Raw genomic sequence first — 70,614 nt, forward strand, 5'->3', positions numbered from 1 at the left:
TACCTCATCTCAGCACTTGCAGCTCAGCCCAGGCCTTTGGAGATGCAGAAAGAAGTCACCCCGGGGAAAGTTGTTGGAACCCAGGGGCCTGGAGAGAAGGCCAGCGAGACCTTCCCACGTAAGAAAGAACCTCAGTGGGAAGTTAGTTGCCTTTCCTCTGAAAAACTAACAAAATAAATCCCCTTTTATTAAAAGCCAATCCGTCTCTGGTGTGTTGCATTCCGGCAGCTAGCAAACTAGAACAGGAGACCAAGGGTAAAATAAACTGAGTAGAGGGAAATACTAGTGGTCAATGAGAAGGAGGGGTAAGGGGTATGGTATGTATGAGTTTTTTTCTTTTTTCTTCTTATTTCTTTTTCTGTAATTATGCAAATGTTCAAAAAAACGATCATGATGATGAATACACAACTATGTGATGATATTGTGAGCCATTGCTTGTACACCATGTATGGAATGTATGTGTGTGAAGATTTCTCAATAAAAATAAAATTCTGCTGTGACTTCTCACCCCACGCGCTCCAGTCACGCTGCCCTCTCTGACTGCCTCTCACACCATGCTCACCCCAGCTGACCCCACTCTGGCCACTCAGCCTTCCTGGGCACCTAACCAACATAAGCCCCTCTCGTGGCCCCCATTCATTTCTTTCTCCACGCTGGTCACAATCACAAATGACAATGATGTCAACACCTCCAACGGGACCGTGAGCCCCCCAGGTTCAGCGCCAGGTCCATTCTGCTCACTATCCAGCTGCCAGAAAGTGACTCACACAACTCATGCCTGCCTGGGTCTCCTCCACTCCCAAAGGGCCGTGACTGGCACAGTTTGGTTTGAGGTTCATTCTCTACAAGACGGTTAAGGCACAAGGGAGAACAGAGGCTCCAGAGGGGAAGGAAGATGGACTGGGCAGAGGATGAGGGTGAAGGAGGCCCAGCGAGCGGTCCCTTGTTGGGGCAGGATGACTGCTGTATCCAGGGCTGGCTCTCTTATTCTTAACTCCATCATGTGGTTGCTCTTTTTTTTTTTTTTTGATTTTTAAAAAAAATAAAAAGAAAGAAACACAAACATTCTTAACATATGCTCATTCCACTCTACATGTATAATCAGTAATTCACAATATCATTACATAGTTGCATATTCATGATCATTTCTGAGGATAATTTGCATCAATTCAGAAAAAGAAATAAAAAGACAATAGAAAAATAAAACAAAAACAGAAAAAAAAATTATACATACCATACCACTTACCCCTCCCTTTCATTGATCACTAACATTTCAATCTAAATTTATTTTAACATTTGTTCCCCCTATTATTTATTTTTATTCCATATGTTCTACTCATCTGTTGACAAGGTAGATAAAAGGAGCATCAGACACAAGGTTTTCACAATCACACAGTCACACTGTGAAAGCTATATCATGATACAATCATCTTCAAGAAACATGGCTACTGGAACACAGCTCCACATTTTCAGGCAGTTCCCTCCAATCTCTCCACTACATCTTGGATAACAAGGTGATATCAATTTAATGCGTAAGAATAACCTCCAGGATAACCTCTCGACTCAGTTTGGAATCTCTCAGCCATTGACACTTTGTCTCATTTCACTCTTCCCCCTTTTGGTGGAGAAGGTTTTCTCAATCCCTTGATGCTGAGTCTCAGCTCATTCTAGGATTTCTGTCCCACGTAGCCAGGAAGGTCCACACCCCTGGGAGTCATGTCCCACGTAGACAGGGGGAGGGCAGTGAGTTTGCTTGTTGTGTTGGCTGGAGAGAGAGAGGCCACATCTGAACAACAAAAGAGGTTGTCTTGGGGGTGACTCTTAGGCCTAATTTTAAGTAGGTTTGACCTATCCTTTGTGGGGTTAAGTTTCATATGAACAAATCCCAAGACTGGGGGCTCAGCCTATAGCTTTGGTTGTCCACACTGCTTGTGAGAATATCAAGAATTCAACTTGGGGAGGTTGAATTTTCCCCCGTTCTCACCATTCCCCGAAGGGGACTTCGCAAATACTTTTCTACTCACTGATCAAATCCATGTGGTTACTCTTATCTGGGACTTGCCAGAATTAGGGGCCACCCCTTGCTCCCACTCTGGGCTAGACATCACTTAGACTCCACATTGAAAAGGGACTGGTGTTTGGAGACACCAGGAATCTAACAGAGTCCAGGCAACAGGTTTTTACCAGTGTCTCTTTGCCCACCTGGCCTCCAGCTCTCTACCCAGCATGGGATCTTCTGAACACGGGAACATTCTCAGTTGGTGCCAGGGTAGGTGTGGAAGGATTTCTGTCAGGTACCTCCACCCGTGTCCCGTTATTCATGTGGGAAACTGGGTGTGGGAGGCATAATAATGGCCCATTAAAGATGTCTACAACCTCATCCCCAGAATCTGTGAATATGTTACACTGCATGGCAAAGGGGAATTAGGTTCCTAATCAGCTGACCTTGAGATGGGAGGTTATCCTGGATTATCTGGGTGGCCCCATGTAATCACAGGGGTCCTCAAATGGGAGGGGGGAGGCACGAGGATTCAGAACCAGAGAGATGGTAGACATTGCTGGCTTTGACAATGAAAGGAAGTCAAGAGACAAGGAATGTGGGCAGCCTCCGGAAACTGGAAAAGACAAGAAAATGGATTCTCCCTGGAAGCCTCCAGAAAGGAAAGCAGCTCTCCCCACACCTTAACTTTAGCCCAGTGGGACCATTTTCGACTTCTGACCTCCAGAACTGCATGAGAACGAACGTGTGTTGTTTCAAGCCACCAAGTCTGTGATCATCTGTTACAGCAGCTGGAAGAATCTAATACGCCAACTAACTCATTCTTTCCCTCTCTTTGGCTATAAACTGAAAGCACAACTCTCTGATCTCATCTGGGGTACTGAGCAGCAAAATTGTCTCCTGCTCTTACAAGATCAGAAAGAAGTGAGCACCATCTTTAAAAAAAGAGCAACCTTCCCCTAGGATGTTTGCAAACATTTTTCTCCCTTTGTTGTAATACACATAATGTTTGTTATGAAGGGACATGCAAATTTCCTCACTTATCCAATACAATTTTATTGGGGTCCCTTACTTAAGAGCAATGGTGATCATTTATCACCTCTGAGAAGGAAGGATGGCCACCAGTTGATGCTAAAGGACTTCTGTGCCCTAGCACAGTCTCAGGAGCTCCCAGAACCCTCATCTTTTCCTCCATTTGCCTTTGCATTTGTTCTTTAAAAAGAAGCTGCAGACCAAAGTGGTTGGCGCAGTTTGATTTGTCGTCAGACATACCAGGGTTTGAAACCCACCTCTGCCACTTACTAGCTGGCAATGTTGGGCAAGTCACTTCCCCACTCTGCTTCAATTTCCTCTCCTATTAAATGAGGATAATAACAATGTCTACCTCTCAGGGTGTCTGGGTAGAGTCAATGAGTTTTAAATGAGGCCAGTGCTAGGCACACACTAACGCGCATCGGCCACTCCGGGAGTAGGTCTCGCTGGAGCTCACATTGTGTGGGTTAGCATCCTCGTAGCACCTTAGGTGAGAAAGCCCCTGGACTCAGCAGGGGACTGACAGGGTAAAAGAGGCAGGATCCCCAACTTCAACGAACCTCTGATCTCACAGTTGTCTACCTCGGCACTACGGACATTTTTTGGCAAATAATTCCCTCTGTGTAGGCTGTAGCAGCGTCCCTAGTGTTCCTAGCCTCTAGCTACTAGTCACCAGTAGCATCTCCCAAGTTGTGACAATCAAAATGTCTCCAGACATTGTCAATGTCCCTTGGAGGGGCAAAATGGTCCCTTGTTTAAAACCACTGAATTATGTAAATGGCTACACTGCAAGGCAGAAAATTCTCACTGTAGTGCTAATTCAGGGGAGGCTGGGAAATCAGCAGGGCTTCATGGAAGAGGTGGTCCAGAGGCTGGGCCTTCCAGGTTGGCCAGGATTTCCAGAGGGCTGGCTCTCCTCCCACCTCCCCATTGTTTTGGCATGCTCCTTCTTCTCCATGGGACCCTGAAATGCCGCACTTTCTCTCTGCATTTGCCTTGGGACGGCTCTCCTTGAGAAGGGCTCACTCTTCCCTGCAGATCTGTCCAACTCCCCATGTCTGGCCCAGACCTCCCTCCTGAGCCCCTGGCTCCTTGCCAGCTGTCTGCAGACATCTCTGCCTGGAGCCCCCACCCCAGACTCTGCAACTGCATCAGCCAGAACTGTCCTCATACTTCCCCCCACAGTCCAGAGTTCGTTGGTACCTGGGAGTCCCTCAGCTTTTCTTGCCTTCAACCTTCTCTTCAAGACTTGCCAGTACAGCCTCTGGAATGTCTCCAAATCCAGCCCCTCCTCTCCATGCCGACAGCCAGCTTCACTTGAACTCTACTGCAGCCTCCGCACTGGTCTCTCTTACTTCACTCCCATTCTTTCCAGTCTATTACACAGCAGCCAGAGATCATTACAGAACACGAGTCTAATCACGCCACGCATACAAAAAAACTTCCCTTGCAAAAAAACTTTCCCTGGCTCCCCATTAGCCCCTTGGCCCAGAACGTGAGGCCTGGGTCCTTCCCCTGTCCAGTCCCCCATGGGAACCGTGGCTCCAGCCCCTCCATTCTCCCCAGAAGTCACCCACCACCTGGCCTATGTTGACACTGTGCATATGATGGGAATGCCACCCCCACCTCACCATCCCCTCTGCAAAGTCTTGTCTGTCAAGGCGCAGCCTCGAGGTCTCCTCTTCTGGGAAGCCTTTCGCCATCCCACCCTTACCCCACAGCCAAGGTTCTTAGTTCTTCTTGTCCCTAAAGGCTGGAAAGCTGGGAGTTGAGCCTGTGGCCCCTGGGGCTCACGAGTCCCAGAGGGTTGGAGACTCTTCAGTCAGACTTCATTTTCCAGCAACGGCAATAGCCACTGCACAGGGACTGCTGGTGGCTTCCATTGCCCTGGCCGGAGGTGTCTGACTCGACAGGCCACTCCCTCCCCCTCCTTGGATGCATTCTTCTTCCTCACAAGGCCGCCAGGACATCCCCTTTCCCTTGTTTTCCTCTTACCTCACAGGCTGTTCATTCTCCGTCTCCTTTGCTGGTTCTCAGGTGAGCTCCCCAGACCCAGTTCTTTGTCCTCATTATGTCCACTCTCACTCTACCAGCGACCAAATGTGCTTCTGAGGCCCCATGCTCTCCTGGAACTCTGGAACCCTCCATTACCTGCCTTCCCAGCATCTGTTCGCATGTCTGGAAGGCCCCTCACAACTAACAGGGCCAGAACCCTCAGATCTCTCACCTTCAGTCTTTCCCACTTCAGTTAACAGCAGCTCTGTCTTCTGGTTGTTCAGGCTCAAACCCTGGGGTCCTCTTCAACGCTTTTCCCACATCCAACCCACCAGGTAACCCTGTGAGCTCTGTCTTTAGTATAAATCTTGGACCTGACTTTTTTTGCCACCTCCCCTGCTGCCACCTGTGCCAAAATGCCAGCATCTTTCACCAGGATGATTGCAACAGCCTCCAAACCCTGCTTCTGCCACTGCCCCCCTGCAGCCCTTCTCCACACAGCAGCCAGGGAGGTCCTGCTGGCTGGGGATCAGACCTTGGCTCTCCTCTGCTCAATGGGGCTCCCAGATCATTTTGAGTAAAAGCCAATATCCCTACAGGGGTCTAAGAAAGCCTACCTGACATGCCCCCCTTACCTTTGTTTGTTTGTTTGTTTGTTTGGGGGGATGCATGGTCCAGGAATTGAACTCGGGTTTCCCAAATGAAAGGCAAGCATTCTACCACTGAACCACCTCCCTTACCTTTTGTTATAGTTTGCTAGCTGCCAGAATGCAATATACCAGAAACAGAATGGCTTTTAAAAAGGGGAATTTAATAAATTGCTAGTTTACAGTTCTAAGGCTGAGAAAATTTCCCAATTAAAATAAGTCTATAGAAATGTCCAATCTAAGCATCCAGGGAAAGATGCCTTGGTTCAAGAAGGCCAATGAAGTTCAGGGTTTCTCTCTCAAGTGAGAAGGCACATGGCAAACAGGGTCAGGGTTTCTCTCTCATCTGGAAAGACGTGGTAAACACAGCATCATCTGCTAGCTTTCTCTCCTGGCTTCCCTTCATGAAGCTCCCCAGGAGGTGTTTTCCTTCTTCATCTCCAAAGGTTTGCAAACCACCTCCTCTCAGCACTGCCCATTACTCCTTTACTTTGCTTTAATTTTTTCTTCACAATGATCACTTTCCAGCCTACTATACAACGTGCTTATTTATTTAGTCTAACACTTATTATCTGTCTCTCCCACTAGAATATCAACACCCAAGGGCAGAGTTCTCTGGTCTGTTTGGTTCACAACCATATCTCCAGTGGTTGTTATAGTGCCGGACACATTTTAAGTGAATAAATTGGGATTCCAAAGCCCAGAGTGGGTGAGAACTTGTTCTCACAACAAGAGCACTTGGTGCAGTAGAAAAGGCATCGTCAATCTTCCATCTCTTTCAGGCGGACTAACTTTGGACAAGTCATTCAACCTCTGCTGTGCTCCTGTGGTAAAATGGAGATGTGTGTCAAGGGCTCAATAAACACTGGTTTACACACGTACGCATGCATATGCACATGGACATGTGCGCACACACACACCTCATGAGTAAAATCTTCACCCCTGGCATTTGAATATGTCTTACACTTTCCCATACATGGCTTTATTTCACCCTTACTCCAACCCCAGAGGTAATCAGAGGTCCTTTTTGACAGATGAAGAAAATGGGACCCAGAGTGGGCAGGAGGGATGCCTGGGTGGGATTCCGCAACACCTAACCGACGATGCTAGACCCCCGGCCGGTGCCTGGGCCCGGCGGACACTTCTGAGTCTCACCAGGACCCCGGTCGGGGGCTGAGCACAGGGCTCTGCGCCAGAAACTACATTTCCCAGGAGAAGTTGCCTGCAGCTCTGCGGCTCCCGGACTGTTACAGGGCCTCGCGTTAAAGGGGGCGGTGGGAGTTTCGACGCATACCCGCTACGCTGGCGGATACCTGAGCAAGGCCTGCCAGGAATCGGGGAGCCCCCACGCCCCTGCAGTGGCAGCGAGCCGAGGCTTCATCGTGTCCCCGCTCGGCCTCGGATCAGCGCCCAGCCTCCGGGAAACCCTCCTGGCCCCCTGCAATTCTCCCGAACAAGGGGAGGGGCGGTGAGTCTCGCCGCCTGGCGGGAGAAGGGGTGTTGGCCATCAGAAAGCACCCGCGACCTCGAGACGATCGCTCCTCCCCACCCCCAATTCTAGCTTCAGTTCCGGGAAAGAATTTCCAGGTTGCCGGGATAGGCCAGGATAAGCGAAGTGACAGCCCCTACAAAATGAAATGCACGCCTTGGAGCTGAGTGTCAGAACACCGCCCCCTTCCCCCACCCCATCCATCCTCCGTTATCCTCTACGGTAAAATGGGGTGATGGAGGTACTGATCACGTTTTCTGCCTCCCAGGTGGGAGGCGCAGAGGATCCAGAAAGCGGGGAAGATTACTTTGCAAGCTGCACTGCACTGTGCAAATAAAATTATTTTATCGTGTCATTGGATTCACTGGTCCTTAATTCTAAACCGCAGCCGGGACCTGGGTGGGGGTGGGGATGGCAGGTCTCCGGGAGCGCCGCGACCAAAAACCTCTTGGATGTGGAGGCAGCTATTTGGTCGCCAATTTCCCCATCCAGATCTTAGTAGGAACCCAGATAATTGTCTAAGAAAATAATCAAAACAAGACACCAGAATATTGTGTTTTCAAATCAGGAAACTCCGGGGTAGTTGACATCATCCAAAGAACCTTGACCTTTTGAACTAACCTGGCCCCTTACGGCTTTCCTTCCCTTCCTGTGCCCCCAGGATAAGTCCCTGGAGACAGCAGTCCCCGATCTCCCCTTCCCCTCGCTCCCTCTCCCATTCATTTGGATTTCTCTTTGGTGTAGGGGACAAAAAAGATCTCAGGGACTCCAGGGAACCTTAGGAGACCATCCCTACCCCCTAGTTACTGCCCCCTCCCCGATCATTCCGGAGACCCATTCATCATTTTGACCAGCCATAAGACCTAGGTTATTGTTTAAGTGAAGAATGCCTGTTGTCTGCGTTTAGGGGATAAAGGCGAATGTGTTGCTGGAGCGGGCTCAGGGAACGAGCATTCCAGAATCCCGACCCCACGCCGGGTCCGCGCCAGGTGGAGCCAGGCGTGAGTAGGAGGTCGGCGGGAGAGAAGGGATCCAGGGGACTCCAGGGTCCCTCTCGCTGGCCCCTGGGCCCCTAAAGCCCCAGGATTCCTTACAGACAGGGCGCTCCACTGCGTGTCGTTTGCATCGTCTATACCGGCCAAGCAGCATGGGAGATGATGTATACACTTTAACAAAGACATCAGCATCCCGCCCCCCCCCCCCCCCGCCCCTGCAAAATGGCGGTGGCCCTGGCCCTGGCTCCCTGAATAACTGCACACTTTCAAAAGATTGGTCAGGACCCAAAGAAAGCGACCCCCTCCTCGGCAGCATCCCCAACGGCCTGCTTTACCAAACACCCAAATACCCAAAGGGTTCCTGGCCTTTCCTCACCCCAAGGGTCCCCAAGTCAGTCTCTGGTTAGAGCCCTTAGAGGAGCAACTCCATGGAGACACCCCCCCCACCACCTCACTACAACTTTGAGGGGCCTTGAGGGGTGTTTAATCCCCAGACTGAGCCTCACGGGTGAGGGTAGCGAGCCCTGCATCTGACACCCCAAAACTCCCAGATTGGGGGAGGCATATAAATGAATACCCCATTAGGATAGATAGAAGATATAAGGTCTTTGCGAAGAGGCGACCCCGGAAGCCCTCTCCTCATTTCTCAGGGGGTTCAGACAGCACTGGGGGTTCGGCCTGAGGAGGGAACCTCGATGCAGAGGCCGGGGGGCGCGCTGGGGGAGAAACCGCAGAGAAGGGGGAAGGGACAAAGTTTGAAAGTGCTCCTCCAACTCTTTCACAGAAAAGTTTGCTTGGAGCCCTAAAGACGGAGCGGGACTGGAGGTGTAGGGGGCCCGGTGGCAGGGCGACCCCCGAGACGTGAAGAGGTCCCGGGGGAGCGACCCCTCCCCCCTGTCCCGGCTCGGCCCGGCTGGGAGCCGCCCGGCTCGGGGCCGCGTGTGTTAGTTGGAGCCGCTTTCCGGCCGCTCTGCCGGGCTGCGGGACCCCACAGCGGGCAGGGAGAGGGATCCCCGGCTAGCCCCAGGGGGGAGCTTCGCTTCGGGGGGCTCACCGCACTGGGACTCCCCAGCCCCGCAGAGCCAGCCCCCCGCAAAGGGGAAATGTACCGGCGCGCCAGCGGTCCTCAGCGCCGTTTGGGGCGCGTGGCGGGTGCTGGGGGCGGCGGCCGGGTCGGCGGGACACCCAGCGGGGGAGCCCAGGGACCCGGGCAGCGGCCCCGGGCGGCAGCGGGACGCGGGAAGGCCCGGGCCGAGGGGAAAGGTCGGATTTGCTCGGCGGAAGAAACACAGATGGCGGCGGCGCAGCGCCATTCCGGGCCGGGAGCAGGCAGCCAGCAGCCCTGTCCTCACCGCGGTCCGCCCGCCGCCGCTAAATACCCGGATGCGCCGCCCGAGAGCCAGACGCGGAGCTGGGAAAAAGGAGGCAAAGGAGGCGGAGGCAGAGCTAGGCGCCGAGACCCACCGACGGAGCGGCGGGGCCGGGCCACGCAGACCCGGCCCAGCGAGCCCTCCAGCAAGGCGAGTCCTGCTGAAGAGGGAGTAGCTTTCCGCCTGCATCCCTGAGAGTCGCACTCGGGGCTGGCCTGGTGGTAAAGAGCCCGAGAACACATCCCGAGCCAGACTTTCCTCAGCCTCCGACGAAGGCTGGTCCCATTGAAGGTGCCTTCTTCTACAAGCAGGAGCAGGCAGGCCACCATGACTGAGAATTCCACGTCCACTCCTGCAGCCAAGCCCAAGCGGGCCAAGGCCTCTAAGAAGTCTACAGACCACCCAAAATATTCAGACATGATTGTGGCTGCCATCCAGGCAGAGAAGAGCCGGGCTGGCTCCTCGCGCCAGTCCATCCAGAAGTACATCAAGAGCCACTACAAGGTGGGTGAGAACGCGGACTCGCAGATCAAGTTGTCCATCAAGCGCCTGGTCACCACCGGTGTCCTCAAGCAGACCAAAGGGGTGGGTGCTTCCGGGTCCTTCCGCCTGGCCAAGGGCGATGAGCCCAAGAGGTCAGTGGCCTTCAAGAAGACCAAGAAGGAAGTCAAGAAGGTGGCTACGCCAAAGAAGGCAGCCAAACCCAAGAAAGCTGCCTCCAAAGCCACAAGTAAGAAGCCCAAGGCCACCCCAGTGAAGAAGGCTAAGAAGAAGCCGGCTGCCACGCCCAGGAAAACCAAAAAACCCAAGACTGTCAAAGCCAAGCCAGTCAAGGCATCGAAGCCCAAAAAGACCAAACCAGTGAAGCCTAAAGCAAAGTCCAGTGCCAAGAGGTCCGGCAAGAAAAAGTGACTGTGAAGTCTTTTCCTGTGGACACTCCTTCCTGTCTCCCATTTTCTGTAGATACTTTTCTCCGTTCTTGATCCTCATCTGTGACCCTTTGCCCCTTTCTATCATGGCTTTGTAAGAGACAGAACTTGGATTCCTCTGAAAGTACGGAACAATTCCTTTTCCTTAACCTATCATGCTAGGACAGCGACAACAAATCTCATCTTTGTAATGATGAGGATGTGTACTTATTTTGTTTTAACTTGTTATTAATCTGCTTACGGGTTTAGGGCTCTGGGTGGGCTTGTGTGTTTTGTTGATTGGTTTGTTCTGATAGGGGAGGAGAGAAGGGGCAAGACGGCTGATGAGAGGGAGGGAGTCCAGGGACTGAGGTTTGTAGGAGTATCTTTAAGGCAGGTGAGGTTTCCTTAAGTTGGGCATACCTTGTAAGAAATTCAAAACCTTTGACAGGGACGAAGGGTGGCAGCAGCTTGTTGGTATAGGAAGGAGGTGGGGAAAACTCTGGCCTGATTTTCACCTCCTAGTGGTGAGCAGAGATGGATTCCAGTCTGTTTTCTTTCTCAGTTCTGTTTAGTCTGCTCTTGGGGCCTTCCTATTGTCTTGGGGAAGGGGGTGGGGTCTGAAGTGACAACTGCTGGTGGGGGAAGCTGTGGCTTCTTTCAGCTGGAACCTAGCCATAGGGGAGGGGGAGTCAGAAGTGGAAACTTCGAAGGAAAGGTGGGAAGCCAGTCAGCCAAGTGCCTCAGTGTGTGCCCCTTTAAAGCTTGGGTTCTTTAACCCAATGATGGATTTGTATCCTAGGAGGATTTTTTTTTTTTTAACTTTTCCCCAAGTTTGTGCGTGCACACTCCGGCCCGCGCGCTTCCTCCTGTGCAAAGAGGTGGCTTTGCTTACTGGTTTGGAGGGGAGCTCTAGGTAGCCTGGCTATCAGCCACGGAGAACCTCCTGACCTTTTTTTACTTCTGAGTCTTTTATAAGTAGAGATGGGGGGAGGGAGTGTAGTGGGCAGGGAGGAGTGGCAGTAAGATACACTGCAGTCAATTTTGAAATTTGCTAAGTAGTTTTACAGAACTAGGTCTGTGTGTGTATGTGTGTGTATATGTGTATATACATATCTAGGGCTAGTACTTAGGTTTCACACCCGGGAGCTGGGAGAAAAAAAAACCTGTACAGTTATCTTTTGCTTGTATTTGGTAAAATAGGAGAAATCATTCAGTTGCGCATCCCCTCCCTCTTTTTTTTTTTTTTAAGTGTTATTTGTGCGGGAAAGAACTTGCTGTCTTTGTAATGTTAAAACTTTCAAATAAAATTGGGAAAGGAAAAACAACCTGATCGGTGTAGTATTTTATTTTTAAGGCTGAAGGAGAATGCGGAGTAATTGGTCTAACGGTGTCCTTGGCCTGTGGGGGCCTTTGCCCATGGGGATGGGGGGAGGGGCTCCAAGATTTCGACAGAAATCGGGAAATCTCAGGTGGGAGCCAAATGTGCTTCAGTCTGCTTCGGGTCTTAATGCGTTACCCATTTTCCTACCCAGAGGTGGGTGTATCTGGCGGGATATGGGGGAGAGTAAGGTAGGGACTGGTGGGCGGGGCCCGGGGCGACTTTCTCCGCCCGGTCCTCCCTCTGCGGGACTTCTCCGGTCTCAATTTACAGATCGATCTGCTTTCCGTCCTCTGGCCCTTTAACCGAGCCTCTCGCTCCGATTGGCTGCCCGGGCCCGGCCCCTGGCCACGCGACTAAGGGCGGGGCTAAGCGGGCCAACCCCGCGGGCTAGCACGCTGGGGCCCGCTGGAAGCGATGTGGGGTGGCGGCGTTTTGCGCGCTGTGCTCTCCGGGGTCCCTCGCGGCCACCGCGCGCAGTCAGCGCTGGCCCAACTGCGCGGCATCCTAGAGGAGGAGCTGGAAGGGATCCGCGGGGCCGGCACCTGGAAGAACGAGCGGGTCATCACGTCCCGCCAGGGGCCGCACATCTGCGTAGGCGGCGACTCCAGAGGTAACTTCCTCTAGGGAGTCGTTGGACGTAACCGGGCGTTCGAGGGCCTTGTGCTGCTTCTGTAGGCAGTGGGGGGTACGGCACCTGTACAGGCGACGCCTGGTCCCCTTCCCATTCATCAGGTCGCCTTTATGGCTCCCAAGTGTTTAACCTGGTTAAACTCGTTTTGAGGGAGGCTTGATTTGTTCTGTCCTGTCCTGTCTTTGGGCCTAGAGGGCTGGGCTGGGCTGAAACCCAGCGCCATGAGAGGTGATAGAGAGATCCAGATGGTTTCAACCATAAGGCTTCAAGGAAGGGTGGTGGAAAAGTGACAGAAAGAAAATCCACCAGCAGCTGTTTGCTCAGTGCACTCTGCTAGTTGCTGCACTGGACTCCTGCAAACTGCCAACGTAGAAATGACTAATCCCATTTTACAAATGAAGAAACTGAATCTCAGACACCTAGCCTCCAGCTAGCTCCAGGGCTTTGGTCTAGGTCCTCTGGGGTATTGGAGCTGGAAGTTCAACTAACTGGACAGAGAGGCTGAATTTCTGGTCAAAGCTACAGTGAGCCAGGAACTTGAGGGCTCCTGCAGAAAATAGAGGATGGCATTAGTCCTTCCTCAATTCTGTGTCACTGCCCATCTTGCCTGGGCCAGGCCTCAGGGGGGTGCTGATTATAAGCAGGCCCCCAAACTTTTTTCTACCCAGGAAATAGGCATGAATTCCTTCTTGGTGCTGCTGCTCTTCTCTGTAAAATGGAGGTCCTGTAAATCCCTGCCTGTTGCAGCTTTCCCAGGGGAACCTTGGAGCAGGTTAAAAGATGAGAAATTGGAAGACCCTGGTTCCTGTCCTGTTTCTGCCTCTGCAGGGCTGTTGGAATCGCCTCCTCCTCAGGCCAGCTGTGTTCACTTTAAGCTTTATAATTCAGGGCCTGTGAGGGCACATGATTTCTGTGCCAAGTAGCAAAGTGTGGTTTTTGAGAACTGATCTAGTCTTCTCTTACCTACGAGGAAACCAAGGCCCATAAATGAGGGACAGGAGAAGCCAGTGAGGAAGGATTGGGTCCTCCTTGGGTGGGCCATGATTCAAAGCCAGGGTGGAAACTCATCCTTTAAGGTGCAGCACTGAGAGAGAATCCTTTCCTGACCCTTCCTCTCCTGATGCTGTTGAATTTGGGGACTCCTCAGGGCCCCCGGCACTCTGACCTGAGCTCTGCCCCCAAACAGATCATACTGGGTGGTTGTTGCCTCCCTGAGGGGGAATCCAGGGCCTGGCACTGATGTTTTTACACAGGAGCTTCCTTGCCCTCAGCTGCATGTCCTCCTCTTTCCTACTTCAGGAATCCTCAACTTTTGTGCCAACAATTACTTGGGTCTGAGCAGCCACCCCGAGGTCATCCAGGCAGGTCTGCAGGCCCTGGAGGAATTTGGAGCCGGCCTCAGCTCCGTCCGCTTCATCTGTGGGACACAGGTACAAGAGATGGGGTGGGGAGAAGGATGGACACATTGTCCCCAGAGTTGGGCTCTGACCCCAGCTGTCTGCTTTACACGGTCAGCAGGGCTGGTATTGTCAGCTCGGCTCATTCCCACGCTCTGGGCTTGCTCTTAGCCTGGAGCTCTCCAGCAGAAAGGCTGGATTCAGGCCTCTGTTCTGAGAGTCTGTGATCAACAAACTTTACTTCTCTGAGTACCCATTTCCCCACCTGCAGAACAGAGTTTATCACTCCTGTCTCCCTGCGTGAGAGGACGGGTGGAAGGCAAGATTGGGCTCGATTCCCAGCTCTGTCATTTAGTAGTTCAGTTACCATAATACTTGTAAAAGTGCTTCAATGGTGTCTGGCACTTGGTAGTACAAAATAAATGTTGGCTATTATTTATTTTGTAAATGTAATTTGACATGAGATGTACATGGTGTTCACTGTGTGATGGCTTTTGCTTTAAGCACATGATAACTATTAGTGCATTAATCCCCATAATGATCCTGTGTGGTAGAGTTAAGATTAGGAGTACGGATAGATGCTCTTTTTAACCCCTCTTTAGGAATGAGGACTCTAAGGCCCAGAGCGGTTAGGGGACTCCATAGCCTGTTCTGGTAGATTTGAACCCAGGTGACCTAGTTTCAGAGTCCATTCTCTTGACTGTTGTGATTATCATCACGTATTCTAGGTCAGAGCTAGAACCCCTAACTCCCAGCCTAAGGGCTTTACAGTAAAACAAAAATCCTCACCCAGAGTGAACAACTTTGAAGTGTAAGAATTGGAGGCTCAAATGAACACAGTTATTTATATAGTCCTCTTCTTTGCCATTAACCGAAAAAGGACACTCATTTTGCTATCAGGAAGACACATCTTCCTTCTTCAATACCAGGAATTCTGCCATTAGGTTCCATCATTAAACCAGGATTCTACCTGGAGGGAAAACCTAGCAGGTCCCTAATTCCTCAGTGGGAATTATCTGCCGGATTCCTGCTAGCTCAGGAAACCTTGTGATGCAGAAAGAAGGGAGCAGCTGGGGTGGTTGACCAACATTTCTGGTCTGGCTGTGTTTGTAGCCATTGAAGCCTCTGTCTCCCAAGACTTGTCCCACGTGGCTCCACTGCATTAACACCTGCTTACTTGCTTTCTTCAGAGCATCCACAAGAATCTGGAAACAAAGATAGCCCGCTTCCATCAGCGGGAGGACGCCATCCTCTATCCCAGCTGTTTCGATGCCAATGCTGGCCTCTTTGAGGTGTGTGGGAGCTGGGGGCAGGGTAGCTGATGGGGCCTGCTAGGCTATGGAAGGAGTGGAGGTGGACAGAAGGGGAACCTGGCAGGATGCCAGTGCCAGGCCTAGAGGCTCCCAAGCCCATTTGGACCATGTAGCCGGAAGGCTGGGGCCTGGCACTCACCAAAGATGCTCTTGCTTGCTCTTAATAGGGCAGAGACTGTGCCTTTCCTCCTGGCCCAGAGGAATACCCTGGTTGGCAGTGTAATTTTGATTCAGGGTGAGTCATGGGGCAGGGAGAACCCTAAGGTGGCTGGATAATAGCTTTGCCCGTGCTGCCTCCTTCCAGGCACTGCTGACCCCGGAAGATGCAGTCCTTTCAGATGAACTGAACCATGCCTCCATCATCGATGGCATCCGTCTGTGCAAGGCCTACAAGTACCGCTACCGCCACCTGGACATGGCTGACCTGGAGGCCAAGCTGCAGGAGGCCCAGGTGGGGCAAGGCCCAGGGGCTTAGGGGCAAGTACTGGGCATATCCTCAGCCTCCCCCAGTAAAGGAAGTAAGGCTGACTCTTCACTTATAGTCAAACAGCCTGGAAGTTTGAAACAACCAAGATTCAAACTCAAACCCTTCTGACCCCAAAGATTTGCTTATTCCATTGCATCACACTGCCTTAGCAAGCACCTGAGGGGTACCAGGCCCTTGGCTAGGCCCAAGGAGAGGGGTGGGCATTTGGCTAGAACCTGGCCCCACCCCCTCCCTGCCCTCTGCTGGCTTACTCAGGAGAGGGTAACTCTTCTCACTGCCTAGGGCTAAGGGTGGCTGCAGGCTACCCTGGAAGAGGCAGGTAAGGCCCAGAGAGGCACAGATGAGGGATAGGATGTTCGAGTCCCAAGCAGCACAAAGGTTGGGTGGTTTTTCCCAGTTTGTGATACCAGCCACCACCTGCTTATGCCTCCCCTGCAGAAGCATCGGCTGCGCCTGGTGGCCACTGATGGAGCCTTCTCCATGGATGGTGACATTGCACCCCTGCGAGAGATCTGCCACCTTGCCTCTCGATATGGTGCCTTGGTCTTTGTGGACGAATGCCATGCCACTGGCTTCCTGGGACCCACTGGACGGTGGGAGCACATGGCACCTGGGGTTGTACTTCAGAGGGTGGGGGGAAACTGGGAGGCCAACACCCCAACCCATGATCCCAGTGTTCTCAAATGGCCAATGGCAGCAGTGGGGCTTCCCTTTCAGGGGCACCGATGAACTGTTGGGCGTCACGAACCAGGTCACCATCATCAACTCCACTCTCGGGAAGGCACTGGGCGGAGCATCAGGTGCCTTCATGGTTATGCCCCCAGGGTCCCCTTACCACGTACAGGGTCCTCAAGGGGTCTCTGAGAAGGTGGAGAGAGGAGAGCTGGGGATACAGAGAAGAGGACAGCATGAACTGTACTCTCAGGAGGGGTTTTGGGTAGGATCTGGCTCCTGACGCCCTAGCCCATGCCCTACCCCCACCTCTTCCTTTGTTCTCAGGGGGCTATACAACAGGGCCTGCGCCCCTGATAGCCCTGCTTCGGCAGCGTGCCCGGCCCTACCTCTTCTCCAATAGCCTGCCACCTGCTGTCGTTGGCTGTGCCTCCAAAGCCCTGGACCTGCTCATGGACAGCAATGCCATCATTCAGTCTATGGCCTCCAAGACCCAGCGGTGCAGTCACAAGTGGGGCTAGGGTGGGCTGGGGTGGGGCAGATGGTGCAGGCTTGTCCCTGTGAACCTGCCAGTGCTCATAGCTCAATGCCTACAGGTTCTGCTTGGTCCACCCTCACCCTTCTCTACCACTTCCTATCCCGGCAACTCTGCACTGAGAACTCTCAACCAAACAGTGCAGGCTTGCCCACCTCCCTCTTTCGTCTCCATCTCTGCCTCCTCCTTCCATATCCCATGCATTGCTTTATGAATGACTCTGCTCCCTCTTGTACAGTCTTCTCTTTTTATCTCTCTTTCTGGTCTTTCTGCCTCCTTGGGTCTGCATTTCTGTCTTTATCGGTCTATCATATAGACTTGAGCACAAATCTTGGGCCCTGTGCCCATTAAGAGCAGGTCTGATGCCCCCTAGCCCCCCATCTGCTGTGACATGTGGCCCATGTCCACAGGTTCCGCAGTAAGATGAAGGCTGCCGGTTTCACCATATCCGGAGCCAATCACCCCATCTGCCCTGTGATGCTTGGTGATGCCCGACTGGCCTCTCGCATGGCGGATGACATGCTAAAGAAAGGTAAGGGAGACAGCCAGGTGGGACCATCTCTGGGGCTCAAGGACAAGAGGGTCTGCAGGTTCTAAGAGAAAAGGGAGGAGACACCTGTTCTTCCCCTTCTTCCCACTATGCTGCTTAGAACACCTGTCTCTCCAAGCTTGAAACCCCAGGTCATGGGTCTGCTCCATGTCTAGGAGACTTGTCCCCTGTGAGTCTTAGGAAAGTGGGAGCTGGATGTCACATACCCCCAAAGCCCTTTGGACTCTGGTGAGCCCCAGGCTGACTCCCTCTACTTTCCCAGGCATCTTCGTCATCGGGTTCAGCTACCCTGTGGTCCCCAAGGGCAAGGCCCGGATCCGGGTACAGATCTCAGCGGTGCACAGCGAGGAGGACATCGACCGCTGCATAGAGGCCTTCGTGGAAGTGGGGCGGCTACACGGGGCACTGCCCTGAGCCCTAGGTGGGGATGAGCACAGCCAAGATCCCCTCTCCACAGCACGCACGGGGCCTTTGATCAGCCCAGGCCAGAGTCCCTGAGCCCTGAATCAAAGTCCTAGGGCCAGGCTGGAGTGAAGCCTGTGATCGTGGTCAGGAGATGGTGAAATAAGAGTGCAAGTTCTCTGGAAAGCTCTGGTCTCCTTTATTCTCTGTGAATAGGTGCAGGCCTGTGGCCAGTTGAAGATTCAGGCAGGAGCTGGGGCTCTGAGGGTAGGCTCCTGAGGACTATAGTTACCTAAGAGCTGGCCCTCTTCCCCAGGGATCTGGGCAGCTGGGAGACAGGCAACAGCCTTTGCTTGGCTTGTTTGGATTCTGTGCTGCTGTGGAGGGCAGATGAGCTCCTGCCCTGCAGGTTCTTTCCCATGCCACCACCTCCTACCTGTGGGCTCTAGAGTCTGACCTTGATGAACACCTCATCCTCCATCCCCCATCCAAAGGATTTTCTACAGCTGCCCAGATAAGGGGGCTGGGTGCCCAAACCTGTGTTTGGAGGAGGGACAGAGGATTCAAGCCCCAGAAGTACAGGGACGCAATGTGGGTCACCACTGGAGAGACTCCTGAAAGTTTGGGTTCTAGCTTACTTTGTCCCTGACTCTGGATTTGGTGAGACCCTATCCTCTCTATGCCTCTGTTTCCAACCCCTACTCCCCACTCTCTCCTCTACCGCTGGTTCCATGAGCCAGTGTCACACGTGTTGTTATGTCATGATCTGGGCACTTCCATCCTCAAGGCTTGTCAGCTTGATGATCAACCACTAGAGGGAGCAGCAAGCTCAGACTTTGGCCGTTTTTTTTTTTTTTTTTTTTTCTTAAACCAGCTCGCCCTACCCCCACTTCAGACTTGAGGCCTTGGGCAGTTGCTTTTGGGGTGACCTCATGCTGCTGCCAAGGTGCCGTCCAACCTTGTGCCCCTCAACGACTGTGCCCCCCCTCCGCCCTGCCACAGGTGTTAATCCCCTCCCCACTGTAGCTGCCCTTAGTCTCTGAGGATACCATGGGTACCACGGATCCAGATGTGTTTCCATTTCCCTCCCCACTCAGCCTCCAGGGCATCCAGGGAGCAGGGTGGGGGGTGGGGGGGTTCTGAGTCATTGTAGCTCCAGCCTCAGCATGCTGTGGCCTTGGGAAACCCATAGTTTGCTGGGTTTGGGGCAGAGGATGAAGAGGCCCTCCTTAACAATGGGAAACTACACCCACATCTCTGGCACCCCACACTCCCAGCCCACCCCACTTGGTCAAATGTCTTGGGAGGCATGATCTAGGCGAACTCCAGCTGAATCCTGCAGGATCTTAAAGCTGATATTCTGGGAATCCTACTCTGGGATCGGGGAGTTTGAGGCTGGGGCCCAGGAGCGCAGTGGGACACAGCGGTGGCCACATCAGCAGCAAAAACATTTGCAGACTGCCATTGCGGGTTAGGGTACCTGGTGCTAGGTGCTTTGCATAGGGGGTGCCACGGACTGGCTGCAGTTCCAGGCTCAGCTCAGAGCACCAGGCCAGTATTGCTTGGTGTGCTTGCTCTGTGCCGGCCGCCAAGGGGCAATGCAATGCAGTTGATGTGAAGAACCCAAGGGGGCCAGAAGACGGGGCCCAGTTCCACCTGACAGCAGCACAGGGTGCATGTTACCACCTCTTGCAGCTCCCCGGGTGGCCGTGCGTGGAATGCGTCACACTGTCAACCAGCTGGTGGCTCAATGTGCCCGACTGCCGAGGCCAGGGTCCATTGCTATCCCAGTGGGCATAGCAGTCACCCTTACTTGGGTGCATTCTGGTAGGCACTTGTAACAGGCTGTAGGGCACGGGGCTCAGGGCTATGACAGCCAGGAATAGTACTAGCAGGAGGAAGGAGAGGAGACGGGTTGTCCAGACCTTCCTCCCTACTTCCTTTTATTACATCAGCTTGACACTGCAGCTGCCCAGAGCTCTTAGCTCTAGTCTGGCAGGGGCCCACTCAGAACCTTGTGCTTTTTGAGCTGGGGAAGGCAAGACAATGTGTCAGGGATCCGGGGGCTTTCTAACCAGTTCTAGGCAACCCACACTCTGGATCCTTCATGGAGCCAGGCTTCTGGGAGGCTTAACGGTGCTTTACTTTGGGTAGCAACCCTACAATTCTGCTATTCAGTGATGAGATTCTAGAGTTCGGATTCCTTAATTCAGTCCTGATGATTCTGAATATAGATTAGGAGAGTCCAGGTCTGATTCTTGAAATCTTCAATCAGCAATTCCTTGCATCCAAAAGTTGAGGGATTCTCTGCACCTGCAGTGGGATGACATCGGACTTTGGAAAAGCCCCACTGACCCATGGTGAGAATCCCAGGCGCCTGTGAGGAGCTGATTCTGAGAAGTCTTCCCAGCTCCTCAGGGCCTTAAATCCAAGTCCTGGGTCAATCAGTCACCCCTCACATCATTTCCTTCCTTACCCTTTTCACAGACTTCTTGATAAATCTCCTCCACCAGCTTCTAGAGAGACTACAGTCTTGCCCTACCACTTCTCTCACTCTCCTTAACTCGGTGCAGCCTGGCTTCTACCCCTACTACACTTGTCCAGTTTACCAACAACCTCCTTGTTGCTAAATCTAATGCCCCCTGCCCCTTAGGCACTAGCTTCTCTGGCCTTCTGGAAGCATTTGTCTCTGTGGCCCATTCTTCAAGGGGTCCAGGCTAGAAACCCACGACTGAATCATACAGTCATTTGCCAAGACTTATCAACCTCTTTGACACTTACCTAACTGAGAAGCTCCCTAGCGGATCTTTCATCAAATCTCACTCCCTCTTGTCCAGCTTTGTTACCTCAGGCCATGTTAACCTTCCTACAAAATAAACACGCATACCATGCCCCTATTCTGGAACTTCACTAGTTCCTATTGCCCTCAGGCTGAAGCCACACTCTCTGGACAGGAACATAAAGCTTCTGGTCTTCAGCTTGACTGCGCCCCTAGAACAAGCACAGGGATGCAAATGTTTAGGGATTCTCGGGGCCTGAGAGGCGGAGAGAGATACTGCGGAAAGCAGACTCATTCTGCCCGTCTGGGACACCCCATCCAAGACTAGGAATCCTTTCTCAGGTGGGATTGGAGTCCTGTTTGGAGCAGAGAGGAGAGAAGATGGAAGTGAAGTCACCCAGCAGGGCCACAGGAGGGGGGAGTGCCAGGAATGGGCTGGGTCCCGGGCACGGAGGGGTTAACTACAAAGCGAATCTCGGAGAGCAAGATCAATGGGTTACTTGCTGTTGAAAGAGAGAGAGAAAGAGGCAGCTTCAATGCAGAGAGCCAGAGAAGACAGGCAGAAGAGCATGAAATCAAGGACTGAGGAGGAGGTGGCAGGTGGCTACTCTACAGGGAGTACCCAAGTCCGGCTCAGCAGAGGAGAGGAGGAATCTTACAGAAGAGGGAGAAGTAGGAGGCAGACCTGTACCTGCAACGAGGCACCAAGGGACAGCTGCTGAGTCAGGAGGAGTCTCAGGCTGGCTGGTTCCCCCACGATCAAGCAGGGACCCAGTGCCCAGGGTTGAGGTGGGTGCTGCCCGGCCCGGGCTTTGGGAGCCTACTGCATGCTGGATGCTGGGGTGGGGGCAGGTATCACCTTTCTTCCCTTCTCCCTGCCTACTCACTTGACCTTGCCTCTAATCTGTCCCACCATGCTGGAGGTCTCAGGGTCCCAGGGAGATCTACAGGGAGTGGCTGATGTGGGCTGTGGGTGTGGCAGGGGTGAGGACAGGCACAGAATGCTCACAGTCACACACACACACACATGCGCACAGATTATCAGTGACACCACCTGTTACAGGTTCTGAATGAGCTCTCCAGCCTGGGAGTCAGGATACCAGAGTGGCAGCCTCAAATCTGCCACTCAAAATGTGTCCTCGGCCTCCCATGTCTCCTCTCTGGGCCTCAATGTCCTCATGTGCAAAAAGGGGCAGTGATCCATATGGCTCTCCCAGCTGAGCCTTGTGGGCCACTCACCAGCTGGACTGTATCCAATGACTCAGGGATGTCACACATGCTTCGCTGAGGCTACAGTTCATAGTCAGATGAAGGTCCTTTACCCGTGTCTGAGGTGCTCTACTGAGATTTAGATCCCCACTGAAATATCAGGGAAATATGACAGCTCCTGAGGTTGGGGCTGCAAGTTCCATAATTTCACCCCATGCTGCCTGTCTTCACCTGTTTCATGGAGCAGAGGGGTCCATCACCACCACCTAATCAACCCACCAAGCCCAGGCTTTAGGGTTGACCACCCCACCCCCCATGTGACTGTGCCAGAGGCTCTCACAGTGGGCCTCAATGACGGCTTTGGGCTGTGTTCCCCCATCCCGCATAAGTGTCCAGTCCAGGACATTTGGCCAGTCCCAGGTTGGAGAAAGTAGACTCCTGGGTTGGGAGACCAGAGCTGGAGGCTCCTGCCTGAGGACCCCAGCTTCTCTTCACCAGGTGTCCATCTGATGGGGAGATGGCTGATGCCCAGAACATGTCATTGGACAGCCCAGGGACTGTGGGGGCCGTGGCAGTGCCTGTGGTCTTTGCCCTCATCTTCCTGCTGGGCACAGTGGGCAACGGACTGGTGCTGGCAGTGCTATTGCAGCCCGGCCCGGGGGCCTGGCAGGAGCCTGGTAGCACCACGGATCTCTTCATCCTCAACCTGGCAGTGGCCGACCTGTGCTTCATCCTGTGCTGCGTGCCTTTCCAGGCCACTATCTACACGCTGGACGCCTGGCTCTTTGGGGCTCTCGTCTGTAAGGCCGTGCACTTGCTGATCTACCTCACCATGTACGCCAGCAGCTTCACACTGGCCGCTGTCTCCGTGGACAGGTGCGCTCTGGCCGGGTCTAGCCGGGCCTGGGATGGGGAGGGAAGTCCCCAGCTGATTCTCATTGGCCGTAGGAAGGAGAGGACGGGGAGAAAAGAGGGGTGGGGAAGGGAGGGAAAGCTGCCCCTGAACAGCCCCTGGGCACCAGCAGGGCAGGCTTGATGAGACCACCCAGCCTTGTCCCCAACTTTACTGGGAACTCCACGAGGGCATCTATGTCCCAAGTGTCAGCATAAGGCTTGACAGTAGGTGCTCTGGAAGTGTGAAAGGAATGACAAAAAGAATTATGACAATCCATCAGACATGCTCTTACTGCCCACATCTGGCCGGGGTTGTGCTCACATCTACTTCCATGACTTGACACTTGGGGTCAATCCCGGTTTACTTCCCTGTTGATGACCTTGGGCAAGTCATTTATCTTCCCTGGGCCTCATTTTCCACGTATGAAAAATAGTTGAATAACATCTAACACAGACCCAGTCCTGTCTTGGTGACGTGCACTGCTCCAAGCACTTTGCGCCTTAACTCCATGCTCGTGGCAACCGCGTGAGGCGGGGAGTGCTCCCTTCCCCTTCCCTTTTCCGACTAGGAAATTGAGGCATCTGCAGCATCAGGTGTCCCCGCCCTTGCCCTGCGTCAACGTTGGGGGGTGGGAGGGGGGTTGCGTGGAGACTGGCCCCGCCGGGAGGGCGCCCGGCCGCGCTGACCTGGCGGTCGCCCCCAGGTACCTGGCCCTCCGGCACCCACTGCGCTCACGGGCCCTGCGCACCCCGCGCAACGCCCGTGCCGCCGTGGGCCTCGTCTGGCTGCTGGCGGCGCTCTTCTCGGCGCCCTACCTCAGCTACTACGGCACCGTGCGCTATGGCGCGCTCGAGCTCTGCGTGCCCGCCTGGGAGGACGCGCGCCGGCGCGCTCTCGACGTGGCCACCTTCGCCGCCGGCTACCTGCTACCCGTGACCGTGGTGAGCCTGGCCTACGCGCGCACGCTGCGCTTTCTGTGGGCCGCCGTGGGCCCCGCGGGCGCGGCGGCGGCCGAGGCGCGGCGACGGGCCACGGGCCGTGCGGGGCGCGCCATGCTGGCGGTGGCCGCGCTCTACGCGCTCTGCTGGGGCCCGCACCACGCGCTCATCCTCTGCTTCTGGTTCGGCCGCTTCGCCTTCAGCCCCGCCACCTACGCCTGCCGCCTCGCCTCGCACTGCCTCGCCTATGCCAACTCCTGCCTCAACCCGCTCGTCTACGCGCTCGCCTCGCGCCACTTCCGCGCGCGCTTCCGCCGCCTGTGGCCCTGCGGCCGTCGCCGCCACCGCCGCGCCCGCTGTGTCCCGGGTGCCCGCCGTGCCCTCCGTCGCGTCCGCCCGGCGTCCTCGGGCCCCGCCGGCTGCCCTGGAGACGTCTCGCCTCGCAGGAGGCTGCCGGCGGGTGGCGGCTGGGATGGGCAACCCGGGGAGGAGACTGCCCGCCCCCGAGAGGCTGGGCAAGCCCTGTTGGCACTAGGATGGGAATAAATTTTGCCTGCCGCCTCTGGGAGTCCATCTGTCTGTCTCCCTTCTTCCGGGAGGGACGGGACGATGCCATAGAGCTAAGAGGTGGGACCAAGACCTGGAGTGTTCGGAGAGGTAGAGTCCTTTGCCTAAGCTCCACATCCGAGCGGTGACTGACCTGGACTCCAGCCCCATGGACACCCCTGGGGGATGAAAATGCAAAACAGTTCCTCTGCCCATCCCTCTAACTTGGCCAGCACCTGCTGGGCTCTGTGTCCTCCACTACAACCTACCAAGCCTCTTCCTTATTCCAGACTGTTCTGGGTGATTTAATAACTGCAGCCAATACAACAAACATTTATTAAGCACTCACTATGTATCTCACACTGTGCTGTGTCTTTTCTTCACTCTAATTATCAAAAACAGCTTTGCAAGGTAGATAGCATTAGCTGCATTTTACAGATGTAGAAATCAAGGGTCAGAGAAGTTTAGTGATTTGCCCAACATCACACAGCTAGCACGTGGCAGAAGTTAGATTCAAATCCATGGCTATCTAATTTTTTCTACTCATTAGCCATCCTCCACCTCTGGGGCCTCTTCTCTCAATTTCCATGGTTTATCTTGATTCTTCCTGATTCCTCTTCCCCAGCCTTGCAACTCCCCACACTCAACTGGGCACCCTGCCCCCTGGAGTCCTTAGAGAGCTCCCTGCCCCTTCCCTTGAGAATTCTGTTCAGGTGCTCAGGCTGTGAACTGCAGATGGGCTTTCCTTGGCCATCAAGCCAGGGTCCAGTCCCTTATCCAAAAAACCTTGCATTGTCCTTTCAGCCATTTGGTGATCCAGGCTCAGGAGAGACACTGAACCACCCTTGGGCCCCAGCTGGCCTCTCCACAGCCCACTTCCCCTCCCTATGCACAGCTGGGGAAATCTGTGGCTCTGGAAACCCACTAATTAACCAATAAATCAGTCTTGATGGTTTCAGAGCCACGCACCTCCCTCCTTCACTTACCAAACGTCAATAATGTTTATTAGCTTCTGGGCTGAGGCCTGAGACCCTGCGGCTTCCATGTCTGCACTGCATGCACCCTTCTGCTACTGCAGCCAGCCTGAGAATGGGGCATCCTGAGAAGGCCTCTCCCTGAAGGAGGCAGCTGCCGACTCCTCTATCAATCACTGCCTGCCCCCTGACACAGGCTCAGATGTCAGAGTGGCATTCACCCTTCAGAGAGGGAGGCTGAGACCCTGATGAAACCAGCTCTTTAATCTCCTGATGCCCAGCCTAGTGTTCTTGCTCTACCAAGGTTTCCAGGCAGTGGGGTATGTCCTGGAGAGCAGGGAGTTGTGGGCATGGCCCATTTGCACAGCACCTGGAGTGGCCTCTTGTCTCCTTGTGGCTGGCACTGACTCTTCCACAGGCTCATCCATGCCTCACCATGAGCTTAAGCAGGCAAAGGATATTATCCCCATTTTCCAGAAGAGGAAACTGAGGTTCAGGGAGGTGAGGCAACTTGGCCAGTCAGGGAGCATATTAGAGGCAGAGCTGGGATTCTGGACCAGGTCTGAGGGACAGCTCCCAAAGACAGCCCAGGCAGCATGGGGAAACTATTTCGGGATATCTGGCAAAGTTCATTGCATGACAAATGGGGGAGTGCCCCCAATGTGGCAGTGGATAATAGAATCTCCAAGGGACAGCTTGTGCTGTGGTCCAGCCACCTGGCTGGGCTGCTCCTCCTCACTGTCCCTTCTGTGGGCACAGGCACGTGATCGACTCAGAACTGCCTCTTTCCAGATTGGGGCAGGAAGCAAGTTCACCCAGCTAGGGAGTGACAGAGCCAGAATTTCAACCTGCAGGAACTCTCAGGCACAGGGGAAAGGGCTGGACAGTGGAAGCCCCCACAGTGGCCTGGGCTCCCGGCCTCTGCTGACTGACAAGGAGCAGTTGTCCAGCCCAGGCCCTTGGCTGGGGCTATGGGGTCTCCTGCTTCTGAAGCAGATCTCCCTGATCCACTGTAGCCACAAGGGATGGAGGACAGTACTTAGCCTGGCACATAGTGGGCACACAACAGATACATAAGATACATGAGAACAGAGGGGCCATGGAAGAAAAGACTCTTCCCTTCCTCTTTTCCCTTGTTCCAAAACACTTGACTGCCTGCATTGGGCTAGGCTTTGAGGGGCAGACAAAGACAGCATGAGTTAAACGTGATGCCTGCCTTCCATGAGCTCCAATCTAGATGGAGAGACATATACCCAAAGAAGATAGGACAATACTGAATGATGGGCTAAACAGAACACACACTGTTCTATAAGGGCACAGAGGAGGAAGCAACTGCTTTCCTGGGGCAATCCCAGCAGGAGCCCTGGAGGAGGTGACCTTTAATAAGTTTTTCCCCCAGAAAATGGAGACGGGCAAGTCATGGGGAGCACCAGCCTAGGCTGAAAGCGGGGTACATGGAGGAGTAATAAGTGGCTCGTGCAGCTACAGCAGGGTAGGGTGAGGCCAGGGGAGGCCAAGCGGGTTGGGTGGGGTCAGAGTCCGGGGCCTCCTCTGCTGGCTAAAGAGCAGGAACGCCATTGTTCTAGTTTGCTAGCTGCCGGAATGCAATATACCAGAAACAGAATGGCTTTTAAAAAGGGGAATTTAATCAGTTGCTAGTTTACAGTTCCAAGGTCAAGAAAATCCCAATTAAAACAAGTCTATAAAACTATCCAATCTAAGGCATCCAGGGAAAGATACCTTGGTTCAAGAAGGCCGATGAAGTTTAGGGTTTCTCTCTCAAGTGAGAAGGCACATGGTGAACACAGTCAGGGTTCCTCTCTCATCTGGAAGGGCACATGGCGAACATGGAGTCATCTGCTAGCTTCTTCTCCTGGCTTCCTGTTTCATGAAGTTCCCCGGGAGACATTTTCCTTCTTCATCTCCAAAGGTCACTGGCTGGTGGACTCTGCTTCTCGTGGCTTGGTTGTTCTGCTCTGCTCTCTCTGAATCGCTTTTTCTCCAAAATGTTTCTTCTTTTATAGGACTTCAGAAACTAATCAAGACCCACCCAAATGGGTGGAGACATGTCGTCATCTAATCCAGTTTAACAACCACTCTTGATTAAATCACATCTCCAGGGAGATTATCTAAATACAGTTTCAAGCATACAATACTGAATAGGGATTAGAAGAAACGGCTGCCTTTACAAAATGGGGTTAGGATTAAAACATGGCTTTTCTAGGGTACATACATCCTTTCAAACCAGCACATTCATCCTTCAGGCAGACCATGAAGCCTTGCATCTTTTTAGGAAGAAAGCGGCTTCATCAGATATGCAGCTCAGAAAGACCCCAGGATGGCTCTGAGGAGGCTGGGATGGAGACGGATTGGCAAACTGCTCTGTGCACCCTAGCGAGGAAAGGTGCCATGGCCTGGGCTCAGGTTGGGGAAGTTATCTTTGCCACGGCAATGGCGGGAGGATTGATGGAGGGTGACAATTGATGGCCAGCTGCCAGGCCTGAGCTTGCCCTGAGGCTCCCGGGTATGATTTAGAGAGCTAAAGAAAGATGCAGACGAACAGATGGTTCTAATTAGATTATTTGGTTAGGAAAGAGCTGTGTGTCCAGGAGACCCAGAAAGACCGGCACTGGGGGCTGGAGTCGAGGCTAGATGAGCTCTGGCCGCTGCCTCAGGGCCCGGGAGAGTCCCCCTGACCTGAGCCGCCTGCAAGGTCTAGGGCTGGGCCTGGGGCAGGCTGGGGCCCAGCAAGGAGGCCCTTCTGGTCAGAGGGAGGTTTGAATTCTAGGGCTGGGCCTGGGGCAGGCTGGGGCCCAGCAAGGAGGCCCTTCTGGTCAGAGGGAGGTTTGAATTCTGCAGCCTTCTCGCCTGCTGTTTGTGCAGCCCTCTTAGGGAGGGGCCTGGAGCATTGATGTCTCAGCATCTACTAGATTCAGGAAAGGGAGACACAGGGGTTGGCCCGTGCCCAGAAGAGGGCACCTAACCCAGTGTGAGGAGTCAGAACAGACTTCCTGGAGGAGGTGGCTCCCAAACCAAGGGCTCAAGTCCAGGTGGGAAGAGAGAGATGGAAGAGAACGTGCAGAGGTCTGGAGTGAGGCGCAGCATGATATTCTGAGGGGGGACCAGGTAGACCCAGCAGGAAATGAGGGGGGAGAGTGGAAAAGACCAGCCAGGAAGGATCCTGCAAATCTGCGACTGAGATTGTGCTCTGTCCCAAGGGCATGCTCTGTCCCAAGGGCATGGGGAATCATCGGAACATCTTAAACAAAGGAGTACCTGAACTTGCTCTAAGGCAAGCTTGCAAGTGGCTGCAAATCTCAAGGGGAGTGAGAGTAAGGAGTAAGGCTGGTGTGAGAATCCAGAGAAATGAGGAGATAGAAGACGTCCGCGGTGGTCAGGGCTGACTGTGCTCAGAAATAAAGCTGCACCAGCAACTTGGGCAGAAGACATTAGCAGGTTTATTCCTTGAAGAACATTAAAAAAAACAAAAACTGGGGGGCCCATCCCGCTCAAGGTGGCAGAGTGAGAGGCTTCAGGATTCTTCTCCCCTCACCAGCTTTGCCCAATCAGCAAGAACTGGCAGAAACACCTTTCTCAAAGCTCCAGAAAACAGTGAAAGAATGACAGTAAACAGGGCAAGTTCTGGGAGCCCCTCAGGTCACTACAAGAGAAATGAGCCCAGAAACCTTGCACGAGGGTGCTCTGCTCCCTCTGGCATTGGGAGTCAGGGGCTGTAAGGGGTGGGAGAAGCGTAGCACGACAACCAGGAACGAGGCCGCAGGCCTCCAGGAACGGTCCGCGAAGTTAGAACAGGCTGAGACTAAGGATCGGCAGTTTCGGGAAGCAGGTTTTATTAGCTCGTGCGCACGAGGGCCCAGCTGAGTCACCTCAAAAGTATGAGCCCGGAACAAAAGGCAACCTTAGCTTTTATAGACTCTTTGACATGTTAAAGACAAGGTACACAATTGGCTGATTTAAGTTGAGAATGGCCCAGAGCTGAACCATTGAGGGGCCCCCACCCCAGGAATGTCTTCTTTTGCCTATGTGCATTTTCACCAGTTCCTGAAGGCCAGGGGAGGGGGTTTCTATACCAGGAAATGAACCTTATCTCACTTGCCTGCAAGGAGGGGGGGTTTGGGGGTTTTCCACAGAGAGCACAGCTGAACTAGAAAGAGGGGGAGGGCTGCCTGCTACAGAAGAGCCAGCCAGGCCCCCTGTGCATGTGGAAGGGCTTCCTACAAAGGCTGGAGGGGAGCAGTCACATGGTTGCCCAGGGCAGGGATTGCTGGCTGTGAGACAAGCACAGGATCACAAGGAAACTGTTTCCCATTTGTATATGGGGGACATTCCTAGAACCACTTGTGCACAGAAAGGATCAGGGAGCCTCTAAACTGAGGCGGGGAGCTATTCTCCAAACTAACTGTATGGATAAACCCTGAAGGGCTTATTCCCTACAGGTCAATCTCCAAAGACTGGGAAAGGGGTTTTCTTTTTTTTATTCTCCTTTTCCTCCTCTTCCTCCTTCATCTTTTTTATTAGTTCCTTGCATTCAAGGAAAGCTCTGTCATAGTGTAACAAACAGGCTTCACAACAGGCAGACTTCTCCCCCCTTCTTTTTCTTGTTCGGCTCCCTCCTCTGTGGAAAATCCCCAAAGCCCCTCTTCTGACCTTCCGGAACTGGAACCGAACCAGTGGAACTGCAGGCAAGTGAGGTAAGACACCTGGGATGCGGGCCTCCCCTAACAGCTCATCTGCTTCTGTAACCTGCTTTGCGCCTTAAACTGACCAATTGTTTTTCCTTTAACATTGCCAGTCGCCATATTAAGCTTACCTCATCTCTAGCATCTAGCTTTTACAATCTGTAAAAGCTAAGGTTGCCTTTGTTTGGGGCTCAGACTTTTGAGGTGACTCTACTGAGCCCCGTGCGCATGAGCCAATAAATCACTTGCTTTCTGAAATTACGGACCCTTAGTCTTGGCCTGTTCTAATTTCTCAGCCTGTTCTAATTTCGCAGAACATTCCTGGAGGCCTGCAGCCTCGTTCCTGGTTTTCACACTACAATAACGCTAGCTGGATACAAGCTTAAGAGTCTTCCGGTGATAACACATTAAAATATAAAAATGTCCAGTTTTCAACAAAATATTACAATATACAAGAAACAGGAAGTGATGTCCCCAGCAAAGGAAAGATTAACGCATTAGAAACTATGAATAAGGAGGGGCAGATCTAGGATGAGACCAGAACTTTAAAAATTGGTCCTAAATATGCTCAAAGAGCCAAAGGAAAACATGGACAAAGAAGTAAAGCAGGATTTTCTCCTCAGCCATGCCGAAGACAGGTATCCTAGCTCTCCATGCCAGAGCTCTCTAAGAGATGACGCTGTCAGGCAGCAAAGGGAGAGAGGGATTTGTGGTGAAGGTCCGGGGCTTGCCCCGGTCTTACTCAGTGGATGAGACACAATGGGTGTTTTCTGAATGCAAACTTCAAAACAGGGCTCAAGGTATTAATTTCTTCTATACCAAAGGAGGCAGACCAAGTGGCAAGGCTATTGTTGAACTTGAATCAGAAGATGAAGCCAAATTGACCTTGAAAAAGACAGAGAAACTAGGGGACACAGACATGTTGAAGTGTTCCAGTCAAGCAATGTTGACACAGATCCGGTGTTGAGCATGTGGTCTCAGTGGTCCTGACACAGCCAATGATGGCTTTGTGCGTCTTAGAGGACTCCCCTTTGGATGAAGCTAGGAAGAGTTTGTTCCATTCTTCTCAGAATTGGAATTGTGCCAATTGGGACAACATCGCTGGTGGGCTTCCAGGGGGGAGTACAGGGGAGGCCTTTGGGCAGTTTGCTTTACAAGAAATAGCTTTAAAGGCTCTGAAGAAACACAAGGAATGAATAAGACAGAGGAATATAGAAATCTTTGAAAGCAGTCCAGCTGAAGTTAGAACTCACTGTGACCCTCCAAGAAAGCTCACTGCCATGCGGCAGCCAGGTCCCTCTGACAGACCTGGGGCTGGCAGAGGGTGGGACAGTATTGGCAGAGAGCTGGCTTTGAAGGAATGAGATATGGAGCTTATGGCGGAGGCTAGGGAGGCGATGATGATTATAATGGCTTTAATGATGGCTATGGATTTGGGTCAGACAGATATGGAAGAGACCTCAATTATTATTTTCCCAGAATGTCTGATCACAGACAGAAGGATGGTGACTCTTCTTTCCAGAGCACAACAGGACACTGTGTACACATGTGGGGATTAATTTACAGAGCGACTAAGAATGACGATGATTTTTTTCACCGCTTAATCCTGTGAAAGTACACATTGAAATTGGTCCTGATGGCAGAGTTTCTGGTGAGGCAGATGTTGATTTTGCTACTTATGAAGATGCTGTGACAGTCATGTCAAAGGACAAAGCAAATGTGCAACACAGATACTTAGAGCTCTTTTTGAATTCTACAGTAGGAGCAAGCGGTGGCACTTATGGTAGCCAAATGATAGGAGGCACGGGCTTGTCAATCCAGTCCAGTTACGGGGGCCCAGCCAGCCATGAAGTGGTGGTTATGGAGATGGCGATGCAGAGGTCAGAGCAGCGTGAATGGATATGACCAAGCTTTACAGGACAACTTCAATGATTTTCAATCAAATATTGCACAGGTAGCCAAGGAGCAATGAGCTGCAACTACTTCAATAGTGGCGGCCGTGCATCTGTGGGAGGGAGCAGAATGGGAGAGGGTCTGGTATGTCCAAGATGAGTGGGGGTGGGGAACAGGACTGATCCTGGTCACTGACTTTTGGTCAGTGTGCCAGTTTGAAAGAATGTATGTACCCTAGAAAAGCCATGTTTTAATCCTAATCCCATTTTGTAAAGGCAGCCGTTTCTTCTAATCCCTATTCAGTACTGTATGTTTGAAACTTTAATTAGATCATCTCCCTGGAGATGTGACTCAGTCAAGAGTAGTTGTTAAGCTGGATTAGGTGGGTCTCGATTACTTTACTGGAATCCTATAAAAGAGGAAACATTTTCGAGAAAGGATGAGATTTGGAGAAAGCAGAAAAGAATGACAGAACCATGAAGCAGAGTCTACCAGCCGGTGACTTTTGGAAATGAAGAAGGAAAACACCTCCCAGGGAGCTGGAGAGAAAGCTAGCAGATGACGCTGTGTTCACTATGTGCCCTTCCAGCCGAGAGAGAAACCCTGACCATATTTGCCATGTGCCTTTCCACTTGAAAGAGAGAAACCCTGAACTTCATCAGCCTTCTTGAATCAAGGTATATTTCCCTGGATGCCTTAGATTGGACATTTCTATAGACTTGCATTAATTGGGACATTTCCATTACCTAAAAACTGTTAATTTGCAACTTATTAAATCCGTTTTTAAAAGCCATTCTGTTTCTGGTATATTGCATTCTGGCAGCTAGCAAACTAGAACAGTCAACGTTTTTTTTTTAAGAAAAAAAACAAATTTAATCTTAACAGTTTTGCAATACAAGCTTGAGATTTATGCTTACTTTAACTGGAAATCAGGATTGTTTTAAAGACTTCAGTTTTAGAATTTTGAACACAAACCATTCATCTAGGATGTAATAGTTTTAGAATTTTGAACACAAACCATTCATCTAGGATGTAATAGTGAAGTTTGAGTAAACTAACTGTTGAACAATATTCAGCTTGTCTCAAGTTAGTTATGTAGGATGTAAGAATAAAATTAAGTTTAGCTTTCACACAAGATGGTGCAGAATGAGAGAAACAGAACTAACTAAACAAAGGGCTGCAAAATGGCTCAGACTGGTCTTTCAGGCTGGGAAAGGGGAGGGCCTCTGATGCAAGCCTAGAATTGGCACCAAATCTTGTTATAGGTAAAAACAAGTCTAAATAAGTAACAGCCAGGGTCACTGAAATGTAAAGTGTAATTAAAAGCGGGAACCTTTGGCAGGAAATTTGAATTAGTTAGACTATCCGGATAGGCTGTAACCTCTGGACTATCCAATCAGTGGAGAAACGGGAGGGGCCCGCATGCTAGGCTTAGGGTATAAAACCTGTGGCATTCTGTTGCGTGGCAAACCAGCCATATTTTGGTTGTGCGCCCATTCTTGCAAGATCGTGAATAAATTCTTGACACCTCCACAATCGTGTGGGTGTTTATTCTCTTTCGGTATAGCTGCCTTTCTAACAACTTTGGGGGCATGTCTGGGACGTGACGCTTCGGAGGAGGATGAAGGGATGGCACACCCCACTCACTGAGTGGTCCTAGACCCCGCCATTGGGGGCCCACTTCCGACAGCCGGAAGGACCCGAGACTGCACGCTTGGATCTACCGATTTTGAATGGGAAAAGAGGGAAGGGAAAATCTGTGTCAAAGTGTCCAGGCAACTCTGCATGGATGAAGGTAAGGAAAAGGACTATTAAGTATTGCCTTGGTGGTCGGTAAGAATTCTGATGAGCCTGGAGCTGAGTAAGCGACTGTGGAGTCCCAGTCCGCGGTTCCGGTCTCCTGCAAGGAAAAGGGCCAGAGTCAGATGAAGCCGAGCGGTATGGAGAGAATGGAACCCAGGCAAGACTCAGAATGGGTAATAGAGGTAGTCGGCCGGCCGGGGAAAAAGGAAAGGGGGTACCTATGAGACCCCGGGAACATTCTTCTACATAGTCCATTAGAGAGAATGTTAGATTTTTGGACCAATAGTGATCAGACCAAGGGAAAGGACAAAAAGGAAATGATTAAATATGGTTGTTACATTCTGACAGAGAAAAAAAAGCATTGTGCCACCCAGTGTATTCTGGGCAAAATACTGGGCAGATGAGGGTTGGCTCTGCCAATCTCATACTTTATGTTAATGGTAACCACCACCACCCCCCCACCACCTCATTCTGGAATTTCTGTCCCACGTTGCCAGGAAGGTCCACACCCCTGGGAGTCATGTCCCACGTAGACAGGGGGAGGGCAGTGAGTTTGCTTGTTGTGTTGGCTGGAGAGAGAGAGGCCACATCTGAACAACAAAAGAGGTTCTCTTGGGGGTGACTCTTGGGCCTAAATTTTAAGTAGACTTGACCTATCCTTTGTGGGGTTAAGTTTCATATGAACAAACCCCAAGACTGGGGGCTCAGCTTATAGCTTTGGTTGTCCACACTGCTTGTGAGAATATCAAGAATCCAACTTGGGGAAGTTGATATATTCTGGTTCTTATAGACCATTTAACAAGGTAAGTGAAGGCATATTCTCTAACCTTAGATGCAACATCAGGAACTTCTAAAATTATCCTTGAACAAATTTTTCCCTGCTATGGGTTGGTATAAAATTTTGATTCTGACACTTTACATCCCATATACTATTTATGCCAAGCTTAAGTATTGCATGAGATTTCCATACATCCTGGCATCTGCTGTCCTCGGGAAGGGTGAAAAGAATGAATCAAACCTTAAAAAAAAAAAAAAAGGTTCTAAACTGGTTGTAGAAATCAAGTTAACTTGGACGAAGTGTCTACCCATAGCCCTGCCAAGAATCAAAACTGCCCCTAGGAAAGAATTAGGGATCTCCCCCTATGAAATGCTCTTTGGCTTGCCTTTTCCTGGAAAAACTAGAGCTCTCCCTTCCTTAGACTCAGAGGACTTCTTCATTAAGAATTATGTATTGGCTTTGTCCTCTGCTCTGTCATCCCTCAGGCACCATATCTTGCTGGCCCAGATCTCATCTCTTGAATTTGCTGTCCATCAATACCAACCTGTCAATTGAGCCATCATAAAATCATGGAAAGAGTCCAAATTCCAACCAGCCTGAGAAGGATCCTATCAAGTTCTATTGACAACTGAGATGGCCATCTGCATGGCAGAGAAACACTGGACTCACTACACCCAAGTGAAAGGATCAGTACCTGAGCTGGACAGTACCTGGAGGTAAGGGATGGCCAAATGGTATTGGTCTTAGCCTTGCTATCTGAAGAAGATAAGAAAGACATCCAAGAACGAGTATGGGTGAGGGAGGGAAACCGGGGTGGGGTGGGGTTGCAGCTTCCCCCTATCCAATTAAAATGAAAAATGAAGAAAGTGAGGCCTCAGGCTTGCTGGCCCAGACCTCACCTCTTGAATTTGCTGTCCATCAACACCAACAACGCAGTCCAATTCTTGAGAAATAACTCCAATTTTGGTCCCTTTAAAAATTATGCTAAAGAGACAGCATTGGGAGGGTAGAAGGGGATTTTGGATTTGGGGTTTGGATTCTGTATTTTAATCTAACATACTTAATAATGACACTGGTCAGAAAGTCTCACCTAGGAAGATAGATGAGGGATTTAAATCTCAATTTAAGACTGAAAGTAATTATACTAACTATAATGTTCCAAAGTCGGGATGCAACAAGCCTTAACAGATTGGCAGTGAATGTAACTGAAGGTTTAGAGCCCCAAACTGTGCGGTTTGATGCTTGTCAAGTAATAAACTGCAGAAACTTAACGAGTCAATGGCAGTTGAGCAGGGAAAACAAGTACCTGTGTCCAGAACCAGTAGGGGGATGCATAGTCAAGCCTCTCCTTGTCCCTCCTGGGATGATATATGATAGACTACCGAGTTTCAAGGATGGACCATAAACATGGGATCAATTTCACAGACCCAGAGGCCATTAAAGGATAAGATAACTTTTTATAAAGGAAATTCCCCACCAAATTGCAAAAATCTTCAGTGTAACCTAGTGATGGTGACCATCAAGAAAGCACACAAAGAGGACCCCTCCCTCCTCTCCCCTTCCCCTGGCCCAGGAGAGCTGCGTCTCCGAGCCCCGCCCTCCGAGCCCCTTCCCCGGCCCAGGTGAGCCTCGTCCTCGTCCTCGGGGCCCCCGCCACCTCTTCCCTCCCCTGGGCCCAGGTGAGCCGCGACCTCGGTTCCCGACCCCCTCCCCTCCCCCCGGCCCAGGTGAGCGCGTCCCCAGGCCCCCTCCCTCCTCTCCCCTTTCCCTGGCCCAGGTGAGCCACGTCCTCGGGCCCCCTGCCCCCCTTCCCCTCTTTCCGGCCCAGGCGAGCCATGTCCTCGGGGCCCCATCCCCCTCTTCCCTCCTCCGAGCCCCAAAGCCCCGCAGAGGGGCGCCTGCTCCCAGTACGGCAGCCCAGCCAGCAGTGTCCAGGATAGCGGGGGCACCCGGGAGTGGGACCTTTATTTGCCTGGGCGTGGAGAAGGGGCTGGGGGAGGGCACCAGGCAGAGGCCCCGGTATGCACAGCTGGTAAGAGGCAGCACTGAGGATTGAGACACAAAGGAAAGATTGCCTGGCTCCAGGCCTGGGCAGGTGCACTGGAAGGCTGAGCCCATGGAGCCCCACCAGGGTCACCTACCTCTCAGGATCTCCCTCTTCCTGCAGACTCCCATGGCTGCAAAAGTACTTAGATAACCCACACAGGTCGTTGGCATGGAACAGAGGATGAGAAGGCACTTTCTGAGCAGAGTGTTTCTATAGAAGTAGTGCCAAAGGTCAGCATGCCCAGGTCAGGTCCTTTGACCCAGAGGACTCATTCCTATAAGATGTTTGTTCCAGTCTTGAAAGACATTTTGTACCTGACTGAGCGTCACTTACCATACCACAAGCAGAAACTATACTTGGATGGGGCGTGTGTGAGAGACTTTTGGGTGAATGCAGACCTTCATCAGCAAAAGAAACAATACAATGGAGAAAAACTCTTCAAAAGGGACATGGACGGGGGCCTTCTTTGTGAAGAGCTACAGATTCCAGGTGTCAGGAAACTTCCTCACCTGTGGGGAGGTTCAGAAGGACGTCCTGTCCAATGTGAAATTTCTCCAGCAGCAGGGCACTCCCAATGGAGAGAAGCCACATAGTGAGACTGAGTTTGGGGAGGCTTTGGATGCAGGGAAAAGACATTACAGTTGTGGAAAATGTGGGAAATCCTTTATAGAAAACTCTGATCTCATTCAACAGTGGAGAGTTCACACTAGAGAAAGACCTTATGAGTGTGGCAAATGTGGAAAATACTTTGCCTGAAGCTCCAACTTCATTCAATAACAGTTCACACGAGAGCAGGGGCTTATGAGTGTGGCAAGTGTGGGAAATCCTTCAGCCAAAGCTCTGGTCTCTTGACACCAGGGAGTTCACACTGGAAAAAGGATTTATTAGTTCAAAGAATGTAGGAAATCCTTTAGCTCAAATTCATTCTCATTCAGCACTAAGAAATTCACACTGAAAAAAGGCCTAAATGTGGAAAATTCTTTATCTGAAACTCCAACTTCATTCAACACCAGAAAGTTCACATAAGAGCAGGGGCTTATGAATGTGGTGAATGTGGGAAATCTTTTAGCCAAAGCTTCATCTCACTCTGTATGAGGGAATTCACAGTGGAGCAAGGTCTAATGAGCAGTGAATGTGAGAAATTCTTTAGTGAAAAATTTGATCTCGTTAGACAGTGGAGAGTTCAAACTGGAGCCCTTATCAGTGCCAGTGCAGTCGATGTGGTAAATCCTTTAATGACAGCTCCGCTCTCATTTGACACTGGAGAATTTTCACTGGAGAAAAGCCTTGTGAATTTGACAGGTTGGAGAATTCTTTTGCCAAAACTCCAACTTCAGTCGTCATCAGAGAATTCACAGCAGCAGGGCCTAATGAGTCTGGCATATGTGGGAAATCCTATAGCCAAAGTTCTGAACCCCTTTGATACTTAGAGAAAGGCTTTGGTTCAGAGAATGGGCTATTTTTTTTTCCAGTTTTTTTTTTTTTTTTTTAATTAGAGAAGTTTTGGGTTTACAAAACAATCGTGCAACTGATAGCCCATTTAAATAATTGTACTATAAATTAAAGCCTAATTTAACCTAGGGCTCACTGAGTAGTGTAGTTCTATGGTTTTGTTTTGTTTTTAACTTTGTTCTGTTAGCGTATATAACAAAACCTGACATTTCTCCCTTTTAATCATATTCAGATGCATATTTCAGTGCTGTTAATTGTGTGCACAGTGTATTTTTAAGCCTTAGGTTCCCATTCCCTAACCCTACTCCATCCCCTCGTAACCTGTATTCTAGATTCTAACTCTAAATTTGCCTTATTCTGATTGTTCCAAAACAGTAAGATCATACAGTATTTGTTCACTTGTGTCTGGCTTATTTCACTCTTTATGTGGTCTTCAGGGTTCATTCATGTTGTTGCATATATCTGGACTTCAGCCATTTTTATGGCTAAAGAATAGCCCATTATATGTATATACCACATTTTATTTATCCATTCATCAGTAATTGGATGCTTGGGTTGCTTCCATCACTTGACAATTGTGAATAATACCTCTGTAAACATCAGTGTGCAAATAAAAAAAAAAAAAGAAAGCACACAAACATCTGGGGGGTGTGGGAGGTAGCAGAGATGCAGAAATAGTTGATAGAATATATGGGATGGGGGAAGACCTCACTGGAAAAGACCCTCTCGGCAGGTTCAGGATACAGGTTCTCTCCCCAGCACCAACAATGCCCTCCAATTAACTCTTCAATAGCACCAAAGGACACCCAGCTGGAGGTTAATTCTCCAATACAGAATGATCCCAAAGTTGTCAGGGTGGTCAAGGCAGAAAATTTGAAGCAAACCATAGAAATAGAGACAGGGTATGGAGATACAAAGGCCTGGGTGGAATGGATCAGATATACAGTCCAGAGTCTAAACAAAAGCAACTGTTATGCTTGTACAACAGACTGACCACTGCCTTTATCGCGTCCTTTCCCATAGGTACGGAGGAACATGAAAAGGAGTTCAAATGCATGGTACTCCATTTTCAGAATACTACTCCTGGTGACAACTGTAGAACATTGTCCTCTTTTATCCCTCCAATTGGCGGTGGAAAAGTCAAGGCCATACCAGCTTCCCACCTCCGTCTAGGAAACCACTCTGTCTCTCTAGACGGGGAGGAGTGCTCCAAGACATTGGGACCATGGCCTCATATGGTCAAGCGTGGGATGTGACTGGGGATAGCACTGGCAATTTCTCCAGTTTGACCATACCCCGAGCAGACCTTTTTGGTGTTGTGGAAAGAACGTCCTCTGACGGGTATTCCTAGAACTGGAAGGGGACCTATGCTCTGGTCCAATTGGCAATCGCATTCACCCTGGCATTTGAAAAGGAGGAGGAAGTTCTAACCCAAGGAAGAAGAAAGAAAAAAAGCTTACTTGGTTCCTTCAATGATCGCATTTATTTAGATAGTATAGCGGTGCCACGGGGAATCCTGGATAAGTTTAAGGCTAGGAATAAAGTAGCTGCAGGATTTGAGTTACCCTTATTCTGGTGAATCACCAGCAACATAAATGTGAATTGGATTAATTGTATATATTATAATCAGCAAAGATGTATCAATTACACCAAGGATGCAGTTAAGGGAAGAGTAAAACAGTTGGATGTTACTGGCTGAATGACATGGAGACTAGGATGGCCCTAGACATGATGTTAGCTGAAAAGGAAGATCTTTGTGTTATGGTTGGGGGTAGTTATTGTACATTTATGCCCAATAATACACCCCTAGATGGAACTGTCACCAAAGCTTTACAAGGCCTAATGGCCTTAAGTGAAGAACTGGAGGAAAATTCAGGCATTGAAAATTCAGGCATCCCTCATGGGATGTTAGAAATCTGATTTGGGAAATGGAAAGGGGTGGCACTGTCCATGTTAACTTCTTTAGTCATCATAACTGGGGTACTCACAGCACTTGGATGCTCCATTATTCCATGTGCCCGCGGGCTGGCTCAGACACTCATTGAAGCTGCCTTAACCAAGCAAATGCCTGTTCAGTGCAGGCAAAACAATTGTACTCCCTTAAAGAGGAAGATCCCTATGGTGAGGAGTGTGAAAAAGTTTGTACCAAATTTGGAAAGAACTTGAATATGAAAACTAAAGGCTCAAAAAGAAAGAGGGGGACTTTGTAAGAATAACATGAAGTTCAGCTTTCACACAAGATGGCACAGGATGAGAGAAATGGAACTAACAAAAGGCTACAAAACGGCTCAGACTGGTCTTGCAGGCTGGGAAAGGGGAGGGCCTCTGAGGCAAGCCTAGAATTGGCACCAAATCCTTATATAGGTAAAAACAAGTTTAAATAAGTAACGGCCAGGGTCACTGAAATGCAAAGTGTAATCAAAAGCAGGAACCTTAGGTGGGAAATTTGAATAGGTTAGACTATCTGGATAGGCTGTAACCTCTGGACTATCCAATCAGTGGAGAAACAGGGGAGGGACCTGCATGCTAAGCTTAAGGTAGAAACCTGTGGCATTCTATTGCTTGGTGCACTAGCCATATTTTGGTTGTGCACCCATTCTCTGCAAGATCGTGAATAAATTCTTGACTCCTCCATCATCGGGTGAGCGTTTATTCTCTTTCAGGTATAGCTTTCTTTCTAACAGTACTTACGCAGTTAAGTGTATTTGGGTTAAAGTAGTTCAATTCTGCTAAATGTCGCTCTTCTACTGACCACATTACATTGAACACTGTTTGGATATATGTTGTCAGGCATGCTTGTTTTGTAAAACACAGATTATTACAATTGAAAGTGAAACATTTGACATGTTTTGTTAATTCTAGTTTCATTTAATAATCTGTAAGACATGTAAATTTAAGCCTTTTTCAGGTAATGGGGAAAATTGAGATACAATACCAGCATTTTAGGGTTTTTGGTCTTGGTCTTTGTATGAAATTCTGAGGCCTTGATTTAAATCTTTAACTGTACTGTGATTTCCTTTTAGGAGTATTATGCTAAGTGAAAATTGCCAAAGAAATCTTCCCTTTAAAAACTGAGAGAAAAAAGAGAAATAAAGGAAATCAGGAAAATGATAGATGAACACAGAGAATATCAGAAGGGAGATGGAAATTATAAAAAGGAAACATACAGAGCTGAAGATCACAGTAACAGAAATTAAAAGTTCCCCAAAGGGGTTCCATGGCAGATTGGAGCTGGCAAAAGAAAGAATCAGTGACCTTGAAGATAAGACCATTGAAATCCTCCAGTCCGAGGAGCAGAAAGAGGAAAGAATGAAGAAAAATCAGCTGAGCCTGGGGAACATGTGGGACACCATCAAGTGTACCAAGATACACATTGTGTGGGTCCCAGCAGGAGAAGAAAGGGAGAAAAAGGAGCAGAGAGAATATTCAAAGACATAATGACTGAAAACACCCCCGATTTAATGAAAGACATGAATAAATACACCTGAGACACTCAACAAATTCCAAATAGGATAAACTCAAATAGACCCATGCTATGGCATTTTATAATTAAATCCTCAAATGCCAAAGATAAAGAGAGAATTCTGAGAGCCACAGGAGAGGAGGAAGGTGTCACATACGAGGGAGCCTCAAGATTAAATGCTAATTTTGTTACAAAAAATTGTGGATTCTTTTTCCAGACATGCTGCACTCAATAACCAATTCCTGCGACACCAGGGTTTCAAAGAAGGAAACAAAGAATTGATGGTAGGAGAGCAGAAGGCCCGTTGACCAAAGTAGGTGTCCTTGAACTGCGGTAATTCTGATAGTTTTATTAGACAAAAGATGGGCAGGGTTTAGAATACTGAGCACCATGGCCCCAGATGACCTATTTAAAGGTGATCTAATTATTGAGCATGTGCATATTAATTACATGCTTAGTCACAGAACATATGTAAGAAAATGGCATAATGAAGTATAGGTGGCTTGTAAGGTAAAGTCTAAGCCACTGCACATGTCAGGCAGGCCACTTAGGTTAGATCCAGTCTCCCTTATCAAGATAACTTTTGATTTAGGGTGAATTAGTTCTGGGCTGAACTAAGACCCTTCATTAATAAACATTAGGGGCTGTCTTGAGCAATTACAAGATTCTAAAGTTGAAAAACTGGATAACTGGGCATAAATGAAAGTTAAGTGACAAAGTTTTTACAATCACAGGGCAGAAGATAAGGGCTATACAATCATTACCAGTGATCAAAGCAGCTGGATTACAATTTAGAGATTTCGGATATTTCCTTCTGTCTACTCTAATATACCAGAAAGTAAAAAGGAATATCTATATAATCATCACTTAAATCCTAATTTCATTGGAAAACATGAAGGCAGAAGGCAGTGGGATGACATATGTAAAGTGCTGAAAACAAAAAAATGAAAAGGAATTAAATGCCAACCAACAACTCTATATGCAGCAAAACTGGCTTTCAAAAATGAAGGTGACCCCCAGGGGTGTGGACCTTCCTGGCAACATGGGACAGAGATCTTGGAATGAGCTGAGACTCAGCGTCAAGGGATTGAGAAATCCTTCTGGACCAAAAGGGGCGAGAGAGAAATGAGACAAAGCGTCAATGGCTGAGAGATTCCAAACAGAGTCAAGAGGTTATCCTGGAGGTTATTCTTATGCATCAAGTAGATAACATCTTGTTATTCAAGATGTAATGGAGAGGCTGGAGGGAACTGCCTGAAAATGTAGAGCTGTGTTCCAGTAGCCATGTATCTTAAGGATGATTGAATAATGATACAGCTGTCACAATGTTACTGTGTGATTATGAAAACCTTGTGTCTGATGCTCCTTTTATCTACCTTGTCAACAAAGGAGTAGAACATATGGAATAAAAATAAATAATAGGGGGAACAAATGCTAAAATAAATTTAACTTTGAAATGCTAGTGATCAATGAAAGTGAGGGGTAAGGGGTATGGTAGGTATAATCTTTTTTTTTTCTTTCCTGTGCTCGTTTTATTTCTTTTTCTATTGTCCTTTTATTTCTTTTTCTGAATTAATGCAAATGTTCTGTAAAGAAGGATTTTATAAAGCTTAACAAGTAGCTAACTTTTCTTATGTAAAGAAGGATCTTATAAAGCTTAGCAGTAGCTTATTTTTCCTGCTTAATTTAGCTATTTACATATATTTTAGCTTCTGAATAACAGAAATATCCAGCAAAAACATTTGTGTCATCTTATATTCACTGCTATACATTCGGTGTGAGTTGAAAAGAAAAGAGTTATGGGCCCCATCAGGCTGAAGATAAACAATCCTGGCGCCAAGATTACTTGTTGTAAAACTGTTAAGAAATGCTTGTTGTAAAACTGTTCGTTATCTGCTTTTTTGCAAAACAGCACCTGTGACCCATGCTCAACCCCCACCCCCCTCACCTTACCCTTTAAAAAGCTTTTGCAAACTTAGGTTCAGGGCTCTCTGTTCCTGCGTGTTCAGCGAGCCCCACACATGTGTGGAAAATAAACCCCTTGCGTGTTGCATGAGAGAACGTCTCTTGGAGTCCTCCTTTGCGTGGCAAAACTCTCGAATTCTTACATTTGGAGGTTCCACCGAGATCAGCTCTTCGTAAGGGGAGGCTCCAACAGCTCTTTCTCTCGGGGTAAGTGAGGCCTTTTTGTCTGAAGTGCGATCGCTTAGTCTGTCAGACTGGCAGTGACTGTCGGAGAGTCGCGTGAGCACTCCCCGACCGCAACCGGCAGACGTGTCCAGGGGTTGCAGGTCACTCTCCCGAGGGACGCCTCGGGATTGGGGGACCTCCGGGGACGCCTGGAGGCTTCCTACAGGGCCGAGTCTGATTCTGTTTCCCTTCTGACGGGGGAAACTCGATCACAGTCATCAGGCCAGTCTGAGCTGTGTCTCTGAAACTGTGTAAATGTGGTGTGCCGGCTCTGTGTGTGTCTGTCTGTATTTGTGTGTTGGGAATTGTTTTTGTTTTACCGAAGATGGGTCAGGGAATGTTGACTCCACTTTCCCTGACCTTAAGACACTGGTCTGAGGTCAGGGAAAGAGGTCAGAATCTATCTCTTATTGTAAAAAAAAGGCAAATGGCAGACCTTCTGCTCGGCCGAGTGGCCCTCTTTAATGTGGAATGGCCTCGGGAAGGAGCTTTTCATCTCCCCTTGATTCGGGCCGTCGAGTCAGTCATCTTCCGCCCTGACCCGTATGGCCACCCGGACCAGCAGTCCTACATCATGGTTTGGCAGAACCTGTGTGAAAACCCACCTCCATGGGTAAAGCCATTTCTTACTCCTCTTGGTCAACATGACTCTCCCTCTGTACTTCCAATCAAGGTGCCGGGTCCTTCTCAAGCTCCGAAACTCTATCCTTCCTTACCTCCTGCAGTCCTACCGGAATCCCAATCGGATCTACTCCTCTTCGACGCAGGTCCTTCTTCCCCTGCTCCCTACCCTTCAGCTCCGGTACAGGACCCCCCTTCTCTTAGCTCACCTTCTCCCTCCTCTAGTTCTCTCTCCCCGCAGGTTCACCAAGAGATGATCCCAGATGAACCGGGACCAGCACATAGTACACGAAGCAGACGAGCACTAAGCCTATCTGATGTGGCGGTCACTCTCCCCCTCAGACCGTACGGGCCTCCAGTGGATGATAGACATGGGGTAGAAATGCCCGCTCTACAATACTGGCCCTTTTCCTCCTCTGACTTATATAACTGAAAAAATAATAACCCTCCTTTTTCCGAGGCTCCCACTAGGCTGACTGGATTGGTGGAATCCCTTATGTTCTCTCACCGGCCCACTTGGAATGATTGTCAACAACTCCTGGGGACTCTCTTCACCACGGAGGAGCGAGATCGAATCCTACTGGAAGCCAGGAAGCAAGTTCCTGGACAAGACGGGAGACCCACCCAACTCCAGCATGTCATCGACGATCGGTTCCCGCTGCGCCGCCCTAATTGGGACCTGAACACCTCTGAAGGTAGGGAGCATCTGTCCATCTATCGCCAGACTCTAGTAGCGGGTCTCCGAGCAGCCGCACGCCGGCCCACCAATTTGGCCAAGGTAAGAGAGGTTGTTATTCAGGGAGCGGACGAATCGTCCTCAGTCTTTTTAGAAAAACTAATGAAAGCATACCGTAGGTATACTCCCTTTGACCCTCAATCAGAGGATCAAAGAGCCTCAGTGGCCATGGCCTTTATTGGCCAATCAGCTCCAGACATTAGACGCAAGCTGCAGCGCTTAGACGGGTTGCAGGACCTAGCCTTGCAAGATTTAGTCAAAGAAGCTGAAAAAATGTTTTATAAGAGAGAAACAGAAGAAAAAGAACAAAGGAGAGAGAGAAAGAGAGGAAAAAGAGTTGATAAGAAAGAAAAGGAGAACGAAAGAATTAACAAAGATCCTGGCCACAGTAGTTGAAAGAAACACTGAAGGTAGAGGACGAGCTGGAGAAAATCCCTCGGGTCGGCGTTATCGTACCCCTCTTAGTCCAGACCAGTGCGCCTACTGCAAAGAAACTGGGCACTGGGCCAAAAAAAAAAAAAAAAAAAAACTGTCCTAAAAAACGGAGGGGTACTAGGCCCCCAAATTGGCAACAACCGGCCACATTGGCTCTAAAAAGTGAAGAGTCAGGGCTCGGCACCCCTCCCCGAGCTCAGGGTAAAATTTAATGTGGAGGGGGTACCAATTAATTTTGAAGTCGACACAGGAGCAGTAGTGTCGGCCCTCCAAGAACCTATAGGCCCGCTCTCTACAAAAAGGTCCTTAGTGCGGGGAGCAAATGGCAGTCACTACCGCGCCTGGACTACCAAAAGAACCATGGACCTGGGGAAGGGGAAGGTTCAACACTCCTTCCTAGTGATCCCTGAGTGCCCTGCCCCGCTTATGGGAAGAGACTTGTTAACTAAACTAAGGGCAAGAATCACCTTCAATCCTAAGGGGCCAAAGGTGGAATTTTTAAACCCGCTAGTAAGCCAACCTGTAATAACTGCCCTCACCTTGCCAGTCGAAAAAGAATATCAGCTGTACGTAAAACCAGAACAGCTCTACAGTTCAATTCCTCAGGCCTGGCTTGAAGAATTCCCTAATTCCTGGGCAGAAGTTGCCGGGTTAGGGTTGGCAGTCAATCAGCCCCCAGTAGTGGTGACCCTAAAGCCCACTGCCTCTCCAATTCGGGTAAAACAATACTACTTAAGCAAGGAAGCCCGGGAAGGAATCAAGCCCCATATAAAGAAATTCCTTGGCTTGGGAGTACTTAAGCCCTGCAATCAGCCTGGAACACTCCCTTATTGCCGGTCAAAAAGCCAGGGACTAGAGACTATAGACCGGTGCAAGACTTACGGGAAGTAAATAGCAGAGTGCAGGATATACATCCTACGGTGCCAAATCCCTATAACCTGCTCAGCACTCTCCATCCTGAAAAGACTTGGTATACTGTGCTTGATCTAAAAGATGCTTTCTTCTGCCTGCCCTTGCATAAGGACAGCCAACCCTTGTTCGCTTTCGAGTGGATCGATCCAGAGACGGGATCCTCGAACCAACTGACTTGGACACGCTTGCCCCAGGGGTTCAAAAACTCCCCCACCGTTTTTGATGAAGCTCTTCATAAAGACTTAAGCTCCTTCAGAATTCAGCATCCCAGAGTCACCTTGCTACAATATGTGGATGACTTACTGTTGGCAGCAGACACCAAGGAGGACTGTGAGTATGGAACCCGAAAACTGTTAAGTGAGCTAGCCGCACTGGGGTACCAAGCCTCGGCCAAAAAGGCCCAAATCTGTAAAAGGGAAGTAATCTTCCTGGGATATACTCTTAAGAATGGAAAGCGATGGCTCACCGAGGCTAGAAAGAAAACTGTAACACAGATACCCCCGCCCATGACCCGAAAGCAGCTACAAGAGTTCTTAGGGACAGCGGGATTCTGCCGGTTGTGGATCCCAGGGTTTGCAGCCCTTGCTGCCCCATTCCCCTTGCTCAAAGGGAGCGCTGATTTCCAGTGAGGAATAGAACAGCAGGAAGCCTTCGACAGCATTAAGAAAGCGCTTCTGTCAGCTCCAGCTTTAACCCTCCCAGACGTGAATAAACCTTTCACGCTCTACATAGAAGAAAGGATAGGCGTGGCTAGAGGGGTCCTAACACAGGCTTTAGGCCCCTGGAAAAGACCGGTGGCCTATCTGTCCAAGCGATTAGATTCAGTTGCCAGCGGATGGCCACGCTGTCTCAAGGCCATCGCGGCAGCTGCCCTCCTGGCAAAAGACGCAGACAAACTCACTCTAGGACAGAAGCTGACCATAATAGCCCCTCACGCCCCCGAGAGCATAATCCGCCAGCCTCCAGATAGATGGATGTCAAATGCCAGAATTACCCACTATCAGAGCATCCTCCTAGACGAAGACAGGGTGACTTTCGGGGCCCCGTCAGCTTTAAACCCCGCTACCCTGCTCCCGGACGAGACCGCGGGGCCTGTGCTGCACACTTGCCAAGAGATATTAGCTGAAGAGACCGGAATCCGCAGAGACTTAAAAGATCAACCATTACCTAACTCGGAGGTAACCTGGTTTTCGGACGGAAGCAGTTTTCTCCAACACGGTAAGAGGCGAGCAGGAGCAGCGGTAGTCAGTGGGACAAAAATTATTTGGTCTTCTAGCCTCCCGGAGGGAACATCTGCCCAAAAAGCTGAACTAATTGCCCTCACAAAAGCTCTAGAATTAGCAAAAAAAAAAGCAAGCGACTATCTATACAGATAGCCGTTATGCCTTTGCTACTGCCCACGTACATGGGGTAATTTACCAACAAAGAGGGCTATTAACCTCAGCTGGTAAAGAAATCAAACACGAAGAAGAAATTCTTAAACTCCTGGCAGCAGTCATGCTTCCCCCCCCCCAAAAAAAAAAAATTAGCCATTGTCCACTGTGCTAGCCACCAGAGAGGCTCGGACCCAATAACCATGGGTAATAAGCGAGCAGATGAAAAAGCAAAAGCAGCAGCATTAAGGGACCCTATAAACTTAGTCCTAATAACCAAAGAAAACCAGTAACCCCCTGAAACACTATCTGAAATTACACCCCAAGGAAAATCAGAAGCCCTAGCTTACATACAGCAGATCCACCAGCTCACTCACCTGGGGACAGAGAAACTACAGCAGCTCCTGTAAGACCAGAGGGAATTGTACCCTCTGGCAGCCTCAAAAAAAAAGAACTGGCAGATCGCGTAGCCAGAAAATGTCAGGCATGTCAAATTATAAACGCCTACCCCACAAAAGCACCTAACGGAAAAAGACTAAGGGGAACTCGACCTGGGCAGTTCTGGGAAGTTGACTTTACTGAAATTAAACCTGCAAAATATGGACTTAAATACTTACTAGTTTTATAGACACCTTTTCAGGATGAGTTGAAGCCTACCCAACTAAAAGAGAAACGACCCAGGTCATAATCAAGAAAATTATGGAAGAAATTTTTCCCCGGTTCGGTCTACCAAAGGTAATAGGGTCAGATAACGGACCCGCATTTGTAGCCCAGGTAAGTCAGGGTGTGGCCAGGATATTGGGGATTAATTGGAAATTGCATTGCTCATACAGACCCCAAAGCTCAGGACAGGTAAAAAAAAAAAAAAAAAAAATGAACAGGACAATTAAAGAGACCCTAACCAAATTAGCTATAGAGACTGGCTTGAAAGATTGGACCATGCTCCTGCCTTATGCCCTGTTCAGAGCCAGAAATACCCCCTCTGCTCTCTTGTGTAATCTAACCCCTTATAAAATCTTATATGGAGCGCCAACTCCAGTCAAGGACATGTCCTCCATTCTAGAGATTAATAGTTCCCTTCATACCCCCTTGCTTGACAGGCTGCGAGCCTTGGAAAAAGCCCAGCGGTTCCTGTGGCGGCAGCTCTCCACCTCCTACCAGCCAGGAGACAACAGAACTCCGCATCAATATCAGGTGGGAGACTTCGTCTATGTCCGCCGCCACCAGGTACAGACTCTTGAACCTCGCTGGAAAGGACCGTATCAGGTACTCTTGACCACCCCCACCGCAGTCAAGGTCGATGGCATCGCATCCTGGATCCATGCGTCTCATCTCAAACCTGTGCCTTCACCCTCTTAGTCCCAATGAAAACTGGAAAGGACTGACAATCCTCTCAAGCTGCGGGTTCGTAGGGTTACTACTCCTTCTCCTCCTTTCCCTAGGGGAACCCAATTCCAACCCGCATAAGCCTTGGAAATGAACAATATCCAGATGGGAAAATGGGAAGACTATAAAAACTTGGGAGGGAGGAGGGGAGCCTTCGTTCCTGGTACCCCCTTGTAATCTTACCACTCTGGGGGTAACTGTTGCTGCCGGTATAGGCACAGGGACTGCTGCCATTGTACATAGCAATCAACAAACCAGTCAATTACAAGCCGCGATAAATCAAGACTTAAAAGAAATAGAAAAATCTGTCTCAGCCCTTCAGAACTCTCTAACCTCCCTTTCAGAAATAGTTCTGCAGAATAAGCGGGGACTTGGCTTACTTTTCCTTAAAGAGGGGGAACTATGTGCAGCTTTAAAAGAACAGCGTTGTTTCTATGCAGATCACTCTGGTGTTGTTAAAAAGTCCATGACAAAACTCAGAGAGCGCCTTCGTGAAAGACAAAAAGAACGAGAGGCGCAACAGGAGTGGTTTGAATCTTGGTTTACTAAGTCCCCCTGGTTAACGACGCTATTATCTGCTCTCGTTGGGCCTTTAATTATGTTACTTTTAATAATAACTATAGGACCATGTATTCTAAACAAAATTATACAGTTTTTACAGGGGCAGATTGGAAATGTCAAATTAATGCTCATCAGACAACAGTACTCAGTATTAAATAACCCAGAAAATCTCTAAGATTAGAGATATATACAAAAAGGAGTGGGGAATGTAAAGAAGGATTTTATAAAGCTTAACAAGTATCTAACTTTTCTTATGTAAAGAAGGATTTTATAAAGCTTAACAAGTAGCTAACTTTTCTTATGTAAAGAAGGATCTTATAAAGCTTAGCAGTAGCTTATTTTTCCTGCTTATTTAGCTATTTACATATATTTTAGCTTCTGAATAACAGAAATATCCAGCAAAAACATTTGTGTCATCTTATATTCACTGCTATACATTCGGTGTGTGTTGAAAAGAAAAGAGTTATGGGCCCCATCAGGCTGAAGATAAACAATCCTGGCGCCAAGGTTATTTGTTGTAAAACTGTTAAGAAATGCTTGTTGTAAAACTGTTCGTTATCTGCTTTTTTGCAAAACAGCACCTGTGACCCATGCTCAACCCCCACCCACCTCATCTTACCCTTTAAAAAGCTTTTGCAAACTCAGACTGGGGCTCTCTGTTCCTGCGTGTTCAGCGAGCCCCACACATGTGTGGAAAATAAACCCCTTGCGTGTTGCATGAGAGAACGTCTCTTGGAGTCCTCCTTTGCGTGGCAAAACTCTCGAATTCTTACAGTTCTAAGAAATGATGAATATGCAATTAAGTGATGATATTGTGAATTACTGATTATGTATGTTGATGTTTTATTTTGTTTCTTACTTTTTAAATTAATAAATAAATTAAAAAAAAATGAAGGTGAACACTTCTGGGAAGATGGCCAAATAGAGTAGCTCAAGATTAGCCCTGCTCCACGGAAAAGTTAGAGAAGGGACAGGAGGGTGACTGAGGCGGTGATTCGGAAGTGCAGCTGACCTGGGAGAGCCTCCTGCACCACATGGGGCAGCCCTGGTTGCAGAGGTGGAGGAACTGAGTGGCAGAGGGCTGGAGCCTGGCATAGAGGCGTGGAGCCCATGGGAGTGCATGGACGGGAGCACTAGGAAGTAAGCCAGGCTGCATTCCTTGGGCATGCTACCATCACCAGCACAGCCCCTTGACCAACGACTCACTCCACACCCCACGCACCTGAACCCCATTACCTGCTCCCATTCTCCCCACTCCAGGCATCCCTACCCCACCTAGTGCACACACCTGTCCCCCATCCCCACCCCAAGTGCAGCCCAACCCACCTCTCCTGCACTCCTCCTGAGTGCTAGCTCCCCCTCCCTATTCCCTGCAGACTGTTGACAGCACATAAAGGCTGCACGTGCTACCCTCCACACCCAGTCTACCCCTGCCTGCCTGACCACAGAGCTGCACAGCTCACCCCGCCCCACCATGAGCTCTGTGTAACAGTTTACAGCACTCCTAGACCCACGCATGTGCATGGGCCCCCAATCATCTCAATCAGCTCTGGGAACCTCAGTTTACAGCAGTCCTAGAACCACACATGTGCACAGCCCTCAGCCACATTTCCCAGCTCTGAAAGTGCTGACCTGCACAGCTGGGTCACATCTGTCCCCAATCCCTGAAGGCATAACGCTGACCTGCTGCCACAGCTCTATGCATGTGCCCAAAGGGCACAGAAGGAGAAGAGAGGAGTAAAGGGCTGGGAGAAGTAGTTGAAGATATAATGGGGGAAAACTTCCCAACCCTCATAAAGGATATAAATATACAAGTCAAAGAAGTCCAATGAACTCTAAACAGAATAAATTTGGAACTTGATAGGCCTTCCCCAAGGTACATACGTATCAGTCTGTCAAATGATGAAGAGAAGCAGAAAATCCTGAAAGCAGCAAGAGAAAAACAATCTACTACATACAAGGTGAAATCAAATAAGATTGAGTTCAGACTACTTAACTAGCACCCTGGAAGTGAGAAGGCAATGGTATGATATATTCAAGATCCTGAAAGAGAAAGACTTGTTTATGGCTGCTATTTAGAGAGGAGTTATAGTTACTAGAATTGGCTATAAAAATTGGTTTCAGTCCTACAAAAATTTTCTGTCAATTTCTTTGATTAATGTTATATTTATTATCCCATGAATTTGGCACAAATCATCCTCCATGTATTAAATTCTGATTTAGCTTGCCTGTCCATATAGTCTCAGTTATCTTCAAGTTAGAGATGGGAGACCCCACAGGAGCCACATCTCTTACAATTCCATAGGAATCATTAATTATGATAACTGCTCAATCCATATGACATAACTGCCATCCATTCCAACTTTTTTTTTCATCTAACAGGCAAGTATCATTTGTTTCCATAGAGTTATGCATATAGGCCTTATTAAAATGGAAGAGTTAAATTTGACACCATTTTTCTTCTTCTTTAAGTAGTTTTGGAAGCCTAGAATCTACTGGACCTGGGGATCCTAAACTAGTATTTAGATATTTTGGTAAAGTTGGATTGGCCCATGTTAGGGCCCACAGCAGAGGTGGGTTAGGAATATAAACCCAATAAGTATGACTATGTCCCTGTCCTTCAGCAATTAAAGTTATATGTCCTATAATAGACATTACCCATTTAGTTATTTTCGTCCGGGTTGACATGTCTGAGTTTTATTCTCTTCGAGGGAATCCAAACCGAGTTTCCGTTGTCTGCAATGACAAGAGCAAAACCCCTACCCCACACCTTTACCATTCCTGGTTTCCATAAATCATCTTTAACATCTTTCCAATAGATTGGCTACGGCTGCAGTTCTGTTTGGGTTGTATTATTTTTCTTTCCCAAATTACTAAAATGTTGTTCTGCAGGAGTCTGTGATGAATTATCATAAATGTTTAAAAAATTTAGAGTAAACAGTGGTTTTGCTAATTGATCTTTTGGTGTACATATTTTCATAACATCATCCTGATCATCATCTCCCCCTTTTTGTTTCAAGAGCATAGACTTTAGTGTCCAGTTTGCTCGTTTAATAATTCCTTGCCTTGAGGGATTATGTGGAATTCCTGTGATATGAGTAATATTAAAAGTAGTACAAAATTTATGAAATTACTTTCCTGTATAAGCAGGACCATTGTCAATTTAATAGATTGGGGGCATCCCATAACAGCAAAAGCATTAAGTAAATGTGATTGAACATGGCAAAAATGATCTCCAGATAGTGCGGTAGCCCAGATGAAATGAGAACAAGCATCTATGATAACATGTAAATACTGCATTTTACCAAAATGTGAAATATGAGTTACATCCATTTGCCATAATTCATTTGCTTTTTGACCTGGAGGATTAATCCCTGATGCAAATGGGAGTGCATTTAAAGGTTCACAGGTTTGACAAGTCCTAACAATGTCCTGTGCTTGCTGTTTAGATAAAGATGGAAATTTATTTCACAGCCCTTTGCTATAGATATGAGTTAATTTGTGAAATGTGGGATTTTGCATTACCCCCACAAGAGTATCTGCTTGCTGATTTTGTAATGACAAAGGACCTGGAAGATTGGTATGAGCTCTTTATATGCATGATAAAAAGGGGAGTAATTCAACTTTTGACTAATGTTTGTAAATGTAAAAACATTCAGGACAATTCATTTCCTTTAAACAAAGAAGCTGTCTCAATGTGAGTAACTGTTTGGCAGACTTATTCCGAATCAGAAACAGTATTAAGAGATTGTGGAAAATTTTGCAATACTTGAATTACAGCTACTAATTCAATACACTGGGCTGAGGTATAAGGCATTTTCTAACTTGTTTTCCACTGGAGTGACATATGCAGCCTTCCCATTAATATTATCATCAGTAAAGACAGTAATAGCTAGCGGGGAAGCCGGAACTATTTTAGGCAAAATCCATTGAGTTCATTTTTAAAAATTGTAAAAGTTTTGACATAGCAAATGATTATTCATTTATCCTTTAAAGTCACAATGCTATTTGCCAAGAGGTATTGAAAATACTTTGAACCTCTTCCTTTGTGAGATTACACACTATGCGATTAGGATCATGACCTCTTAATTGATAATATCTTTGGTGACCTTTGGCTATTAAAGAAATAATCTTTTGCAAATATGTATTTAAACATTTTTGTCAATTGTTTGGTAAAAAAAATCCATTTTAAAACTACCATCTTGCTAAAATAGGCCTGTGGGAGATTGCAAGGTAAAGAAAATAATAAAATCAACAGGCTTTTTTAGATTTATTTGAACAAGCTGTCCTTGAATGCATTGTTCAATTAATTGTAACTCTCCTTCAGCTGCAGCTGTTAACTGACTTTTGCTTAATAAATCAGAATCTCCTTGTAAAATATCAAACAAGTTTTGTAACATGTAATTAGGAATGCCTAAAGTGGCAGGTAGCAAAAATGAAAGCAGAGTGTCAACAGTGACGTGTACCCATACTAAATGACCAGATTTTTAAAATTGAATTCATTGGATTGATTGAAAAGGAATACAGGAATGTGGATTCTTTATAATTGGTTGTGCATTTTTGCTAATTTTAAATTTATTGCATGCAGTTTTTATGATATTTTCTCACAATAGTGGCCAAATTTCAATTTGCTTACATGACCGGGCCCAGTTGGGTCCTCTGGGAACTGGCTAGGGACCAAGAGGAGCTTCCTGGGACCTAGATTATCTTTATTAAAGTACACGTCCTTCTGGGGGGATAGCCAGTCCTCCCAGCTAGAGTATACAGTTTAACTATTTCTTATCAAGGTCATGTGATAGCAACATCAGTTGCATATAATGGCAACATCAGGTGAACAAAAGACTCCACAAGTATATTTTTTCCTTGCATTCAGCCCTCAAATCTGATCTGCTCCCAAAATAAGCCATGGTTATTTTAGGATAAATTTAGTTTATACATATGTAGTTTATATAAACACTGGACAAAGCATTAAAGTATTTTGGCTTAAAGGAATTTAGGTATTTATATGATTTGAATATTATTTAGTCAGTAATAGATTCATTTATAGTATTACTTAGATTAATAGATTAGGCCACCTGGTTTAGGGCAAGAAAAGAAGTTTTTTTGCCAGTATAATGATACCCAGGAGAAAATCAGTATTTTTTATACAGATAACAACATGATAAAAGTCAACGCAAGCTATTCTGATAAAACGCACACTCCTTGCCCCTCACACTGATCATCCAGAAATAAAAAAAAAACCCTTTTTGTATCTTCATTAGAACAGACTGAGAGTCCAAGAAAACACTGTCATTCCAGACTCATTAAATCTGTCTTGATTTTGACCATAATCTCCATTTTTACAAGCCCTCAGCAATTATATTAGTTTAGGCTTTGTCCCACACTCCTCTTACTCTGCAACAGTCATTCATTTTATCTTAGGATAAAACTACTCTGTCTTCCTACTAATAAAAATACGTTCCCCACATCCTTCATGCCCAAGCCATCATTCCAAACAAATACTTTACCACACACAATTACCAGCAAACTCAAATGCTAGAATATCAAATACCTAAAACACTTCAGTTAATGCACATTCAAAACACCAATATATAGTTTTTAATGAGAATCTTCAGTCTCAAAGTTCCTAAACTATATCTCTTCTTCAAACATGAATAGGAGTTAAACTCATGGCCAGTCTCCAAACCACTGCCTGTTGAGAATTTAAGCCAACAAAAGATGGGGCTACCATTCCCACCCTCCGTCACAAGACTTTACCTGTAGCATTGGTATAAATCTCATAGAATAATCATTCAAACTAAACAAAGGTAACCTAACAGGACACCTTGAGACAGAACTACAATCCCGAACCGCATACCCCCTTGGGGACCAACCTGCCACAGGAACCATCAATGCGCATTGACCCCCATTTGGTATGGCACCTTTCTCACTGAATACTCTCTGACTCAGGTGTACATGAATCCCTATATAAAGGCAGCCCATCAAGAACAAGCCCAGAAACCAATCTTTCTTTATCCTGCTCTGCCAAAGGCATGGCAAAGAAGCAATTTTTAAAATCTATCATAATAAAGCAGTTCTTAGAAATTACAACTGGTGTGGGCAAGTCAGGCTGCAATGACTCCATAGGCTGAACCACAGTATCAACTTTTATCAAATCAGTCAACATTCTCCATTTTCCTGACCTCCCTCCTGCAATAAATATTGAAGAATTCCAAGAACCACGAGACTCCTCTAAACATCGTGCTCCAAACTGTTCCCAAATCAACCGAGTCAGAGCCTCAAACCTCTCTATAGATAAGGGCCACTGCTCAACCCACAAAGGCCCACCTGTAGTATTTGTAGTGGATGTCCCTAGAGCATCTCCTCACTTTATGCTTTAGGAGTTCCCTTATTAGATCCCTGTTTGGGCACCAGTTGCCGAGTCCAGCTCAAGCAACTGTCCAAACAGGGTAAGAAGGGGTAGTGGGAGATTGAGAAGAAACACAATTTAGAGTTTAAGACAAAGCATGAGCCAGGTAGTTCATTGCCTGACTGAACACAATAACCAAATAGAAACAGGAATATTTTCCCTGTTTTGTTATGTTCGCTGCAAAGCCTTCATAACCAATTTCCATTACTTAAGATTTAAAACATTATGGCCTTAAGGCTGAAACCAAAAACACTGTTTTTGAATGAAATCAAATAAGCTTAATAATTCAGATGTTTTAACGGGCACCCCAGTAGCTTTAACACACACACATACTCCTCCAGCCACCTATTATGATTACCCGTTACCCTGATGATCCAAGGAAAATGCTTACTTTACCAATATCACTCGAGTCCTCTTCTGTCGGCTGGACACATGTGCCTCTAATGAGACTTTTCCTTGGTTCCTTAATATTGATTTGGAGTCTTCTTCTTCGAGCCCCACGTTGGGCGCCAAATGTTGCTACCTATTGAAATGGAGCTCGAAGGATATTAAGGAATGATGAGAAAGAAAGAAAGAAAGGAAGAATGAAAGAAAGAAAGACACAGACGGGCTCAGAGGGTCTGAAGCTTGAGTTTACTTCAGACAGACTTTAGACAATTTTATTCTTAACCAGATCCTGGTTATATACCACAGGATGTCAATAGGCATGCATGCATTTCCTGAGGGAGCAAAGTTCTTATCTTTCAGTGTTCTTCATACTTAACATAACCATTTGGGGTAAACATTCTCTTCCTCCCAGACTGCTCTACATAACAATCTCCACAGTTTACTGCCGCCATCCTGAGGCCAGCTGCTCCCAACAAAACCTGCAGGTCTTGTTTTAACCCTTGGCTCCTGTATTAGTTAGGGTTCTCTAGAGAAACAGAATCAACAGGGAACACTTGCAAATATAAAATTTATGAAAGTGTCTCACGTGACCGTAGGAATGTAGAGTCCAAAATCCACAGGGCAGGCTGCGAAGCCGATGACTCCAATGGATGGCCTGGATGAACTCCACAGGAGAGGCTCACCAGCCAAAGCAGGAATGGAACCTGTCTCCTCTGAGTCCTCCTTAAAAGGCTTCCCATGATTGGATTTAGCATCACTAATTGCAGAAGACACTCCCCTTTGGCTAATTACAAATGGAATCAGCTGTGGATGTAGCTGACGTGATCGTGACCTAATCCTATGAAATGTCCTCATTGCAACAGACAGGCCAGCGCTTGCCCAATCAGATGAACAGGTACCACAACTTGGTCAAGTTGACACCTGTCCCTAACCATGACAGTCCACCCCTTGTCAACTTGGCATATATATATATATATATATATATATATCACCTTAGACCATACTTAATTTCCAAATGAAAGCAAATAAGCACACATTTTTTCTTTTACCTGACAATACTCAACTGTCCTGCATATAACTGGAAACACATTAAATCTCTCCAGAATAGCGTGCAAATCCTTGGGCAACATTCATTCTTAAACTTGATATCTTACAACTTAAATAGTATAACACAAACAAAACAGCATTGCAGTCCTCGTTTCTGTAACTGATCACGTGGTCGAAGTTCATATTTATCACTACCTTCTTCCACTACCCATTCCATGTTCCCTTTCCCCTCAGCAAGCACTTCAGCTGGCCGTGGTTCTTTGCCTGGTGGGGTGACCCAAACCTTCATTCCTGAAGTCTCAGAGCCATTAGTGGTCCTGCCTGGATGGTGTTGTTGCAGTTTTCCATTGATTTTAATCACAGGGCATGGTAGTACTAACGCCCAGGGGATCTCCTATATTCCAAGAAAACTCTTCTTTACCTCCATTATGTAGTTGCAGTCCTACTTCCTTCTGATAGTCAGGGTCAATTACCCCAGACAATAATGTAATCCCCTTCTTGGTGTGTTGATCCAGAGGCATAACTAGCCCAAAGTGGCCAGGTGGCAATCTTAACTTCCAGTTCAGTGGTATCACTGTTGTTTCTCCTGGAGAAAGCACACCCCGTTTTGGAACTAAAACCTGTAGACCAGCAGAACTCAGGGTAGCAGGGACAGGAAGCAAAAATTTTCCTAGTGGATCACTAGGAGTAATAGTGAGTGGCACCACACCCATTTCCACCCCTTGGTTCCTGGACCCATGGATCCTGGCTATGGGAGAAACAGTACCATACAGTGGACACTGATTCAGAGCATACACAGCTTCCTGGAGAACATTACCCCAGCCTTTCAAGTTTTTGCCACCTAGTTGGCACCGTAATTGAGTTTTCAAAAGGCCATTCCACCGTTCTATCAATCCAGCTGCTTCTGGATGATGGGGAACATGGTAAGACCAGAGAATTCCATGAGCATGTGCCCAAACCCGCACTTCATTTGCTGTGAAGTGTGTTCCTTGATCCGAAGCAATGCTATGTGGAATACCATGACGATGGATAAGGCATTCTGTAAGCCCACGGATAGTAGTTTTGGCAGAAGCATTGCGTGCAGGGAAAGCAAACCCATATCCAGAGTATGTGTCTATTCCAGTTAGAACAAATCGCTGCCCCTTCCATGAAGGGAGTGGTCCAATGTAATCAACCTGCCACCATGTAGCTGGCTGGTCACCTCGGGGAATGGTGCCATATCGGGGGCTGAGTGTGGGTCTCTGCTGCTGGCAGATTGGGCACTCAGCAGTGGCTGTAGCCAGGTCAGCCTTGGTGAGTGGAAGCCCATGTTGCTGAGCCCTTGCATAACCTCCATCCCTACCACCATGACCACTTTGTTCATGAGCCCATTGGGCAATAACAGGAGTTGCTGGGGAAAGAGGCTGACTGGTATCCATAGAACGGGTCATCTTATCCACTTGATTATTAAAATCTTCCTCTGCTGAAGTCACCCTCTGGTGTGCATTCACATGGGACACAAATACCTTCATGTTTTTAGCCCACTCAGAAAGGTCTATCCACATACTTCTTCCCCAGACCTCTTTGTCACCAATTTTCCAATTATGGTCTTTCCAAGTCCCTGACCATCCAGCCAAACCATTAGCAACAGCCCATGAGTCAGTATACAAACGCACCTCTGGCCAGTTTTCCTTCCAAGCAAAATGAACAACCAGGTGCACTGCTCGAAGTTCTGCCCACTGGGAGGATTTCCCCTCACCACTGTCCTTCAAGGACACCCCAGAAAGGGGTTGTAATGCTGCAGCTGTCCACTTTTGGGTGGTACCTGCATATCGTGCTGAACCATCTGTAAACCAGGCCCGAGTTTTCTCTTCCTCAGTCAATTCACTGTAAGGAACTCCCCAAGAGGCCATAGCTCTTTTCTGGGAAAGAGAAGGTAATGTGGCAGCAGGAGTGGAAACCATGGGCATTTGTGCCACTTCTTCATGTAACTTACTTGTGCCTTCAGGACCTGCTCTGGCTCTATCTCGTATATACCATTTCCACTTTACAATAGAGTGCTGCTGTGCACACCCAACTTTATGGCTTGGTGGGTCAGACAACACCCAACTCATGATAGGCAACTCAGGTCTCATGGTAACTTGGCGGCCCATGGTTAAGCGTTCAGTCTCTACTAAGGCCCAGTAGCAGGCCAAAAGCTGTTTCTCAAAAGGAGAGTAGTTATCTGCAGCAGATGGTAAGGCTTTGCTCCAAAATCCTAAGGGTCTGCGTTGTGATTCTCCTATAGGGGCCTGCCAAAGGTTCCAGACAGCATCTCTATTTGCCACTGACACTTCCAGCACCATTGGATCTGCTGGATCATATGGCCCAAGTGGCAGAGCAGCTTGCACAGCAGCCTGGACCTGTCGCAGAGCCTCCTCTTATTCAGGTCCCCACTCAAAATTAGCAGCTTTTCTGGTCACTCGATAAATGGGCCGGAGTAGCACACCCAAATGAGGAATATGTTGTCGCCAAAATCCAAAAACACCCACTAGGCGTTGTGCCTCTTTTTTGGTTGTGGGAGGGGCCAGATGCAGCAATTTATCCTTCACCTTAGAAGGGATATCTCGACATGCCCCACACCACTGGACACCTAGAAATTTTACTGAGGTGGAAGGCCCCTGTATTTTGTTGGATTTATCTCCCATCCTCTGACACGCAAATGCCTTACCAGTAAATCTAGAGTAGTTGCTACTTCTTGCTCACTAGGTCCAATCAACATGATATCATCAATATAATGGACCAGTGTGATGTCTTGTGGGAGGGAGAAACGATCAAGGTCTCTGCGAACAAGATTATGACATAGGGCTGGAGAGTTGATATACCCCTGAGGTAGGACAGTGAAAGTGTATTGCTGACCCTGCCAGCTGAAAGCAAACTATTTCTGGTGGTCCTTACTAATAGCTATTGAGAAAAAAGCATTTGCCAGATCAATAGCTGCATACCAGGTACCAGGGGATGTATTGATTTGCTCAAGCAATGATACTACATCTGGAACAGCAGCTGCAATTGGAGTTACCACCTGGTTGAGTTTACGATAATCCACTGTCATTCTCCAAGACCCATCTGTTTTCTGCACAGGCCAAATAGGAGAGTTGAATGGGGATGTGGTGGGAATCACCACCCCTGCATCTTTCAAGTCCTTAAGAGTGGCAGTAATCTCTGCAATCCCTCCAGGAATACGGTATTGCTTTTGATTTACTATTTTGCTTGGTAGGGGCAGTTCTAGTGGCTTCCACTTGGCCTTTCCCACCATAATAACCCTCACTGCATGAGTTAGAGAACCAACGTGGGGATTCTGCCAGTTGCTCAGTATGTCTATGCCAATTATACATTCCGGAACTGGGGAAATAACTACAGGATGGGTCCAGGGGCCCACTGGACCCACTGTGAGACGGACCTGAGCTAAAACTCCATTGATCACCTGGCCTCCATAAGCCCCCACTCTGACTGGTGGTCCAGAGTGACGTTTTGGGTCCCCTGGAATTAATGTCACTTCTGAACCAGTGTCTAATAATCCCGAAATATCTGATCATTTCCTTTTCCCCAATGCACAGTTACCCTGGTAAAAGGCCGTCGGTCTCCTTGGGGAAGACTTAGAGGAAGGTTAACAGTATAAATTTGTGGCAGTGTAACAGGTTTCTTCCCCATAGGGACCTGGCCTCCCCTTCATTCAAGGGGCTCAGGGTCTGTAAACTGTTTCAAGTCTGGAAATTGGTTAAGGGGCCGTGACTCTGTGTTTTTGTAATTCAGGTTAGACTTCTGTTCCCTTGACCTAGAACTCTTTTGTTTATACAGCTCCAACAAGAATTTAGTAGGCTGCCCTTCTATTGTATTTCTAGGCACCCCATGATTTACTAGCCAATGCCACAAAGCTCTGCTTGTCATATAATTTTGATGCCTCCTTTGAGTTTGTTGTCTATTATAATACCCACGTCTACCCTGTCTTTGGTGATTAAGTGCTGCCACCTGGCTTCTGCCAACTCGGGATCCTGTCATCCCCATTGTGTTTAAGGATTCCAGCTCAGTGACAGCAGTTCCTACAGTAATATCTGAGCTACAGAGAAGTGCAACCACAGAGCTCTTGAGGGATAATGGTGCTAGTCTCACAAATTTATTTCTCACTGTTCTGGTAAAAGGTGCATCCTCTGGACATTCCTGGGGTGTAAGAGCAGGCTTTGCATGATAAATCCACTCTAACATCCCAATCTCTCTAAGCCTCTGGATCCCCTCATCTACATTATACCAGGGCAGTTCTGGCATTTCAACCTCGGGTAATGTTGGCCACCTTTTGATCCATGTTTCAACCAACCACCCAAACAAGCTGTTAACACCTTTTCTAACTGCTCTAGCTATAACATTTAATGCAGAATCTCTGCTTAGTGGGCCCATATCAATAAATTCAGCCTGATCCAGCCTTATATTCCTCCCACCATTATCCCACTCTTAAAATCCATTGCCACACATATTCCCCTGATTTCTGTCTATATAAATTGGAAAACTCACACAGTTCTTTTGGAGTATAACGTACCTCCTCATGTGTGATACTTTGTACCTCACCTTTAGGGGCCTGTTGGGACTTTAGTCTAGTTATAGGTCTAGAAGAAATGAGGGGTGGTGGAGGTGGGTCATGAAAAGAATTAGAAATATCTTCCAAGCCATTTGCTTGAGGGCTTTCATTTGCAGTTTCATCTGGTGAAACAGGATTAATCACTCTAGGGCTAATCCCTTCAGGAGGAGGTTGGGTGGCCAATTCCTCAAGGCAGGCTGGAGGTGGGGCGGCTATGTCCTCAGGGCAGACTATTACAGGGTTATCTAAAGAAGGCTCAGCATGGTCTAGGGTTTCAACCTCACCCCCAACATCATTATCAATCCATATGTCACCGTCCCATTTTTCAGGGTCCCACTCCTTTCCAATCAATGCCCTCACTTTAACGGCAGACACCATGCAAGACTGAGATTTCAGTTTACGTTGTAAAGTTGCTACTCTAACAATAAGATTCTGAGTCTGATTTTCAGAGATCTCAAGTCTACGGCTACAGGAAATAAAATTTTCCTTCAGGATACTCATAGAAACCTCTACATCTTTCAGACGGCACTTAAGCTTCTTGTTTGAAGCCTTAAGCCCATCCCTTTCACCCTTTAATGTAGACAGTGTATCTAACAACAACCAACCAACATCTCTATAACTCTTATTTCTACAAAACTCTGTAAAGGTGTCAAAAACATTATCCCCCAGAGTCTGGCTTTGTACAAGCGAAGCATTAGGAGAATCGAATGATGATATTTCGACTATCTCCTTTGCCAACTCAGTCCATGGGTTGGGAGTGTCATTCTGATTACGGGAATCAGAGTCCTTAGTGTCTCTGAGCCCAGTCAGAGTAGAAAACCATTCATAAAAACCCATTTTTAAGATTCTGTTCCTTAAGAACCACTCCTGGTACCAAGATGTATTAGTTAGGGTTCTCTAGAGAAACAGAATCAACAGGGAACACTTGCAAATATAAAATTTATGAAAGTGTCTCACGTGACCGTAGGAATGTAGAGTCCAAAATCCACAGGGCAGGCTGCGAAGCCGATGACTCCAATGGATGGCCTGGATGAACTCCACAGGAGAGGCTCACCAGCCAAAGCAGGAATGGAACCTGTCTCCTCTGAGTCCTCCTTAAAAGGCTTCCCATGATTGGATTTAGCATCACTAATTGCAGAAGACACTCCCCTTTGGCTGATTACAAATGGAATCAGCTGTGGATGTAGCTGACGTGATCATGACCTAATCCTATGAAATGTCCTCATTGCAACAGACAGGCCAGCGCTTGCCCAATCAGATGAACAGGTACCACAACTTGGCCAAGTTGACACCTGTCCCTAACCATGACAGCTCCTATAATCACCCTAAGATCAAGAACAAGACAAGGATGCCCACTGTCACCACTGTTATTCAACATTTTGCTAGAAGTTCTTGCTAGAGTAATTAGGCAGAACAAGAAAATAAAAGGCATCTAAATTGGAAAGGAAAAAGTAGACCTCTCATCATTTGCAGTTGATATGATACTCTTCTTGGAAGCTCCTGAGAAATCTACAGCAAAGCTACTTGAACTAATAAACAAATTCAGCAAGGTGATGGGATAAAAAATCAATGTGCAAAAATCAGTAAAATTTCTATACCCAAGCAGTGACCTACCTGAGTAGTCAGTTAAGGAAAAAATTCCATTCAAAATAGCAGCTAAAATTAATTAAGCACCATAAGTACATGGAACCTTGAGTAGGGCATGAGATTTTGTAGGTTTGTCCAGAGTGATGCTCTGATAAATCCAGAGTTGATTAAACAGTGAATAAAAAAGTATTTGCAATGTCCCCTTGGGGGAATGGTGAGAAAGAGGGAAAATTCAACTTCCCCATTTGTAGAAGGCCTGATATTCTCACAATCAGTGAGGACAACAAAATCAATAGGCAGGATCCTCACTCTTGGGGTTTGTTCATATGAAACTTATCCCTACAAAGGATAGGCTAAACCTACTTAAACTTAAGCCTAAGAGTCACCCCCAGAGAACCTCTTTTGTTACTCAGAAGTGGCCTTTCTCTCTCTCAGCCAACACGACAAGCAAACTCACCACCTTTCTCTTGTCTACATGGGACATGACTCCCAAGGGTGTGGATCTTCCTAGCAATGTGGGACAGAAATCCTAGAATGAGCTGGGACTCAGCATCAAGGGATTGAGAAAACCTTCTCAACTGATGGGGGAAGAGAGAAATGAGAAAAAATAAAGTGTCAGTGGCTGAGAGATTTAAAATAGAGTCGAGAGGTTATCCTGGAGGTTATTCTTATGCATTATACAGATAACCCCTTTTTAGTTTAAGGTGTATTAGAGAGGCTGGAGGGAAGTTCCTGAAACTGTAGAGCTGTGTTCCAGTAGCCATGTTTCTTAAAGATGATTGTATAATGATATAGCTTTCACAAAGTGACTGTATGACTGTGAAAGATTAGTTCTGATGCTTATTTTATCTATGGTATAGACAAATGAGTAAAAAATATGGATTAAAAATAAATAAAATAAAAGGGGGAACAAATGTTAAAACAAAGTAGAGGGAAATACTAGTGGTCAATGAGAGGGAGGGGTAAGGGGTATGGTATATATGAGTTTTTTCTTTTTTCTTTTTATTTCTTTTTCTGGAGTGATGTAAATGTTCTGAGAAATGATAGTGATGATGAATACATGTTCTAGTTTGCTAGCTGCCAGAATGCAATATGCCAGAAATGGAATGGCTTTTATAAAGGGGAATTTAATACGTTGCTAGTTTATAGTTCTAAGGCCGAGAAAATGTCCCAATTAATACAAGTCTATAGAAATGTCCAATCAGGCATCCAGGGAAAGATACCTTGGTTCAATAAGGCTGACGATGTTCAACATTTCTCTCTCAGCTAAAGGGCACATGGTGAACATGGCGTCATCTGCTAGCTTTCTCTCCGTCTTCTGGTTTCATGAAGCTCCCTGGGAAGCGTTTTCCTTTTTCATCTCCAAAGGTTGCTGGCTCGTGGACTCTCTGCTTCGTGAGGCTGCAGTATTCTCTGCTCTCTCCGAATCTCCTTCATTCTCCAAAATGTCTCCTCTTTTATAGGACTCCAGAAACTTGTCAAGACCCACCCAAATGGGTGGAGACATGTCATCACCTAATCCAGCTTAACCACTCTTGATTTAATCACATCATCCAGGGAGATGATCTGATTACAGTTTCAAACATACAGTATTGAACAGGGATTCTTCTACCTTTATGAAATGGGACTTTTATTAAAATATGGCTTTTCTAGCATACATACATCCTTTCAAACCAGCACAATATACAACTATGTGATGATACTGTGAGCCATTGAATGTACACCAAGTATGGAATGTTCATAGGTTAAATATGTTCGCATTATATGTTGATTGGTTTTAATAAAAATTTTTTAAAAATAGCAACTGTGCTATGTGTAAAGAGATTATCTCCCTGGATGATGTGATTTAGTCAAAAGTGGTTGTTAAACTGGAATAGGTGATGACATGTCTCCACCCATTTGAGTGGGTCTTGATTAATTTCTGAAGTCCTATAAAAAGAAATATTTTGGAGAATGAGAGATTCAGAGAGAGCAGAGAATGCTGCAGCACCATGAAGCAGAGAGTCCACCAATCAGTGACCTTTGGAGATGAAGAGGGAAAACCCCTCCTGGGGAGCTTCATGAAACAGGAAGCCAGGAGAAGACGCTAGCAGATGACACTGTAATCGCCATATGCCCTTCCAGCTGAGAGAGAAACTGTGACTGTGTTCGCCATGTGCCTTTCCAGATGAGAGAGAAACCCTGAACTTCATCAGCCTTCTTGAACCAAGGTATCTTTTCCTGGATGCCTTTGGCTGGACATTTCTATAGACTTGTATTAATTGGGACATTTTCTCAGCCTTTGAACTGTAAACTAGGAACTCATTAAATTCCCCCTGTTAAAAGCCATTCTGTTTCTGGTATATTGCATTCCAGCAGCTAACAAACTAGAACAGCAACTAAAGGAATCAAGTACTTAGGAATGAATTAATTAAGGATGTAAAGGACTTTTTTTTGTACACAGGAAACTATATAACATTGGTAAAAGAAATCAAAGGAGATCTAAATGGGTGGAAAGATATTCCCTGTTCATAGGTAGGAAGGCTAAATATAGTTAAGATGTCAATTTTCCCCAAATAGTTCTACAGATTCAACACCAATCAAAATTCCAACAACCTACTTTGAAGATTTATAAAAGCTAGTTACCAAATTCATCTGGAAGCGAGAGATCCAGAATAGCTAAAAGCATTCTAAAAAAGAAGAATGAAGTAAGAGGATTAGCACTCTCTGACTTTAAAATCTATTATAGGGTGGGCCACAATGGCTCAGCAGGCAGAGTTCTCACCTGCCATGCTAGAGACCTGGGTTCAATTCCTGGTGACTGCCCATGAAAAAAAAAACTATTATAAAGCCATAGTGTTCAAAACGGCATGGTACTGACACAAAGATAGAAGTATTGACCAATGGAATGGAATTGAGAGTACAGAAACAGATCACCAAATCTATGGTCAACTGATTTTTGACAAGGCCCCCAAATCCTCTGAACTGGGACAAAATAGTCTTTTTAATAATTGGGCATGGAAGAACTGGATATCAGTAGCCAAGAGAATGAAGGAGGACCCCTATCTTACACTCTACACAAAAATTAACTCAAAGTGGACCAAATACCTAAATATAAGGACTAGCACCATAAAGCTTCTAGAAGAAAATGTAGTGAAACATCTTTAAGACCTAGTAATAGGAGGTGGCTTCCTAAACTTTACACCCAAAGCACAAGCAACAAAAGGAAAAATAGATAACTGGGAACTCCTCAAAATCAAATGCTTCTGTGCTTCAAAAAACTTTGTCAAAAAGGGGAAGAGGCAGCTAACTCAATGGGAGAAGATATTTGGAAATCACATATTGGACAGAGGTTTGATTTCCATATATACAAAGAAATCATGCAGGTCAACAAAAGAACAAACAATCCAATTATAAGATGGGCTAAAGATATGAATAGGCATTTTTTTGATGAGCAAATACAGATGGCTCAAAAGCATATGAGGAAATCCTCATTTTCATTGGCTATAAGGGAAATGCAGATCAAGACTACAATGAGATACCACCTCACACTTATAAGAACGGCTGCTATTAAACAAACAGGAAATTATAAATGTTGGAGAGGATGTGGAGAAACTGGGACACGTATGCACTACTGGTGGGAATGTATAATGGTGCAGCCACTATGGAAGACTGTTTGGCGGTTCCTTAGGAAACTAAATGTCAAGTTGCCCTATGACCCAGCAATAGCACTACTTGGTATATACCCAGAAGAGCTGAAAGCAATGACTCAAACAGACATTTGAACACCAATAGTCAGCAGCATTATTCACAATCGCCAAAAGATTGAAACAAACGAAATGCCCATCAACAGACAAGTGGATCAACAAAATGCAGTATATATATATGATGGAATATTATGCAGCAGTAAGACAAAATGATATCTTGAAGCACATGACAAGACGGATGAGCCTTAAGGACATAATGCTGAATAAAATTAGCCAGACACAAAAGGATAGATACTGTGTGATTCCACTTTTATGACCAGCATAAAGGTATAATCAGACTTATAATACAAAATATAGGGGACTTAGAGATACGTAGAAGCTAGAAATGGGGGAACCATTAGCTAATGAGGTTGAACTCCAATGTAAGGGAATATATATGAGTGAAGGTCGTTCTCTAGTGGGTCTATAAGTAATATTACCATTTTGAAGATGAACAAGATTAAACGGGGTTGTATAGACGTGTCCCTCTGATTAACACTAGCAATATACATTGAAGAATTTCTTCAAAGATATGATTCTTGTACAAAGAGTGTTTAAGTCCAGGGTACAGGGGAAAACTGCTATTGCATGCTATGAGCTATGTTCAAAAGGAAACCATCAGCACTACCACAGCAACAGCAGAGGTAAATAATGGGGTAAGGGACAAGAGCTAAGAGGAGGTTTATATTTCCCATTTGGAGAGGGTGTGTTTATTGGTTTTCTTTCTCTTGGGAACAATGAAATTAAAATTAAGAACGTTGGCGGACTGTGGACTTCGGGCCCTCTACATGATGCCCAATGAATGCAGGTGGCTGTAGGATGCACTGATGAAGAAGTAGATTGGCAAACAATAGTGTATACCTATGAATGAAGTTTGTGCTGCAACAAAAAGAAACAAAGTCGTGAGGCATGTGACAATGTGAATGAACATGTGGGACATTTGGTGAGACAAAATTAGCCAGGAACAAAAGAATAGGAATGGTATGGTCACCTTTAGAAAACGCCTATAAGAAATCTAGGGGCCTAGATTGTAAGCTTTTAGAGCAGACACATTACACCCAGAGGGGTGATTATTATTTCTGGATTTTGAGAAGCTATTTTATATATATAACCTGATATTTAGAGATAAGAATGAAGCCGAACAGGTTGGGGTTAAAGTAATTCAGAACATAGGGGTAAGGAAGACAGTGCCTATATTTTAGAACCACACATACTTTTACAGACCAATGGAAGAAAGATTTATTTGGTCTGGAACTGAAATTTTCTGTGGTGCATTATCTAATTCAACCTATCTGTATAGCTCATTTAAACAATTAAAACACAGGGAGCCCAGAATAAGAAAGAGGTCCTTTAATCCTGTATAGATTATTGTAATGCCTGGATACATCCTAGAGTATATTAACCAGGTAATCAAAAAGTATTGGCAACACGAAGAGCAGTCTCACCACCCTCCCCCTCTGCGTGGGACATGACTCCCAGGGGTGTGGACCTTCCTGGCAACGTGAGACAGAAATCCTGGAATGAGCTGAGACTCAGCATCAAGGGACTGAGAAAAACCCTAGAATGACCTGAGAATTAACATCAAGAGACTGAGAGAACCTTCTCGACCAAAAGGGGGAAGAGTAAAATAAGACAAAGTGTCAATGGCTGAGAGATTCCAAACAGAGTCGAGAGGTTATCCTGGAGGTTATTCTTACACACTAAGTAGACCTTGTTGTTCAAGATGTAGTGGAGAGGCTGGAGGGAATTGCCTGAAAATGTAGTGCTGTGTTCCAGTAGCCATGTTTCTTGATGATGATTGAACAATGATATAGCTTTCACAATGAGACTCTTCGAATATGAAAACCTTATGTCTGATGCTCCTTTTAGCTACTATATCAACAGAAGAGTAGAACATATGGAAAAAAAATAAATAATAGGGGGAACAAATGTTAAAATAAATTCAGTTTGAAATGCTAGTGGTAAATGAAAGCGAGGGGTAAGGGGTATGGTATGCATAGTCTTTTTTTTCTCTATTATCATTTTATTTCTTTTTCTGTTGTCTTTTTATTTCTTTTTCTAAATCGATGCAAATGTGCTAAGAAATGATGAATGTGCAACTATGTGATAATATTAAGAATTACTGATTGTATATGTAGAATGGAATATCTAAATGTTTTGTTTGTTGATTTTTTTTAATTAATAAAAAAAGTTAAAAAAAAAAAGTATTGGCAAATGGGCAACCAAAGCTATAGACTGAGCCCCCAGTCTTGGGGTTTGTTTATATGAAACTTAACCCCACAAAGGATAGGTCAAGCCTACTTAAAACTAGGCCTAAGAGTCACCGCCAACAGAACCTCTTTTGTTGCTCAGATGTGGCCTCTCTCTCCAGCCAACACAGCAAGCAAACTCACCATCCTCCCCCTGTCTATGTGGGACATGACTCCCAGGGGTGTGGATCTTCCTGGCAATGTGGGACAGAAATCCCAGAATGAGCTGAGATTTAGCATCAAGGGATTGAGAAAAACTCTAGAATGAGCTGAGACCCAGCACCAAGGGATTGATAAAACCTTCTAGACCAAAAGGGGGAAGAGTGAAATGAGACAAAGTGTCGATGGCTGAGAGATTCCAAACAGAGTCCAGAGGTTATCCTGGAGATTACTCTTTTTTTTTTTTTTTTCAGATGCAGCTTCATTCAGTGTTTTAACATGATTACTTTACAATTAGGTGTTATTGTGCTGTCCATTTTTGAGTTTTTGTATCTAGTCCTGTTGCACAGTCTGTATCCCTTCAGCTCCAATTACCCATTATCTTACCCTGTTTCTAACTCCTGCTGGACTCTGTTACCAATGACATATTCCAAGTTTATTCTCGAATGTCCGTTCACATCAGTGGGACCATACAGTATTTGTCCTTTAGTTTTTGGCTAGACTCACTCAGCATAATGTTCTCTAGGTCCATCCATGTTATTACATGCTTCATAAGTTTATCCTGTCTTAAAGCTGCATAATATTCCATCGTATGTATATACCACAGTTTGTTTAGCCATTCTTCTGTTGATGGAGATTTTGGCTGTTTCCATCTCTTTGCAATGGTAAATAACGCTGCTATAAACATTGGTGTGCAAATGTCCGTTTGTGTCTTTGCCCTTAAGTCCTTTGAGTAGATACCCAGCAATGGTATTGCTGGGTCGTATGGCAATTCTATATTCAGCTTTTTGAGGAAACGCCAAACTGCCTTCCACAGTGGTTGCACCATTTGACATTCCCACCAACAGTGGATAAGTGTGCCTCTTTCTCCGCATCCTCTCCAGCACTTGTCATTTTCTGTTTTGTTGATAATGGCCATTCTGGTAGGTGTGAGATGATATCTCATTGTGGTTTTGATTTACATTT

The 70,614-nt window shown here is 47.4% G+C and overlaps 3 protein-coding genes, 2 long non-coding RNA genes and 1 pseudogene across 5 annotated transcripts; 5 read left to right on the forward strand and 1 right to left on the reverse strand.

The window, feature by feature from the left end:
* Nucleotides 1-5,816: 5,816 nt before the first annotated feature.
* On the reverse strand, nt 5,817-8,405 carry LOC143690957 (uncharacterized). Its single transcript, XR_013179290.1, has 2 exons — nt 6,987-8,405; nt 5,817-6,497 (listed from the first exon to the last, which is right to left on the reverse strand). It is a non-coding gene; the product is annotated as an uncharacterized LOC143690957 (long non-coding RNA).
* Nucleotides 8,406-9,538: 1,133 nt separating this feature from the next.
* H1-0 (H1.0 linker histone) lies at nt 9,539-11,763 on the forward strand. Its single transcript, XM_077168773.1, has one exon. The coding sequence runs from the start codon at nt 9,855-9,857 to the stop codon at nt 10,437-10,439; it is 585 nt and encodes a 194-aa protein (XP_077024888.1). The 5' UTR covers nt 9,539-9,854; the 3' UTR covers nt 10,440-11,763.
* Nucleotides 11,764-12,180: 417 nt separating this feature from the next.
* Nucleotides 12,181-17,992, forward strand: GCAT (glycine C-acetyltransferase). The gene is made up of 9 exons (XM_077168775.1): nt 12,181-12,429; nt 13,750-13,880; nt 15,038-15,139; nt 15,465-15,611; nt 16,086-16,240; nt 16,365-16,447; nt 16,647-16,818; nt 17,265-17,386; nt 17,667-17,992. The coding sequence occupies exons 1-9, from the start codon at nt 12,234-12,236 to the stop codon at nt 17,816-17,818; spliced, it is 1,260 nt and encodes a 419-aa protein (XP_077024890.1). The 5' UTR covers nt 12,181-12,233; the 3' UTR covers nt 17,819-17,992.
* Nucleotides 17,993-22,311: 4,319 nt separating this feature from the next.
* On the forward strand, nt 22,312-24,173 carry GALR3 (galanin receptor 3). Its single transcript, XM_077168178.1, has 2 exons — nt 22,312-22,670; nt 23,393-24,173. The coding sequence occupies exons 1-2, from the start codon at nt 22,312-22,314 to the stop codon at nt 24,171-24,173; spliced, it is 1,140 nt and encodes a 379-aa protein (XP_077024293.1).
* A 6,347-nt stretch (nt 24,174-30,520) lies between these two features.
* LOC143690399 (heterogeneous nuclear ribonucleoprotein H2-like) lies at nt 30,521-31,819 on the forward strand (annotated as a pseudogene).
* Nucleotides 31,820-33,306: 1,487 nt separating this feature from the next.
* Nucleotides 33,307-39,346, forward strand: LOC143689559 (uncharacterized). The gene is made up of 3 exons (XR_013178831.1): nt 33,307-33,535; nt 34,807-35,037; nt 38,844-39,346. It is a non-coding gene; the product is annotated as an uncharacterized LOC143689559 (long non-coding RNA).
* Nucleotides 39,347-70,614: the final 31,268 nt, after the last annotated feature.

This window comes from Tamandua tetradactyla, chromosome 7, assembly GCF_023851605.1.
Source record: "Tamandua tetradactyla isolate mTamTet1 chromosome 7, mTamTet1.pri, whole genome shotgun sequence".
NCBI lineage: Eukaryota > Metazoa > Chordata > Mammalia > Pilosa > Myrmecophagidae > Tamandua > Tamandua tetradactyla.

Coding starts and splice junctions, on each gene's coding strand:
- GCAT (XM_077168775.1), top strand. CDS start 12,234: ATGTGGGGTGGCGGCGTTTTGCGCGCTGTGCTCTCCGGGGTCCCTCGC. Junction 16,241..16,364: donor TTCCTGGGACCCACTGGACG/GTGGGAGCACAT, acceptor CTTCCCTTTCAG/GGGCACCGATGAACTGTTGG. Junction 16,819..17,264: donor ATGGCCTCCAAGACCCAGCG/GTGCAGTCACAA, acceptor CCATGTCCACAG/GTTCCGCAGTAAGATGAAGG.
- GALR3 (XM_077168178.1), top strand. CDS start 22,312: ATGGCTGATGCCCAGAACATGTCATTGGACAGCCCAGGGACTGTGGGG. Junction 22,671..23,392: donor GCCGCTGTCTCCGTGGACAG/GTGCGCTCTGGC, acceptor GGTCGCCCCCAG/GTACCTGGCCCTCCGGCACC.
- H1-0 (XM_077168773.1), top strand. CDS start 9,855: ATGACTGAGAATTCCACGTCCACTCCTGCAGCCAAGCCCAAGCGGGCC.